The 62,525-nt window shown below is 58.4% G+C and overlaps 1 protein-coding gene across 1 annotated transcript; it reads left to right on the top strand.

Moving 5' to 3' along the window:
• Positions 1–3,221: 3,221 nt before the first annotated feature.
• Positions 3,222–53,485, top strand: IGSF9 (immunoglobulin superfamily member 9). The gene is given in 22 exon segments (XM_034756428.1): positions 3,222–3,369; positions 4,238–4,650; positions 5,808–5,999; positions 18,307–18,459; positions 24,006–24,157; positions 27,235–27,352; positions 27,822–27,963; positions 30,680–30,825; positions 31,384–31,526; positions 31,619–31,759; positions 38,219–38,335; positions 39,345–39,495; positions 40,302–40,425; positions 40,763–40,938; positions 42,095–42,345; positions 43,180–43,264; positions 43,562–43,732; positions 44,711–44,756; positions 45,124–46,489; positions 46,491–46,642; positions 51,351–51,496; positions 52,787–53,485. Coding segments are annotated over 21 exon segments (4,260 nt in total). The 5' UTR covers positions 3,222–3,369; positions 4,238–4,592; the 3' UTR covers positions 53,017–53,485.
• Positions 53,486–62,525: the final 9,040 nt, after the last annotated feature.

Genomic DNA, 62,525 nt, shown 5'->3' with positions numbered 1-62,525 from the left:
GGAAGTCTAATGTTCCTGTTCTCTTGGTGTTCAAATTGCAACTATATGGTCACATTTTTATCTAATATAAATATGAATTAACTACACCTCTTCCCCGATATAAGACGACCCGATATAATACGAATTCGGATATAACGCAGTAAAGCAGTGCTCCGGGGGGGACTGAGGGAGGGGGCAGGGCTGCACACTCCGGTGGATCAAAGCAAGTTCGATATAATGTGGTTTCACCTATAACGCAGTAAGATTTATTGGCTCCCGAGGACAGCGTTATATCGAGGTAGAGGTGTATATTGATTTCAATCAAATTACATCCAATGAAGTGGGCATTCACCCACGAAAGCTTATGCTCCAATACATCTGTTAGTCTTAAAGGTGCCACAGGACTCTCTGTTGCTTTTTACAGATCCAGACTAACACGGCTACCCCTCTGATAGTTTCAAGAAGTAATTTCTCACCCTAAATGTTATTTTAGGCAAACTGCAGAGTTTCTGTAGCTTAGAGTTCCAGTTATTTCTTCTTACAGACTGGACCCCTGTTTCAGTCCAGACTCACCCCTGCCTGTCCTCTCAGGCTAGTTCCTTTGTCCCTTCAAGTACTTTCAGCTGTCTTTCTTCTTGAGTAGGCAATGAAGGAGAAAGTCCTGTTTTCCTACTCCCCAGCCTTAAATAAGATTTACATAAGGCAGGAATCTTTTGTTTCCCTGTCTTGACGTCCCCCTCCTTTTAGTGGAAAATTATTAGAAGTCCAAGATGGTGTTTAGTACCAAGTGACAGGACCACCTGACCTAGTAGTGTCACAGCTATGTCCCAGGACACCTCTCAGGAAGGAGAGAGTATCTTTAAAGAATTATTGTTTCTTCCTAATGGCCCATTAAAGCTGATGGCCTGTTGTCTGGAGGGTGTCTCCCAAATACAAACACAGTTGTGATTGTTACATAGTCAATATTCCTAATTTTAGATACATGCATGCAAAATGGATAATTGCATTCGTTAAATTATAACCTTTCCAATTATATCTTACATGAGCCATCTTGCATAAAGTATATCTTAGTTATGCCATATTCATATTTAACTATATTTCTATAAAGAATATGTAGTGTAACATCACAACTACGACTGGCACAGGGCATGGAGGAGTACCCACCCAGCATGACAAGATGAGTGTGTGCAGGCTTGTAGTTGTGTTGGTCTCAGGATATGAAAGAGACAAGATTGGTGAGATAACACCTGTTCCTGGACCAACTTCTATTGGTGGAAGAGATAGACACAAGCTACACAGAGTTCTTCAGGTCTGGGCTGTGTAGGGTGACCAGATGTCCCGATTTTATAGGGACGGTCCCGATATTTGGGGCTTTTTCTTACATGGGTGCCTATTACCCCCCACCCTCTGTCCCGATTTTTCACACTTGCTGTCTGGTCACCCTAGGGCTGTGTGGTATCTGTGCAAGAATGCAAGGTGCCATGAGGCCTACTTGGCATCAGTTTGGAGCAGAGGAGCCCGTTCAGGGCAGCTGGGGTAGGAGAATGGGAGAACCAGAATGACCCCATTCCGGATGGTGACAGGGAGGATGAGGGGAGACAGACTGGTCCCTCCTAAGCTTCTGTGATTCTCATGGCTAGGCCCTGAGTAGCCCTTGGCTTACCTTGGGGGCAGCTGGGTTAGAACATCCCCAGGATGGCAAAGCCCAGCTGGCTCCCCCTGTTCCCCTTCCTAGCTAGGCGAAAGGAGAACTCGCTCCTAATCACCAGTGTCTGGTTCAGTCTAGTTTAAAATGTCCCAAAGCAGTGAGGCAGGTGGATAGTCTCCCCGGCCGGTGGGTGATCTCTCTGCCGGGGCTGTTCAGGAGTGAGCTCCCTGCATGGGGCTGGACCATCTACTGGTTACTCCCCAACGGACAATGCAGCACTCTGCGGCTGGGCTAGGGGAGGCCGTGGGGTTTGACTGGGAACGCAGCCCTGGTGTAGCTAAGACCCCCCTGCCCAGCGCTAGCAGGAATGCCTTCAGCCGCACACGCTCACATCCTAGCTCCCTGCTACAGTTGGGGAAGCTGAGGCACAGAGCGAGGACTTGCTTCCCCCGAAGTGCCAGCGCTAGGGCCCGAAGCCAGGAGCCCTGATTGGTCCCAGCACCGGGTTAATGGCTTCCCAGGCTCAGCCAGGGGGTCCCGGCTGGCCGCGCTGCCACCACCTGGCTCAGATCGGAGACAAGCGAACTTCACACGTCAGCCTCTGCTTTGCCAGGGCAGCGATGACCGAGAGTCCGGCCCGCCCCGCGGTGCTGGCCCGTCGGGTCCCGTGCGCGGCGAGCTGCGCTGTGCCAGCGGTCCCCTGGGACCGTCCTGGGCTCAGCCCCCGGCCCCGCGCAGGGCGGACGCGGACACCAGGCGGAGCCCGGTCCGACGTACCCCGCCCGCTCCCGGAGCTGCAGGCAGGCCGGGCGGGCCCGGCGATTGGAGACGCGGAGGGAGCCCGAAGCTCTCGCAGGGCATTGGCTGTCCCCATGGCAACGGGCGGCTTGTGGGGGAGCGGAGGCACCGCCCCCTATTGTATTGCTGGTTCCAAGCGGGCTGGCGGGATCGGGGCCGCGGGGGACCTGACGAGCTCCCTCCTGCGCGTCCCAGCGAAGCAGCCGGCCCGGGCTGGGGATGAGCGCCGGGGTCCCGGGAGCTCGCGCGGCGCCGACTCGCTGCCCGCCTGATGCGGGTGCCCGGGAGAGGCCCCTGCCGGTCCCGAAGCGTGTCCGGGCGCAGGCCGGGGGGATTGGCGACCGGACCATGGCGCTGAGGCTGCGCTAACGCTCGGGGTGCGCGGGACGCCGCGGTGCCAGCGGGGGAGCCTTGTGTGCCCATGGCGAGCGCGCGTGCAGGTACCCGGGGGGCGCAAGGCGGTTGTGCTGGGGCCGGACTCCTGGGTTCCATTCTGGGCCGCGCGGGGGAAGGGGGGGGTGTCTCCAGGTAGCAGGGATGAGGGTTGGGAGGACTCCTGGGTTCTGTCCCTCCCACTGCCCCCTCTGTGCTTCCGCTTCGCCGTCTGTGACCCAGCCGGGGGGGCCGCTGAGATCCCGTGGGAAGGGTGAACACAGGGAGGTGCGAGGGAAGAGGCTGCGGTGGGGGGCGAGCCTGGCCAATGGGGGCTGCCCGCGCCAGACGCCACAGTGTTTGTTTTTGAATGTTTTGCACCGGCGATGGCAGTGGGGCGGGGCGGGGGTGGTTGGGCGTGGGCAGAGGCTGGACTTTGCCGTTGGTTGCAGGCACATTCGATCCCCGCAGGAAAGTTGGTTTGTTTTCCGCATAAAAGCAGGGAAGGAAATCTCCCTTCGGGGCCCTGCATGGCAATCGGATCCGGGATCTAGAACAAAGGCAGCGGCCAGGTAGGAGCTCTGCTCAGCGCTGCTCCCCTTGCATGTGCCCAGGAGCACTGGGCCCTGGCAATGCCAGGGACAGGGAATGGGGCTGGCAGAAAAATGTTCTGGTGGCAAAGGACAACGAGAGCCTCCCCTGTCGGGATCTGCCAGGCTGTATGCCCAGGTCCCAGCACGAGGGCAGTAGGTCCAATGCTGCACCAGGGCACTGAGCGGGTACTGCACAGGTTCCTGCTGGGCATGTGCTTCTTATTAATGGAGTCATCAGCTGGGAAGAGCCCCAGCAAAGCAGAATGCAAAGGCTCCCAGCCGCCAGAGGACTGGAGGAACAGGGCTTTCCCCCCACCCCCATATCCAGGGGTCCCTGGGCTGGGGATAGGTAACGTACCCAAAGGGGCTGACTGGCTGAGGGCTCTGTGCTTGTCCCTAAGGGGCCTTTTGCTGTATCCAGAAAGGCACAAACTCTGGGGGAACTGGGTGAGAGAGAAGTGATGAAAAGAGAAGAACAAATGAAGGATGAAAGAAGGCACGGGAGGGGAGAGCTGGGATGGGAAGGGGAGAGCTGGGGAGGGGGGGCTGAAACATTGGTAGTCAAGGATCTCCCTTTGCAGACCCCCTCCTGCTCCCCCACAGGCAGCTGGCTGATAGAGAGAGGGGCAGAGGGACTCTCTGGAAGTAAGGCTAGCAACTCCCTGCATCCCATGTTGCTATTAACAGAGCAGGGGGAGAAAGGGGTGCAAATGGGAGGCAGATGCTTTCTGAGCACTTGGCTATGCTGTGTCTAGTTGAGGCCAGGACATGCTGGGATTCCTGGCCCCTCTGCTCAGCCCAGCTGGTGAGCTGCTCCCTAAGGGCTTTGTGCTGGTTTATTTCCTAGGTGTTTCTTCGAGCTCCCCATAGCCCGCAGGAGACCAAAGGGCAGCTGGGAGCTGAGACAAGCTGGATCTTGCCTGGACTGCAGCGCCCGGTCTGTGCTAGCCAAGGGCTCTTGGTTTGAGGAGCGGCACTTTCCCATCAGGCCACCAGAGCACAGAACCTAGGAACGGTGCCAAGGAGTCTCCTGCACTCCTGGCCTTAACGGGCCCCACCTGGGGGACACCAGACCCTTCTGTCCCATTGCACAGCCATTTGGTCCTTGCCCCCCACCCCCAGCCTGGTCTCTAATTGGGCAGTGCAGCGAGCCGGAGGACTTGGGACAGGTGGTGCAACGCGGCTGTCGGGGGAGCTGTGCTATGAATTGGTGTTTATGGATTGCCTACTTCAGCCTCTTCGCCAACAACTTTGCTGAAGGTAAGCGAGTGCACATGGCATGCTGTGTTGTGTATTGTCCACAGCTGTACGCACCAGGGTCCTGACCCGGAGCCACTGAACCCAATGGAGCCTTTCTGTGGGTTTGAATTGGATTTGATCAGGCCCCAGAGCTTGGGGTGTGCAGTGGGGAAGGTGCAAGAGCTGATGAAGCCATGATTAGAGCAGCAAAGAAGGCTAATGTTCCTCTGGGGACCATGTTCATGGAGAGCAGAGACAGTGATGCTGCTGAACTGCCAAAGAGGAGGGGGTGGGAGGGAATCCCAGACGTTCACCCCTTGCGGGGGAGGGTGCCCTGCCCACATGCTCAGGCAGCAGGTTACATTAAGGGAGCTCCACTGGGGATGTCCAGTCTCACTGACCATGACGACTGGATCCCTGAGGGCCCCTGGCGCTGCCCCTGCCCTAGAGTTCCAGCAAGCAGCCTGCAGGGCTGTTCGAGAGAGTTATTTCCTGCTGCAGAGGGTTTGGGGTGGGAGATGCAGTACCCCCCACACACACACTTATTCCATTCCTTTCCCTTTGGCCCTGCATTGTGCAGCGATGTAGATGTGGATATCCACGGACCATGTTTGCAGATCAGATGCAGATACAAACTTTGTATCCATGCAGAGCTCTAAAAAGGGGGGCGAAGATGGTGCCCTTCCTCTGTGAATGGTGCTGGGATGTGGGGATGGAACGCACTGTGTTGTTGTGGCACCCACAGCAAAGCCAGGGCCCCAGGCAAAGCCGGGTAGGATGCAGTGTTAGCTCTCACCTTCTCTTGCCTTTTGGGAGCGTGAGCTGCACCCCATGGCGCTTCCTCGTCCTCAGCAGAGCAGTGTGAGGCGCCCTCCAGGAGTCACTTATGGCCCCAGGAGCTGTTCCCTCTCAGGGTTTTGGATCCTGCTCTGAGAGCACCATGCCCAGGGTGCTGGGTGTGATGGGCCCTGCCTCGCTGCAGGGTATTGGGCTGGACAGGGCACACGGGCTCTCCTTGCATAACCTGGACACCTGTGGGGCTTGGCTGGCTGATGCGGGGCCCATTGGTGCTGTGTCTGAGCTCCAGGACGTAGCAGGGGCTCCACTGGAGACCGTGGGCTGCAGCTCATGGGACATCGTCCCCATGAGCATGAAATCTCTCTGTGCTGGCCCTGCAGGTAACGGCCAGGTGGAGTCTCAGGCTGTGGTTGGGCGTGTTGGAGAGAGCGTGATCCTGGGCTGTGACCTCCTGAATGCAGAGGAGGCGCGCCCCCATCTCTACGTGATCGAGTGGGTCCGCTTTGGCTTCCTTCTCCCCATCTTCATCAAGTTTGGGCTCTACTCCCCACGCGTCGATCCGGAGTACGTAGGTGAGTGCATGCTGGGACAGCAGTCGAAAGGTGAACCCGTTGGGAGGACCTGGGGGCTGGGAGGTAGTGGAGGGGACGCTGGTGTATATCGGGGTAGGAGAAGTCCGTGGGGGCTGGGACGTAGCAGAGGGGACACTGGTGTATATCTGGCTGGGGAAGTCGGGGGTGGAGCTGGGACGTAGCGGAGAGGATGCTGGTGTATATCGGGGTGGGGCTGGGTCGTAATGGAGGGGACGCTGGTGTATATCGGGGTGGGGAAGTTGGGGGTGGGGCTGGGACGTAATGGAGGGGACGCTGGTGTATATGGAGGTTGGGGAAGTCCGGGGGCGCTAGGAGGTGACTGAAGGGACACTGATGTATATGAAGGTAGGGGAAGTCGGGGGCGGGGCTGGGACGTAGCGAAGGGGACACTGGTTTATATTGGGGCAGGAGAAGTCTGGTGGGGCTGGGACGTAGGAGAGGAGATGCTGCTGTATATGGAGGTAGGGGAAATTGGGGGCGCTTGGAGGTGACTGAGGGGATGCTGGTGTATATGGAGGTAGGGGAAGTCAGGGGTGGGGCTGGGACGTAGCGGAGGGGACACTGGTGTATATGGAAGTAGGGGAAGTTGGGGGCATTGGGAGGTGGCTGAGGGGACACTGGTGTATATCGGGGTAGACGTCTGTCAGGGTGGAATGTAGCAGAGGACATGCTGGCATGTCTCAGGGCTGGAAGCTCCCTAGGTGGGACACAGCAATGGGGAAGCAGTGGGGCAGTGGCTGGTTCTGTGGCATGTGATCCAGTGGCTGAGGTGCAGTCCCGGGGCTGGCCTTACACAGCTGCATGGTGTTTGCCTTCCCTGAGACGAGCGGATTCCATCCCACCCTGGGGCCCAGAGGAGTTTCCTGGCAGGAACCCTGGGTTCCCTCCCATGACTGCAGTATCTAGTGACTGGCCGGGCCCCAGGAGGGTGAGGTCATGGCATTCCCTGTGCTGGACTTGCTCTGGGTCTTCCTGTATGTACAGTGCACTAGTGCTCTGCCTGCCGCACACTCCTCCCCGCCCCCCCAGCTGGGCCCCAGCCCAGGGCTGCTGCTGTCAGGCTGCATTAGTCACGCCCCCATGGGCTGCGTGGTGCAGCAGGCAGGGCTTTCCCCCTGCCCACAGCAGCTGAGGGAAGGGATGGCCATGGGGCAAGGCAGGGAGGTGAAGGGGTCCGTCCCTGCAGCTTGGACTGACTGGTTCGACCCTCTGCGCTGGTAGGGATGGGAGTGTGGAGGAGGTGGGGGGACAGTGTGTGTGTGTGTGTGTGTGAGGGGCTGCATGGCACCAGGCAGGGTTCCCTCCCCCACCCTCTTATGTCTAAGGCTCTGTGCTGGGGGGGGTGGGGAGGCAAATCTGGCCTCAGCCACACACAGCCCAGCCGATGGCTGTGTGTGGGGGTGGGGATGGGGCTGTGTAATGGGCAGGAAACTCCCATAGCCTGACCCTCCCCTCATTGATGTGCTGGTGGCCTCTGCTTGCTAGGAGACTCTCCTCCCTCCAGCCTGGGAACAGGCCTGTCTGGGGCTGCGTGAGACAGGTGCACTGCCAGGCTCTGAGCCCGTGTCCATGCACGGCATCGTCTGCACTGGAGTGGGAGTGTTTCAGTGGCTCGGTGGTACAGCTTTGCCTTGCATCGGAGTGTACTAGTCTCTCCTGGTCTGTCTTGCTGCCTAATGTGCATGTATCCTGCTCGGCACAGGGCAAGGGGGAACCAGGAGGAAGCGTCTTGCCCTGCCCTGCCCATCCCCAGCCAGAGCTGCCAAGGACCCGCGTTGTGGGGGCTCGGCTCCAGAACAGTGCAGCAGGCCACAAGGGGAGCTGGACTACCTGTAGCACAGAACCTTGCGGGGGCATCGTTGGGCTGGGGCTGCTGGGAGAAGGGCAGGCATCAGATGAAGGTCCAGGCCTGAACAAGCCGCTGGCCCCTTTGTGCTGTGCGCAGGAGCTGGTGCCTCGGGCCTGGGCCACACAAAGGCTCTTTCTTGCTAGGGTCAGAGGTCAGATTGACGCTGCTCCTGGGATCTTTGTTCCATTCTAATCCCATAATCCCAATTGGGGCCTGCTGCTGCCGGGGGGAATTCATGCCTGGGAGCCAACTGCCACCTGGGCCTCCTGGAAGTTCCTGGGGATGAGCTGGGATCCCATGGGAGCCCTTGGCACAACCTTGAGCGTGGACTTGTGTGTGATGGTCACAGCCCCTTCCCTTCCCCAACTGCACTGCTCCTGCATCACAGCCCCCGGTCCCTGTGTTACCACCCTCCCCCCCCCGCCTTCTCTTCACAGCCTCCTGGCTCCTGTTACAACCCCTGAGCTGCCCCATCCACAGTGCCCTGTGTCACAGCACACCTCCTGAGTCACAGCCCCCCAACCCCATCTACACTATACCTGCATCACAGCCCCCAGCTCCTGTTACCATCCCCACACCCCATCTGCGCTTCTCTTCACAGCTCCCCCATCCCTGGCTTCTGTTACCCACACACACTGCCCTGTGTTACAGCCCCCCGCCCCATCCACACTGCCCCTGTATCCCAGCCCCTGCCCCATGCGCACTGTCTGTGTCACACTCCTCCGCTTCATCCATGCTGCCTCATATCACAGTGCTGCCCATTAGCTGCACCTACCCTGTATATCCAATATGCCCTGCTCCCCACCCCACCCTTGTTGCCCTGAGTACCAGACAGTTCCCCATACAGGAGAGGACTAAGTCCTACAACACCATGGAACTGGTCACCGTCCTGCCTGTTCAGGCCCCAGCCAATCGCAGCTACGAGAGTCGCTCAGTATTTGGGGACAAACCGAACTAAAATCTCCTTGGGAGACACGGGGACAGACACACACACACCCTCTCCCTCTCTCAGGCCAGCCCTGGGTTAGGATCTCTGTGTCTGAACGGTCCTCTAACACCCACACCCACCCACACACCCACCCACACACACACACTGGGGCTGAGCCAGCCTTTCTCCACACTTTTGTGGCTTGACTGCTGCTGGAGCCCTGGGGCTGTGTGCGCTGCCTACTCAGCCCTGCCTGGTGGGTCACTTGAAGGTTGAGCTTGGGGAGGGGATTTCGGCAAAGCTGCTAATTGGCAGTACTGGGCGGAGTGGGATTTGGAGCGAAGCTGCTGGAGAGGGGACAGTGGCGTGGGAGTGGGATGTTCTCCTACTCAGAGGGTATTTAAAGTGGAACAGTGGCAGATTTTCGGGGCTCTTTGCAAACGCAGAGGCGTGAGCAACAGGATCCTCTCTTAATGAAAGGAAAAGGATTGGTGCCTGTTGCAGGGAATGCTGAAAGCTTTGGCTTGGGGCGGAGTGGGAGGGCTGGCTATGGGGCTGGAGACTGACAGCCCTGCAGACCAGGGCAGAGACTGGTGACGCTAACACAAACCACATCCCAGTAAAGATCTGTTACAGCCAGGCTGCAGGGGGCAGGGTGGGACAGAGCTGGGGCACCCAAACTTTGCCCAGGCAAGGCTGCATTGGCAAGCTATAGCAGGAGTATCCCTCCAGCGTGAGCAGGGCTGGCCGCAAAAATATTGCTGGACTTTGTTTCAAAAGCAAAAATAAAAAAAAGTAAATCCCTCTTGTGCCCAAGTTGGCCAGTGAGAGCTGGTGTCTTGGACACCAAAATGCAGACCAAGAAAAGCCTGTGGCCAGCAGGGTGGCCCTGAACCCACAGAAATCGCAGCTTGCAACATGGGTTGAGGTGGGGAGGATTTAGGTGAAAAATGATCATTATATTTCAGCCAGCTGTAAGCGTGGGAGAGACACTGCGGTGGGGGTGGGGGGAGTTGATATCAACTATTTATCTGAAAAGCTTGGCCCAGCTCTGCTGCTCAGCTGACAAGTATGGAGTGCTGCCCCCAGGCTCCTGGGCGAGTCCCACTCTCAGATCCCCCAGCAGGACTCTGCCTTCCCAATGGAGCTAATTCCACCTGTCTGTCTCCTAATGCCTTAAACCCCATCCCCACTGCCAGGCTGAAGCACAAGCCAGACTGGAATCCAGCTCCTCTTCTATGGCTGAACTGACTCTGCAGGGCTAACAAGGGAGCTGATGGGACTCTGATGCCTGGATAAAGGGAGCGATTTGCCGAGGAGCAAGATACTACTTTGAATAGCCAATCTTCAGAGCAGGAGTGTGGCACGTTAATATTTAGGGGCTTGCTCCCATCATGTACTGCTCTGTCCTTGGTTTGGGTGGTTGAGCTGCCCTCTGGGCTGGGGCTGGGCTGTAGCAGCTGGCCAGGTTACTGCTGGGCAGGTGTGCACCTCCCCAGCCTGGGGGCGGGGTCTCTGGGAGATGGTCTCGCATTGCCTTTTTCTCTGTACTCTGGCCTAGTTTCTGTGGAGATCAACTGTTTCTTCCCCACGCCTCTCCAAGGCCTCTGGCTCCAAGTCTGCCCCGAGGTCTGGTTTCTGGGGATGTGGAAGGCATTCCTGGCTGGCCGGGCTCTGGGATCCAGCAGCACCACCAGCCGTGTTGGTTCCCTGGTTGGTTCCCTGCCCCAGCTGCTCCACTCAGCCTGTGGCTTGGAACTGGCTCCTTTCTCCCTGCAGCTGTGGCTGCTGTTCCTGGTATGTGAGCTGCTGAGGCCAGGGGTCTCGCCAGGGCCCTGGAAAGCAGGGTTCAGTGCTGTTCGTAGGCATCTCTACAGCAGTGAGGGGCTCCCCCGATGCTACCTACTGGCCAGGCCTGAAAGCACAGCAGCTTGCGGGGCCCCTCCGCGAGAGCCTAGCCAAGGCTCCCAGCATGCTACAGGCATGTTTGTCACTGGTTGAGAGCCTGGCTTGGCCTAGGTCCCTGGAACCATAATGCAATGCTAACCTGTCAGTGCCTCATCCTCCCAGGGCACGGTCCTGGGCCTGTAGGTCTCTTGGAGGAGGATTTAAAAGCCTTGAGTTCTGTCTGCTTTGTATAGGCAGTTCAAGATCCCAGGCAATTCCTTTTGACACTAAATGTTTGCTGTGTTGACCAGTTGCCACCTCCCCAGAGGTGGCTGCACTTCAGTACTTCTGTGTGCATCGGCACCAATGCAGGTGCAGTGCCATGCATGGAAGCGTGCTCCAGCGGCAGAGACCACGTGGGGGGGATGATGTATTTCCAGATGGACTGGGATACTGACAGGGTGTCTCTGCTCCCAATAGTGACTGCAATAACAGCACATTTCCTCCCCGCCCCAGCAGCCCTGCATGCTCCAGGAGCCACTCCTGTGGGCGCAGCGGCAACGCAACTGGGGAGAAGTTGCAGTTGGCCACACTGGGGCAAGAGGGCCACCCAGAGGAGGGCAGTGAGAGGTTTGCAGAGCCCCTCTCCTGGTACTGATGAGGGAAAGAGATGAGCCTGTTTTGACTCATAGAGTGCATGGAGGGAGCCTGGCGGCGGGCACATGGAAAAGCTGGTTGGCTGGATAGATACTGACCAGAGGGACCCAATTAAGGGCAGAGGGGGTGCAGCTGTGAGGTCACTGGCCAAGGCAGCGTTGCACTGGGAGTGTGTGTGTGGGGGGTGCTGCCAGAGATGCTGGGCCCAGAGATGTGCTGGGGGGAGGGTGTTGGGCCCAGGACTGAGCCATGCTGGCGGGAGGGGGTGGGGCTGGGGGCTGGACCCAGGGTAGACCCATGGTGGGAAGAGGGGGACTGGGAGGGTGCTGGCCCAGGGCAGAGCTGTGCTGGTGGGTGGGGGCTGGGCCCAGGACAGAGCTGTGCTGAGGATACGGGTGGGGAGGGCGCTGCGCCCAGGGCAGAGTCCTGGAGCTGCTCAATGACACCCTTATTCCCATGGCAACTGGCTGCTTATTTTCAATCTTCCCTGGGGGATGGGGGTGAGTTAGGGGCGGGGTGGGGGTGGGGCCTGCCAAGGGGAAGCGCCTGTGGTTTCACCAGGGAGGTCAGGCTGGGATTTCAGTCCCGTTGCCACAGTTCCCATGTGGCGCTTTTCAAACAGCTCCAGCCGTTGGTGGGAGCAGCTGGACGGGCCAGGAAGAATCTCATATACACCCCCACATGTGGCATGCCCCCCTGGGTCTGTGAGCAGGGGAAGGCAATCACTCAGGATGCAGCTGCTGCTGGTGAGGCCTGGGGCAGGCCATGACTCTTGCTGCCTCCTGGAAGGCTGCTTCCTCCATGCTCCCATGTGCTGCTAGTCAGGCTCCCTGTGAAACCAAGGTGGGGGCCTGGGGACCGGGAGTCACTCTCCCTGCCCAGAGGCCCAAAGACACAGGATCTTAGTCCTCCGTCCCTCAGCCACCCTGCTTTGCCCTCCTCGCCCAGCCCAGCCCTGACCTGCCACTGCTGCTGCTAGACACAGAAGCAGCTAATGGGGGGTGGGGGGGGGGAGCTGCAGCCTCCCTTGTAGCCCTTTGAACAGTGGTTGCTAAGCAATGGGAGGCTGGGGTTGCTAAGGTCAATGATGTTTTGTTGCCAATCCTCTTGGTGAATGAGGGGGAAGGAGTGGGCAGAGCCAGTGCAGGGGATTATGGAGGGTTGGGGGAAGGGATCGAGGAGGGGTCCCCACTGCAGTCTTTTTGCAGGGTTTAGTTCCTTCCAATGGGGCCTTTGTTTAGGAGCCTGGCTGCTGCTCTGGGGTGGGGGAGGGGATTCCCCTGGAGCTCCCTGACTCTGCTACCCATCCCCACCTGGCCCTGCCCATGTGTGATACCCATCACCCCTCCGGCCTCTCAGCAGGCAGGCACAGAAAGGGCAGAGTGGGATGGGGAAGAAGGGGTCTCCTGGCTTCCAGGCAGCCCTGGGCCTACATATGTTCAGTCCTAGGGGCTGCTCTAATTGACCCAGGCTGCAGACCAGAATTGCTGGAGCATGTTCCCCTTTGCCAGGCAGTTGCGAGGGGCTAGAAAAGGGGACACTGGGCCCATGCTGCACCTGCACTGGGCACCGTTACAGCAGGGCTGGGATCTGGCCCCTTGTCCTCACTGGCAATTTGCCTCAGCTCCCCCAGGTGCAGCCCCTCTGGCAATCAGTTGCAGCTGGGGGAGCACTAGGCATACATACCAGGATGACCGACTCACCTGGGACTGTTCTGAGCAGGGTTAGGCCACGTGGCAGTTAATGCGCTACTGGCTGGTCTACGCTGGTGCCCTTCGCCATGGCAAGTCCGGTCGTGGAGTTGAGTAAACTTGGATAAACTGAGTTTACCCACTTCTCGTTTGGGGATGTGGAGTTTAGCTTAGGTTAGTTTAGCCACTTCATTGTTTAGCACTACAACCCTGCACAGGGGCTGGTGCAGGGACAGGGAATCCCAGCAAAATACTGGTGTGTACCCAGCCTGAGAGGGGATTGTGAGCGTAAGGCTTGGGGCAGAGGGCTGGTGAGCACACACATGTTCATGAGAAGGAAGGCAAGTCTGGGGGGGTGGGGGAAGCCAGGGGAGTATGTAGCAACCTGCCACTAGATCAGCAATGGGCACAAACCCCAAACCCAGCAGGACACCCTCCTGGTGCACATCTAAGCCTTGTGACTGGGGTCTCTCTGACATGCTGGCTGTGGCCACACTAGAAAGGGTTTGCCAGTCGAGGGTTAGAATCATAGGGTCAGAAGGGACTGCAACGGTCATCTAGTCTAAGCCCCTGCCAAGGTGCAGGATTTGTTGTGTCTAAACCATCCCAGACAGATGGCTCCAGCCTCTTTTTGAAAACCTCTAGTGAAGGAGCTTCCAGAACCTCCTGAGGCAGTCTGCTCCATTCCCTACTGTTCTTACCATTAGGAAGGTTTTCCGGATATTTAATCTAAATCTCTGTGTTCTAGTTTGAACTCATTGCCTTTTGTCCTGCCCTCTGTGACAAGAGAACAACTTTTCTCCATCTTTTTTATGGCAGCCTTTCAAGTATTTGAAGACAGCTATCTTGTCCCCCCTTAATCTCCTTTTCCAAACTAAACATACCCAGTTTCTTCAGCCTTTGTTCAGATGGTTTGCATTCCATCCCTCTGATCGTCTTTGTCACTTGCCTCTGGATCCTTTCCAGTTTCTCTACATCCTCTATATACACTGGTGACCAAAATAGGACCCACTACTCTAGCTGAGGCCTAACCAGTGCTGAGTTCTATCACTTCCTGTGGCTTGCATGCTATGCTTCTGTTAATGCAACATAAAATTGCATTTGATTTTTTTGCAACAGTTTTGCATTGCTGACTCCTGTTGAGTTTGTGATCCACCACAACTCCCAGATCCTTCTCAGCAGTGCTGCTGCCAAGCCAGGTATCCCCCAGGCCGGATTTGTGCATTTGCTTTTTCTTCCCTACGTGTAGCACCTTACATTTATCTTTGTTTAATTTCATTTTGTTGTCTGTAGCCCAGTTCCCCAATTTTATCAAGATCCTTCTGAATTTTAGCTCTGTCCTCCAAAGTGTTGGCAACCCCCTCTAGCTTTGTGTCATCTGCAGATTTGATCAGTATGCTATCTAGTCTTACATCCAGGTCATTGGTAAAGAATTAAACAACACCGGACCCAGAACAGATCCCTGTGGAACCCCATTTGAGACCTCACTTCTCTCCAACATCATTCCATTAATGCGATTGTTTAACCCAGTGGTTCTCAAACTGTGGGTCGGGATCCCAAAGTGGGTCGCAACCCCCTTTGAATGGGGTCGCCAGAGCTGGCTTGGACTTGCTGAAGCCCAAGTCCCACTGCCCAGGGCCGAAGCCCTGTGTGTCAGGGTTCGGGTTGCAGGCCCCCTGCCTGGGGCTGAAGCCCTTGAGCTTTAGCTTTGGTCCCCTTTCCCAGAGTGGTGAGGCTCAGGCTTTGGCCCCCCACCTGGGGCAGAGGGGCTCGTGTAGGTTCAGGCTTCGGTCCCTTCTCCGGGGGTCGTGAAGTAATTTTTGTGGTCAGAAGGAGATCACAATGCAATGAAGTTTGAGAACCCCTGGTTTAACCAATTATATATCCACTTAATGGTAGTTCTGCCAAGCCCGCATTTCTCCAGCTTACTTATCTATCAGAATGTCATGTGGGACTGTATCAAAATCCTTGCTGAAATCCAGGTATATTTTGTCTACCAAAGAGTTACCCTGTCAAGAAGGAAATCAAGTCAATTTGGCATGATTTGTTCTTGGTAAATCCATGCTGACTGCTAGTGATCACCCCTTCATCCTCCAGGTATTTGCAAATTGAATGTTTTTATGTTACTCTAGTAGCTTCCCAGGTATTGAGGTCAGTCTGACTGGTCTATAATTCCCTGGCTCCTCCTTTTCCCACTTTTTAAAGATGGGGACTACGTTAGCCCTTCTCCATGCTTCCAGGACCTCTCCTGTCATCCATGAATTTGTGAACATTTTTGCCATTGGCTCCAAGATTTCTTCAGCTAATTCCTTCAGCACCCTCAGGTGAATAGCATCCGTCCCCACTCATTTGAATTCATTCAGATTGGTCAGAAGATCTCTGATATGTTCTTTACTTATCCAAATCTGCATCCCTTCCCCTTTTTTTGTCTATGGTAACTTCGCTAGTCTCAGTTCCCCAAACCAAATGAACTACCCCATTGAAGGACTTTTTGGACAGTATAGCTCTGTCTACGCAGGGGCTTTTGCCAGCACAGCTGTGTCGGTCAGAGGTGTAGGATGGTTTCCACCCCACACTTCTAACAGACATGGCTGTGCCAGCAAAACTTTGTAATGTGGACCTGACCTTTGATAGCTTTTTAGGCCAAGGGAGTCTTGTGGAGGGATTGTGCTGAGGTGGTGGAGAGTGTTTCTCAGTGAACTGTGCAGTGAACCCATGTTGCAGAGTGTTCCTCTCAACCGGCAGAGGCCTAGTAAAGAGCCCACCTCCATGTAGAGAGGGATTGGGTGATGACCTGTAGCACTGGAAGCTTCGTGGGGCTCTGGGGTGTGCCCTGTCTTGGGGCAGGGGAGGGATAGCTCAGTAGTTTGAGCATTGGCCTGCTAAACCCAGGGTTGTGAGTTCAATCCTTGAGGGGCCATTTAGGGATCTGGGGCAAAAATCTGCCTGGGGATTGGTCCTGCTTTGAGCAGGGGGTTGGACTAGATGACCTCCTGAGGTCCCTTCCAACCCTGATATTCTATGAACCCATGTAGCCCGAGTCAGCACCATCGTTCAAATGGACAAGCCTCAGAGATTGCAAGGTGGGGAGGCCAGTGTGGGTGTGAAATGAGGGATAGTTGAGCAGTGACCTATGTTGAGAGAAAGTGTGTGTGTGCTCATACACATTTATATGGATGTGTGCAGGTAGAGGTAGGTATATGTGTGTAGGGATCCTGGTGTGTACATAAAACATGGCTACCACTCTGATACTTGTGTAGCTTGTCATGCCAATGATGTATTATTGAGTTGTACTGTATGTGTGTGCATATCAGTGTGTGAGCATAAAGACACGGGTCTATATAAGTGAACAAGGTGTCTGGTGTGTGTTAGTATGTGTATATTAGGGTGTGTGTGTATATGTCTGTACCTGTGCATGTGTGTGTGTTGGGTCGATGGATAAGATATTGGTGTGTATGGGTATATGTATCGGGGTGTGTGTGTATCGGGAATGTAGCAGTGTGTATTGGGGGGGTGTAGCAGTATGTATTGGGGTAACTATGAGGAGGATGTAGCAGTCTGTATTTGTGTAGGGGTGTGTAGCGGGGGTAGCTACTTGTATCAGGAGGATGTGTAGCGGGGGGTGTTTAGCAGCATGTATTGGGGTAACTGCATGGGATGGCGTAGCAGTGTCATATGTGTGTGTCGGGGAGTGTAGCGGTGTGTAGCTGGGTAGCTACGTGTATCAGGAGGATGTGTAGCAGCGTCTAGCGGGGTGTGTTTAGCAGTATGTATTGGAGTAACTATGTATGGGAGGGTGTAGCAGTGTCCATATTTGTGTGTTGGGGGGTGTAGCAGTGTGTATTGGTGTGGGTGGCGAGTAGCAGCGGGGTAGCTATGTGTATTGGGTAGGGGGGTGTAGCCATACGTAGCAGGGTGTGTGTACACGCAGTGCATCACAGCCCCTGCGCTGAGCCAACTGCCCACTGCGCTTCTGAGCCGATTATGGCTCTGATAATAGCCCTGGGGATTAGGGGGTTGCATTTGCTGCTTCTTTAGGGTTCTTAGCCTCCTGCTCATGAAAGAGGCTGTGCACTGGGCCACCAGTTGGGCGTCCTGCAGCCCCAAACAGTGGGACTGGGGGCAGCCCCTGCACCTGGCTTGTTGACTCCTGCCAAAGGCCCAAGTCCCGTCCCAGCCTAGGGTGTGTATTCGGGGGCAGGGAGGTTGGAACGCAATGCTTGAGGCCTGCAACCCCCACAGGGAGGCTGGGTGGGAGATGGGGTCGGGCTGGGAACCAGCAGCTCAGGTGGCTGGCAGGGGTGGGGACTGCTGGGGGAGGGGAGATCCTGGGGGAGGCAGAAGTTACTGTAGGGGAGAAGGGGATGTTTAGACTCACAGGGGTTCAGGGAGGGCTCCAGGGATATCGGGAGGGGGGGGCAGGGGAGAGTGGATTGGCCAGAGCTGAGGCAGGTCGAGGAGGAAGAGCTTGCTGGGGGGGCCCCTCAGGCTCACAGGGAGGTGGGGTTAGCAAGGACTGCAAGGGGGAGGGGCAGGCCGAGGATGGCACTGGTGGTTCGTGGGGGAAGGGGGCTGGAACGTGCTCCCTGAGGAGGCAGCAGCTGCTGGGGAGGAGGCACTCAGCAATCTGCAGGACTTGCAGCCGGGGGCTCCCATGCCATTGCAGGTAGAGAGGCCAGTACTAGGGGCGGGAGCTGGCCCAGGTGGGGATTATGGAGCTAGGGATGATTCTGGGGCCCCTCGTTAGACCATCTGCCCCAAGCCCCCTTTCTGCATCTCCCCTCCCCCGCTACCTCGCCCCTCCTGCCCCACTGGGCCGGCGGCGATGTGTCTAATGCTGGGTCTGTGTATCTGTCCTCCGACCCGGTCCCCAGACAGGCATTTGTTTGCCTGGCAGTTCCCAGCTCCCCCACCCCAGCCGGGAGCAAGAGCAGGGCCAGGAGGCAGGGAGTTGAGCTGTAGGGCCTCAGCCGGGACCAGGAGCCAGCTGGCCCCTTTGGATGGGCTGGGGAAGATTGTGGGGAAGAAGCTGGGGTGCTGTGCTGGGGGAGACCAGGATGTGTTGAGTGGGGATTGGATAGAGCTCATTGCTCCGGAGCCTAGGGGGCTGTGAGATACTGCACAGAAGGGGTTGGCGCAGGCTGGGCATGTGCCCTCCAGCACACGGCTGGCCCAGGCAATTGCCCTCAGGTAGGGGGTGTTCCCCTGCTGGTGCCTGGCACTGCCCCCAAGCTGCTCGGTGTTCTGCGTGACAGGCTGGCTCTGTGTTGGCAGGTCGTGTGCGGATCCAGGAAGGCGCCTCGTTGCGGATCGACCTCCTGCGTGCCGAGGACCAAGGCTGGTATGAGTGTCGCGTCCTCTTCCTAGATAGGCACAGCAATGACGACGAGTTCCAGAATGGCACCTGGACCCACCTCACTGTCAACTGTATGTGCCAGGCCAGGAGTCGGTGTGCTCTGGTGGGGAGGCCGGGCAGTGCCATAGGGAGACAGGGAGAGATAGAGGCAGTGCCAGCCGTGACCAGCCTCCCCCATGCAAGGACACTTGGGATCTTGGTGCCAGCTGTGACCAAATCTCCCTTTGCAGGGGCGCTCTGGGTCCTGGTGCCAACCATGACCAGTCTCCGCCATGCAGGGACACTCTGGGTTCCGGTGCCAGCCGTGACCAGCCCCCTGCCCCTCATGCCAGAACTCTATGGGTCCTAGTGCCAGTGAAACCAAATCCCCCTCTTCCTGGGGCATGTTGGATCCTGATGCCAGGCATGATCACCCCCTGTCCCTGTGCCAGGGCACTCTGGGTCCAGCCCTTGCCTGTGTTGGGGGTCTCTGGGTTCTGGTTCCAGGCATGACCAGTCCCTCCCCTGTGACAGGGCACTCTAGGTCCCCGTGCCAGGCGTGTCCAGCCTTCCTCCATGCAGGGGTGTCCTGGGGCGTGACCAGCGCTCCCTCCCCATGCTGGGCACAAAATTTTCCTGGCACCAGCAGCTTTTACGGCATTCGTAGGTACCTGCACTGGCACTGGTCTCCCCAGCTCTGTGTGAAGGAGGCATTGCCTCCCCTATGTAGGGCCTAGGTTTCCTTGAGGCAGTGCTCTGGGTGCCTGCCTGCACCATGGCAGGGGGCAGTGCTGGGCAGGGCCTGCTGGGGCCATTGTGGCCCCATGCCGTGTCTCGGGCTGGGCCTTCTGGCGTTCCAGGGGGATTGCGGGTGTTGGATCCCAGTTCTTGTATTGGAATGGGGTGGGGGGGACCTCCCAACCCCTGTGGCAGACTCGAAGCAGCTGTGACATGGTGTTCGATGCAGGTGGGGCCGGACGGGCAGGGTGCAGCGAGGGCTGAGTGTGCTGGGGACACTGGGGGTGCAGGCTCGTCTGCATTTGGACGGGGCTGGGCTTTAGACTTCACACCTCTCCCCACTTTGGCTGGTTTGGCAGCAAGGCGTGTCCTAATGGCAGTGGGGCTGGCATGGTTGGTGCCGACGTGTATAGGGCTGCAGAGGAGCAGCGTGAGCTCGGCTGGGCCATGGCAGGGAGTCCTGGTGCTGCCCAGGGCTTTCTCTCTGCAGGCCTTGGTCCCCTTTCCCCCCTGCTGTAAATCTCTCTTACCAGCTGTGTGTGACCCTCACCCTGAAGCCTACGCTGGGAGGGCAGGGGAGGCACCAGGCTGCTTACAGAGAAGCACAGCAGTGATCTAGCCTCTGGCAGGGCAGGAAGGGTGCTCGCGTCTGCCCTTCCCTCCTTCAGCTCTTCCCTGACCTCACTTGTGCTGTCCCTTAGGGGCTTGCTCTGGGTCTGATTCTCCTCCCCTGGGTACACACTATGCCCTGGGTCTGATCTCCACTCCCCAACTGCACTCTGGGTCTGATTCTCCTCCCCTGGATACCCTGCATTATGGGTCTGATCTCTGCTCCCCCCCCCACCCCCCGCTGCACTCTGGGTCTGATTCTTCTCCCACGGGTACACACTATGCCCTGGGTCTGATCTCCGCTCCCCACACCCCTGCTGCTAGGGTTACCATCCGTCCGGGTTTCCTCGGACATATCTGACTTTTTCAGCTGTAAATGGCCGTCCGGGGTGGATTTCTAATAAGGTAGAAATGTCCCGGATTTCCCCCTTCCCCTCATGCAGAGTGCGGAGTGGCTGATTGGACGGCTGGGCCTGATTGAAAGCTGCTCTCAGCCACTGGGGCCTCTAGCAGCCAGAGTCCCTCCCCCTCCCCCACTCCCTCCTCCCCCGCAGAGCAGTGCCACAGTGTTTGGCTGCACGTGGAGCCCGCAGCTCTCCCTCGGCCTGGTGGCGGGGAGGGCAGGCAAGGGACAGGGAACAGGGGGGTTAGATTGGTCTGGGGTTCGGGGGGGGCTGTCAGGACAAGGGGGTGTAGAGAGCGGTTGGGGCAGGCAAGGGACAGGGAACAGGGCGGTTAGATTGGTCGGGGGTTCGGGGGGGCTGTCAGGAGAAGGGGGTGTAGAGAGCGGTTGGGGGCAGGCAAGGGACAGGAAACGGGGGGGTTAGATTGGTCAGGGGTTTGGGGAGGGCTGTCAGGAGAAGGGGGTGTAGAGAGCAGTTGGGGCAGGCAAAGGACAGGGAACGGGGGGGTTAGATTGGTCGGGGGTTATGGGGGGGCTGTCGGGAGAAGGGGGTGTAGAGAGCGGTTGGGGCAGTCAGGGGACAGGGAGCAGGGACACTTAGGGGGTGGGGTCCTGGGGGCAGTTGCGGGGGGGCAGGTAGGGGGATTCTGGGGGGGGCAGGAAGTGGGAGGGGGCAGAGCTAGGGTGGCACCCCGTGTCCTCTTTTTTGATTGTTGAAATATGGTAACCTTACCTGTTGCACTCTAGTTCTGATTCTCCTCCCCCAGGTACACACTATGGTCTGGGTCTGATCTCCGCCCCCCAGCCCCCCGCTGCACTCTGGGTCTGATTCTCTTCCCCTGGGTACGCACTATGCGCTGGGTCTGATCTCCGCTCCCCAACTGAACTCTGGGTCTGATTCTCCTCCCCCGGGTACACACTATGCTCTGGGTCTGATCTCCGCTCCCCACCCCCTCCCCGCTGCACTCTGGGTCTGATTCTCCTCCCCCGGGTACACACTATACTCTGGGTCTGATCTCCGCTCCCCACCCCTTCCACTGCACTCTGGGTCTGATTCTCTTCCCCTGGATACACACTATGCTCTGGGTCTGATCTCTGGTCCCCACCCCCGAACTGCACTCTGGGTCTGATTCTCTTCGCCCGGTACACACTGTTATGGGTCTGATCTCTGCTCCCCGTCCCCCTTTCCCCGCTGCACTCTGGGTCTGAGTCTCCTCCCCCGGGTACACACTATGCTCTGAGTCTGATCTCTGCCCCCCCCCCCCGCTGCACTCGGGGTCTGCCCCCCCCCCCTCCCCAATTCCCCAAGTATGCTCTGGGCCCAGTTTCCCCCCTCCTTCCTCCGAGTACACTATGGGCCAAATTCCTCTCCACACTGGGTGAACCCAACACTCTGGGCCCAGTTTTCCCTCCACCCCTCCCCTGGGTACGCTCTGGGCCTGATCCCCTCCCACGGATATGCCCTGGGCTCCTCATTTAGCCCTGAGCAGAATGAGCACACGGTCAGGGTAAATGCAGCCGAGTAGAGTGAGACCATCACACGGGGCGGGGGAGGGACAGCAGCAGTGCGAGGCAGGCCCCCGTCCAGCCCCCACCCCTCTTGTCTTCGCTAGCCTCTGTGAAACCCTGGCAGCTGCCTTCCTCGAAAGCTCCACTTTTCCCCTCCGTGCCAAGCACATTAGCAGAGCCGCAAGCAGCTTGTTGCTCCATGAGCTGAGGAGCAGCGGGGCAAGCGCCTGGCTGGACTCTCCCCCGACTGGGGCCTGGTTACCTCCTGGGGCCCAGACAACGGGTCTGCTGTGCTTGGCCGGTTGCACCCACCCCACCCCACCCCAGTTTGCGCTGCCCACGTGGTGTCCCCAGCCTCCTTACATGAAAACACACAAACTCCTGGCCAGGGCTCAAGGCCAAAGTGCTCTGACATGGTCCCAGACTGGGGGGCCTCAGTTCTTGGGAGCCCAACTTGAGACTCTTCTGGGAACCCTCCGCAGCCCCCGTTAGTGGCCCCTGGTGGACGTGTGGCTGTAAATGTCCTGTGCCCACTGGCAGCGCTAGCCCTGGGGATGTTGCCATCACAGCCCTTGGTTTCAGCGTTCCACACTGGATCTGAGCATGTGGGCCCCATGGCTGGGTTGCAGGGTCCCATTCCAGTTCTGTGTGGCCCAAGGAACTCAGCATAAGTGTGGGGGGAGCCGCAGGGGATCATCCTGCCTTGGCCTGAGGATACTGTCCCTGGAGCAGACACAGCGCCTGCAGGGCTCTGACCTCCGCTCCCCTTCCCCATACGCCTTCCCGGAGAAGCCTGTAAAGGGACCCAAATCTGCCCTCCTGAGTAAACACTTGTAAAAGGCCCAGCCTAACTATTAAACCTCCAAGGGGGTGGGCCCTGACCCTTGGACCCCAGGCAGCACACAATAAGCCTTTGTGCTGAGCCTCCTCTCCGTTTATAGCATCAGGGGGTGGGGACTGGGAGGCCTGGATCTCAGGGCAGGTCCCTCCCTGCCCTTGGCCTGCAGGAGCAACCCTGACCCTGTACTTCATGCCTTGTGGGCTCTCCCATCTCATCCAGCTTGGGGGGGGGGGGGGGGGCAGAGGAAGTACTCGAATGCCTCTTTTCCGGCTCAACCCAGCAGCCCTGGCCTGGGGGCTGCAGGCACCCTGCCATCAGCACAGGCCCAAGGGAGCGAGCCCTGCTCTCCACGGGGCGTTGGCACAGTCTGTGCCTCCCCTCCCCTTTGCCACAGAAACCCAGTGGCTGTCCCAGGGCCCAGCAATCCTGGACCCATCAGGACCAGCAGAGCTGTGCGCCTGGATGCAGGCTGGGCCTTGGGTGTAGTATGGACAGTGCCCTGGGCACTCTACAGCTGAGTGCAATGGACACAGGCCCTGCCCCAAGGAGTCTGCCATCTCCCTGCAGACAGGCCCTGCCCCCAGCTGGTGCCACCAGCAACGGCTGTGCACCGCATGTGTCAGTGTTCTGCACTCCCGTGGGAGGAGTGTTCAGCACCCACTGCGCACAGCAGGGGCAGGGCATGTGTCTGCACCAGCTGCTCACTTTCCTGAGGAGCTGCTGACCCCAGCTCCCCTCGTGGGGGTGGGATGAGCGCAGTGTTCCTGGAATTCGGGATCCCAGGGACTTAGAGGCTGGCTCATTCACTTCTTCAAGCTTGTGTGCACACATGCCCCTCCCCCCTCCTCTCCACACATCAGGGTCACTCCGGCTGCTTAAGGTTATAAGGGGCTGCTCCTCCTGTGGCCCTTCGTTTGGGAATCTGGCCCTTCATTTCCTTTGCTTTTATTTAAAAAAAAAAAGTTTAAAGCATCTGGGAACAAACAGTTTCATTCCATGTCGCACAACAGACTTTGTTAACCCTGAAACAAATCTGTCGACTTTTCCCATTCGCTGATGTTTCTTGGTGTTGACAGTTTCGGTTTGGGCTTAATCGAACTTTTTCCAGTTTATTTTTTTCAGCACTTGCAGTGAAGCCCCCAGTCCGTCCTCAGCCCCGTTCTGCTCCTCACTTCCCTACACGTTCTCTGCACAACACTGCACTGAGGCTGGCAGGGTTACTGGGGAGAGGGAGAGGAAGGAATTTGCCCAGCACCACAGACAGGATCAGACTCCAGATCTCCCGCCCTCTGTCCATACCCTCCCAGCACCCCTTCCCTGAGCCAGGAATGGAACCCAGGAGTCCTGGCTCCTAGCCCTTGGCTCTGACCCTCAGATCACACTCCTTGCCCTGTGCTGCCGGCCCACCAGGACTAAGCAGAGCGAGTGCCTGGGGCTCTCTGCAGCAGAACCAGCTGGTGTGGCTGTATGAGGGAGCCCAGCTTGCCCTGGGGCCAGCAGCTTGGTTCTGAAGCACTGTTTCCGCGTCCTCTCCGCAGCTGCCCCCATCTTCGTAGGGACCCCGCCAGCTCATGTCGAGGTGCCAGATGGAGAACCCCTGAGTCTCACCTGCTCAGCCATTGGCAGCCCCCAGCCAGTCATTGTCTGGAAGAGAAACGACCTGGCCATTGAGAGTGGAGACAAGGTGCAGGTAAGGGAGGGGCAGCCCCAGAGAGGGGGGAGCTTTCCCAGGCTGTGTCCTGCATCTCCCCAAGTGCTGCTCACTTGGGGCTTCCTCCCCCAGCAAGTGCTAAGAGTGGATTGGGGCTCATGCAGACAGAGGGGTGGCATTGTGTGGGGAGGAGAATCCTCCTGTCACCACTGCAGAGTTCTCCCAGCCCCGGGGGCGAAGCTTTTGGGGGGGAGGTAAGTGCACCAAGGGCCTGCTTTGTCGGAGACCTAGGCCTGAGCTGAGCCCCTGAGGCATGGGCCCCTCTCTGCCTGCCCCAGAGCTGCCCAGCTCAGCACAGAAACCAGGGTGGGGCCAGTCCCCACAGGCCACCTGCCCCAGGCACTGGCCACAATCCCCTCTCCCGCCAGCAGGGTAGAGTAGGGAGAGCCATTCTGCGTGGCCAAGGCTCTCATGTCCTGACACCACACTGACCCCTAGTGGCCACTCTGCAACAGGCAAGAAATTCCTTCACCTTCTGCGGCTCCAGGCTGGGGCTGGCGAAGGAGGGACGTCAGGACTATTTTTTAATCCTGCTCCCATCCTGCCCTGCAATACCTTTATCTTGCTCCCACCTGCAAAAACCCTTAGATCCTGCAAATCCCTCAAGAGAGACGGATTCCCCCGTGCTACTAAAAAACCCCAATGGTCAGTTAATATATGATATCTATATAAACAGAATTCAGACATAATTTTATCACTAAAAGAATAAAACAAATCTTGCTTAAACCATGGGGGGAAAACTCCTGCTATAATAGACATCACATAGCTTTCTATCCCTTGCTTAAATTTAAGTATTAAAACCTTTATTAAAAAAAAAAAAGAAAGAAAGAAAAAAGAAAAACTTGCTTCACATTGCTGAAATTCTGTTTGACACACTGATGAGAGATTTAGTGTTTTCCCGCAAATTCCCACAGTCTGTTTTTTTTGCCCACCCAGTCCCGCCTGCAATAAAGTACATTTTACCCACTCCCGCTATTACAGCAGTGGGTCCTGCGGGACCCATGGGATCCTAGTCCCACTGCAGGGCTCTAAACCACAGTTCTCTGCTGGTGCTACCTGCTCCAGCCAGCAGGGCTGCATCACCGGGCACCCCCCGGCTGAGCAAAGGGTCTTGTTTGTGCCAGGCAAGTGCAGCCTAAAGGGTGCAGGGGCCGGAAGTAGGGTTGCCAACGTTGTATTTAAAAAATAAGGGACGGTTTTCTTAGCACCCCCGCCCCACCCCTCTTCCCGATATTATTAGTATTAATACTAAGCAGTACTCACCTACATTCGCCAAGGGTATTTCTTGCTGCTTTTTGCAGTGCTCAGCAACTCCTGATCTTGTTGTACACAGATTTAAAAATAAGGGACGTCCCTTGTAATAAGGGACGTCCCTTGTAATAAGGGACGTCCCTTGTAATAAGGGACTGTTGGCAGCCTGGAAGGCACTACCTAGTTTGCATAAAAAGGAGAGATGGTTGCTGGCCTTATCGGTAGAAAGAGAACCTACAGGACCCAACATGCACTGCTCAATCTTGAGCTGCAGGATTATGACTACACCATTCAGTGTGGTGCATTGCATGCTGGGAACTGTAGAGTGTAGGCCGCTCTGCCAAAGGGGAGGTGAAGTGTTCTCAGGCCCCATTCCAGAGCTGGCAGGTTGCCTGCCACTACCACTGACCCTGCCTCTGCCACAATGGCTTTAATGGCATCCAAACTGCCAGGGGCTTTGCAGCAGGTGCCCTGTGGTCAATGCCTCCCTTAGCTGACAGGCTGAGCAGGCTCAGGTGTGAGGAGTGGGGTGGGGATCAGTAGGTGGTACTGTCCCCTCTGAGTCCGACCCCGGGGTGCTGTAGTGAGGAAGCAGAGGCCCTGACCACCTGGGATCATTGGGGCCCCAGAGTGTTTATCCCCAGAGCTGGCTGGGAGCCATGACCCACATGCATCCCAGCTTGTCTTGGCTGCTTCCTATCACAGATCCTCAGTCTGTTGGCGGAAACCCTTCGAGGGGCCAGGCTCCCAAGGGTCTCACTGGTCCTTCAGGGTCACCACTTGAAACTGACCCTCCGGGCTCCAGCACTCCTGCTTCACTCTGTGAGCTCTGCTCAGCATGTCAACTGAGCCAGACTCCTGGGAGAGACTTGTCCACTCTGCAGGGATTAATGCACCTCACCCAGCAATCCCAGTGATGCTCACACACCATCTCCAAAACAGCCGGGTTTATCAGTCAGCTGGAACACAGCAACGAGAGGCTGTAGGTCAGCACAGAGACAAGAAGCCCTTCTGGTCAGTCCAGAGCCCAGCCACGCTGTAGTGAAGCCCATGTTCAGGCTGTCTCTGTCTCTGTCTGACCTCCCCAGTCAGTTTCCAGGTCAGAGAGCTCCCAGCTTCCTCCAGGAGCCAGCACTTATCCCCTCACCTCACACCTTCCAGTCATTTGTTCTCCAGTTGGGCTCTTTGCTCAGCTTCCCTGCTGGTCTCCTTGTTGATCTGGGTCGGTTTCAGCCATTTCCTTAACAGATTCTTCATTCCACCCGGACTGAGTTGTCTTAGCCTGCCCTGAGAGCAAATGTAGTCCTCTCCCCTCCCCCCCCACCCCACTGGGTAGCCATGCCAAATATAGGGGAAACTGAGGCACACACAGGGGTCATACAAATAATTCCCATTTTGTCACACTTCCATTCTGCCTCCCATTCTAACCCACACTGTAGATTCAGTTGGATACAGGAGTCTTCTTCATTTCTTGTCCTGAGCTGCTCTGTCATCTTGCTGTTAAACAGCCACCATGTTCTGTCCCAGAGGTAGCTGTATTTTTGTGCTGGGCAACATAACTCTTCTGTACAGGACAGAATATCACCAGGGAAGGGGAGGTGAAATGTTGGCCCCATCTCGCAGCACCGTGCTGGGGTTGGCACTGTGAGCCTAGGGAAGGCAAGAGATTCAGGAGCTGAATTCTCTTGGGATGTTGAAATGACCTGTACAGCTCATAAACCCGACCCCTGGTCTGCTGCTAGGCTGGGGGTGCCTGAGGACATCCTTCCCTGCACTCCCGCCTGTACTGCCTTGTGCCTTCAAAGGTGAGCAATGGGACGCTGAGGATCACCAGCGTGGAGCGGGCCAGCGCTGGCATCTACACGTGCCATGCCTCCAGTAAGGAAGGCTCTGTCACCCACACCACCCGGCTGCTGGTTCAAGGTAAGGGGGGAGCTATCTCTGGGGCTCCTGATTGATCAGGGGCAATCTCTATAGTCAGTGAGGTCCTGTCATCTGGGCACCTCTTACCTTCCACTGCAGAGACCAGCCTGTCAGAGCAGGAGCTGGGTACGTGTGCGTGTGTTTACGCACCCGGACATACGCACATGCAGTGAGATGTGGGAGTCTGCTAGCAGAACGTGGCCTCTCTCTGCACACACTTGACCCAAAGAAGGATCTTGCCGGGGTAGTCCTCCCCCTTGCCCCTCCCCCTCAGGCCCTGTTAGCCCCCCACATCCCCCGCAGCCAGACCCTGCTCACTCCCCTCTCCGAGTCTCTGCAGAGGAATTGAAGCCTCTCTGGGAATCTGTTCCCCATGTCCCATTGGTCCAGTCAGCGCTTCCCCTCCCTGTCAGAATGAGCTGGCGCCCCCGTCTGCCCAGAACTTCACTCTGTGCCATGTGTGTGCCAGGGCCACCGGTCATCGTGGTGCCACCACAGAACATCACAGTCAACATCACCCAGGATGCCTTCCTGGCATGCCAAGCCGAGGCCTACCCTGGCAACCTCACCTACAGCTGGTTCCAGGGCAGCAGCAACGTCTATCACCTCAGGTACACAGCGCCGGGAGCCAAGGGGGTGGCACGGGGGCAGCGGGCAGGGGCAGAATGGCCTCTTGTGGGGATGGGCAGGAGCTGCGGCAGGGAGCTGGAGACTTCACGTCCACATACACATTCACATACACATCCATACCTGCGCACTCACTGACACGCACATACCCATTGCGCTCACATCGCCACACGCACACTCACTGCACTCTCATACTGTCACACAAGCACACACCTCATAGATGTTACGGTCAGAAGGGACCAACATGCTCATCTATACTATACATTGCAGGCCACCACTGCTTAATTTGTAATGAAAGAGTTCCTGGGGCTCAAGCAATTTTTTCACATTCATAACTGATACAGCAAGCCCAGAGGTGCCGGGGCTAGGAACTGCCAGGCCCAGAGGCGCTGGGGCTCTGAACTGCTTGGCACAAATTAAGTACTGCAGGCCACAGAATCTCGCCCACCCACTTCTGCAATAGGCCCATAACCTCTGGCTGAGTTACTGACGTTCTCAAATCATGGTTTAAAGGCTTCAAGTTACAAAGAATCCACCATTTACACTAGTTTAAACCTGCAAGTGACCCCTGTCCCACGCTGCAGCGGAAGGTGAAACCCCCCCAGGGTTTCTGCTAATCTGACGGGGGTGGGGATTCCTTTCCGACCCCAAATATGGTGATTGGTTAGACCCTGAGTGTGTGGGCAGGACCCAGCAGCCAGACTCCTTGGAAAGAATTCTCTGTAGTAACTCAGAGCCCTCCCCATCAAGTGCCCCATCTCTGGCTATTGGAGAGATCTGCTGCTAGCAGTTGCAGATGGGCTACATGCCATTGTAGGTAGTCCCATCACACTATCCCCTCCAGAAACTTATCAAGCTCAGGCTTGAAGCCAATTAGGTTTTTTGTCCCCACTGCTCCCCTTGGGAGGCTGTTCCAGAACTTCAGTCCTCTGATGGTTCGAAACCTTTGTCTAATTTCTAGCCTAAACTTGTCGATGCCCCACACACACATCCACTGGCTCACCGCCACACACCTGTGCACTCGCACACTGCCCCGCCCCACACACACCCATGCACTCACTGACCCACACCTGTGCACTCACACACTGCCCCGCCCCACACACATCAGTGCACTCACTGACCCACACCTNGGCTCACTGCCACACACCTGTGCACTCACACACTGCCCCCCCGTCCATTAGCCCACCGCCACATAACTGTGCATTCACACACTGCCCCATGCACTCACTGACCCACACCTGTGCATTCGCATACTGCCCCCCCACACAGACACATCCATTCGCTCACTGCCACACACCTGGGCATTCACACACTGCCCCCCCACACACACATCCATGCACTCACTGACCCACACCTGAACTCCCCTCAGATACGCACACTTTGGCACATGCACGCACTCACCATACACAAACACACACGCACTGATTCATAGAGAAGTGTATACACCATGAGATATACACCTGTACACACACATAGACACTGACACACAAACACAACACAGAGGCGGAGGCACTGCTGCACGTGCACACACAGAATATTCTGGAGATGTATGCATGCAAGCACACAGTGATACACTCAGATGCGCACACACACCTGAAGAGACGTGCGCACACAGGTATATAGTTGCTGACACACATGACGACATCAGATACACACCAAGAGATGCAAGCGTGCACACAGTCCTACAGCAAGGGAGATGCTCTGAGCTCCTAAGTACACGGATACATGGAAGAGTGTTACGTACACATGGATACCAGCCCATGCACTGCTGTGTGGCAAGGCTGATGCACACAAGCAGAATGGTGCTGGCACTGGTGACAGGAGCGGTGGCCCCAGCTGAGCCCCCGTGATGTGCTGGTGGGAGGGGGGGGGGGGGGGTTCCCTGTTAGGCCTGGTGGTGCGGAAAAGGGGACTCCAATCCTCTGGTGGCCTGACAGCTCAGACATGGGTGGTGATACATGGCCTGTGATGCTGACAGCGCTGGCATTACATGGAGCCCAGGGCTAGAGTAGAGTAGGGGGAGGAGATCGGGGCAGGGTCCCCCCCCCCACCTCCCCGCAGCACCATTCAGATCATACACACCTGGCCAAGGGCTTGCGCGGTGAGTGCTGAGGGAGTGATTTGATTGGCTGGTGTCAGGAGGGTAAAGTGGTGCTTCTGGAGTTATAGGAGTCAGCAGGACAGTCAACAGTGACGAGAGTGTGGATAGGGCTGTGGTGATGGCAGCTGTAATGAAGCTATGGCGGACATGGCAGAGCTGTGGGACTGTGAGGAGAGTGGTCGGGTCCCAGTGGCGGGGCCATGGCCTGGCCTGCCCCAGTGGCCATGGCTGGACCGTGGGAGTTTGGCTGGACAGTGGTGTGGCCGTGGTGGCAGTAGCCGGGCCCCAGTGTCAGGGCTGTGGAGGCAATGACTGGGTGCTAGTGGCAGGATTGTGGGGGCAGTAGCCGGACCCCAGTGTCAGGGCTGTGGAGGCAATGACTGGGTGGCAGGGCCGTGGGGGCAGCGGGCAGGGCCCTGGGAGCTGGTCTTGGGGGTGCTGCTGAGCCGATGCGAGTGCTGGTTGTGATGTGTTGGGATCAAGTCGCTGTGGATGCGCCATGAGCCCTGCAGTGGGGGCTGCCAGCAGTTTGGGTGCTGGCTCTTTGGGGCAGCTCCTGCTGGGCTCCTGACTCTGCCCCCTCCCTCCCTTCCTTCCAGCCACCTCCAGTCTCGTGTTCGTGTCCTGGTGGACGGGAGCCTTTTGCTCCAGAAAACAACCCCAGACGACGCTGGCAAATACACCTGTGTTCCCAGCAATGGGCTGCGGAAACCACCCTCTGCCTCGGCTTTCCTCACAGTGCTGTGTAAGGTCCCACTGCCCCTGCCCTCCCTGTCCTATGTAAGGGCCACCCCTGCCCCACTCCGCCCTCTCTCAGGGACCCTGCCGTACCCAGACATCCTGGCTCCTGAGCTGAGCCCTGGTGGCCCCACTTGTTTGACGGGGGCAGGGAAATACCTCTGGCCTGTGACCTCCCCCTTTGTGGCCTTGAGCCTGGGAGAAAAGGGCCCATCCCCTGCTGTGGGCCTCAGCCGGCTTCCCCATCCACCTGCCTCCCACCTGGCCCAGGTCTCTGAGCTGAGGAGCCCATGTGACCATGACCCAGATGCACCCAGGGGAGCAGCGCTGAATTGCCAGGAGCTGGGCTTCCTCGGCCGGCAGATCCAGGGTGTCCCTAGCTTTCCAGGGGCTCTGCCATGGACAAGCCCATCACATAGAGACGACACAGCCTCTGGTGCTGCTTGTCCCAGCCCCGCGGGCTGGCAGCATATTGTGCATATGGCTGCCACACCCCACTCCCCAGCCTCTTCGCTGCGGAGCTCACCCAGGCCTTGACTACATCCTGCCCGTTGGTACCTTGCAGATCCAGCCCAGGTGACCACCATGCCACCGGAGACCCTCTTGCCCATGGGGATGCAGGGCATGATCCAGTGCCCCACCAAGGCCAACCCACCTCTTCTCTCCATCAGCTGGACCAAGGACGGGCATCCCCTGGAGCTTGATAAGGTACCGACTATGCCAGGCCTCCCTGGAAACTCAGCCTCTGCCACACACCCGCTGGCAGGGGGCCGCATTCTGACCTGTCTCTCCCTCTGCAGTTCCCTGGCTGGTCCATGGCACCCGATGGCTCCATTGTCATCACCACGGGGAACGACGACGCCTTGGGGCTTTACACCTGCACCCCCTACAACAGCTACGGCACGGCGGGTGCCTCAGCACCCACCCACGTCTTGCTCAAGGTGAGAGGGGGGCAGCCTGCCCTCCAACACTGGCTGAGTAGGGGCATGGCTGGGGCTGGGGAGCCCTTCTCTGGTGCCCTCACACAAACATGCACCCGGATGGATTAATTTTGGTGTAACAAGTGGGCCCAGAGAGTCAAGGTGTGAACGTGGCTCTGTCATTTTACAACACTAAACATTCAAACGTGGTCGGGGCTTTTGAGTGCAGAGATCTCGGCCTGCTTATGGCAAATTCCCAGGAATATTTTTAACCATGTATTACAGATACATAAGAAAATAAAAAAGAGTTACTTAATATTTCACATTTCAAATTATTAAGATTTTCATTTTAATAGTAACTCTTGTACCCTTCCCATTTAGCTGTAGAGAATTTTTACCTGGAAAAACATCTTTGTTTGACATTAAAGATGGTGATAACTGTCCTTGGGGGAAGGAAAAGAAGTTAGCTGAGATGGGCTGGAGCTGTTGCTGCTGCTCTTAAAATCCGATCCTTCTTCCTTTAAGACAAAACATGACAAGTGCACAAGAGGGGAGAGAAAAGACTAGCTTCTGTCTCTGGTGCTGACTCTCACTTGCAGCCTCACTGCTGGAGAAACACATGCCTAGCCAATCATCTGATCAGCTACTCCAAGCCCTGGCAAACTTGTACGAAGCCATTGCTTTTAGATACCTCTCTGGTCATGGGCTTACAGCAGTGTTGCAAAAAATGCCGTTGTCTTGGTCGGCTGAACCAGACTCTTGTTAGTAGGTGAAAGGCTTATCTATATGAACACTTAGGTTTTCCAAGTCGTTGCCCCTATGGGTGCTCCATGTGAGGATACCCTGCCCATAAATTCTCGATCAGAGGTTTTTCTGCTAGTAGTGCCTGGTGCACCCTCTTCCCCGAGAAAGGGACCCTAGAAGGCAGCAGATGTTTGACCCGATAGCCCTGGCAAGACTACCCATGGGGTCTAGCACCTTTCCCTTATGCCCCTCCACAGGGGGCTTTCTGGAAACCTGGGCTTCTTTTGGGGACCAAGTCTACAGGGTACCCTCATGTGCAAGAGATCCTATCAGAGTCTCTTCCACCAACAACAGGGAGCCTCCTTACTCAAGAGGAGCCATCAGTGCATTAAGAGTTGAGAATTGATGGAGAGGTGCCATCATCCTTTTTCTCCCCAGATAAGGCAACTGTGCCCCCACTGCCATCCAATGTGGATGACTTCAGGGCCTTTCCAGGCTTGATGAAATGCATAGCAGAGGCTTTGCAGAATCCCTTGGAGGAAATCCAGGAACAGCAGGACTCCCTGGGTGCACATCACACACGCCTCTACCCAGGGCAAGGTAGCCTTACTTATTAATTAAGTCCTCCTCTTGCCAGCCCACACAGCGTGGCAAGACTTTAGCCAGCATCCCATCCACCTGTAAGAGGATCGATAAAATGTATTGTGTCCGGCCAAGGGCCCAGAGTACTTGTTTACTTAGCCCACGCCCAACTACCTGGTCATCAGCGCTGCCAACAAAAGGAGTAGGCAACATTGTTTCAAGGCAACAATATCTGACAAGGAACTCAAGTGTCTGGACCTTCTAGGACATAAGAGCTACAGTTCCAAGGCGCTTGCTTCGAAGCCCTGATGGCAAATGTGACTTTACCAACTAGAGTAAATTTTCAAAACTATATTGAATTTTTGCCTTAGGACAAGACAGGGTTGTTTCGTGCTCTTATTACAAAGGGCCAGACAATAGCCAAAGCCCTCCTGCAGCCTCCCTGGATATGGCCTCTGTTTAATGGCTACTGCCATAGTCGTGTGTTGGGCCTCCTGGCTACAGTCCTCCAGCTTGCCCAGGGAAATGCAAAACACTGTGGAGGATTTGCCCTTTGAATGGCCTCAGCTCTTCAGTGGCACTACGCATGGCTCTCTTCGCTCATTCAAGGATTCCAGGGTGACGTTGCGTGCTCTTGGTATCTATGCTCCAGCTACAAAGAGAAAATACAGCAAGTCTCAGACAGCACAACGCTGCCCCAGAGAACCGCTGAGCTACCTGGAAAGAGGATTAGGCCATACAAGAAAGGCCCATCCTCCACTGTCACCTCCCAGGTGGCTGCCTCGTCCAAGCAACCATTTTGACTCCTGGTTGAGGCCCACAAACCCTCCCTATTGGATCTTCAGCTACATCACTCCATTCACCCACCCTTTGGAGACCATCTTGCCCATGTCTTCCCTTCTGCCCAAAGCCCTGGCTGGGATGATTTAGTTGGGGTTGGTCCTACTTTGAGCGGGGGTTGGACTAAATGACCTCCTGAGGTCTCTTCCAACCCTAATCTTCTATGATTCTTGGGAACGTATCACCTCAGACAAATGAATACTGGCAGTAATCTTGACTGGCTATTCCATCCGGGTCAGCTCCATTCTCCCTCCCTATTCATATTCAGGGACCCCTCTCAGGAGAGGCTCCTTAAACCAGGAGGTAGAATCCCTCCTGCTTCCAGGGGTGGTCAAATCCATTCCTTCAGACTTCATCAGTAAGGGTTTCTTCTCCTGGTACTTCCTGGGCCCAAAGAAAAAAGGAGGGTGGAGACTGAGTGCAGACCTTCCATCTCTAAACACTTTGATTCACATGCAGCACTTGCAGATGGCCACCCTAGTGGCATTCTTTCTGTTGTTAGATCTTCGTCACCCTTGACTTCCAGGATGCCTATTTCCATGTAGCCATATACCCAGCACCATGGTGTTTCCTCAGGTTGGTAGTGGGCATTGACCATCACCAGTACCGTGCCATACCTTCTAGCCTGTCAGCTGCCCTGAGGGTCCTGACAAAAGTCCCCTCCATCATCACAGCCCACCTTTGGCATCTGGGAACAGTAACTTTTCTGTGTCTGGACGACTAGCTCTCCAAGGGCCATCCTTCCGTTGAAGGTCAGTCCGCCACGAAGAGGGACCTAGCTCTGTTCCACTCCTTAAGCCTTCGCTTCAACGTAGAGAAATCAACCCTGTGCAACATATAGACTTTATCGGGGCCGCCCTGGGCTCTGGCAGTTAAAACCTACCTGCCTGTGGATAGGTTCACCTCAATGTCTCACCTGATCTCTGCATGACAGCAGAGCCCTCAAACCGTGGTGTGGGCTTGTCTTTAGCTCCTGGGATGCATGGCAGCCTGCGCTTTCATAACCCCCCATGCAAGCCTGGCTTAGGACAGCCTACACTCCCCATAAGCACAAGCTGTCCAGGGAGGCATCAGTCCCTTGGATGGCACCTGACTCCCTCAGTTGGTGGAAGGACCCTCAAAGAGTCTGCGTGGGAACCCCCCTCACATCCACCTTCCACATGTCATCCCCACGGACACCTCCCTTCTAGGCTGGGGCGCTCACCTACAGAATCATACAGCGCAAGGCAGATGGACTCCTTGAGAGTTGTCCTCAAACTTCGAGCCGTCCATGATGCCTGCCTTTGCTTCCTCCTCATGTAGGGCCAGTCAGTCAAAGTGAGGTTGGACAACCACCAGGAGGCCACGTACTATATAAACTCCCAAGGAGAAGCAAAATGCCAATTCTTAGGTGAAGGGTCACTGAGACTATGGAACTGGTGCATACCCCAGTACACCGATATCGCCGTGATCTATCTGCCAGGATCACAGAACACCATCGCGCATTCGCTGAGCAGAATTTTCCATCAAGACAATGAGTGGGAGCTGACCGATATATTCGTTGAAGAGATCTGCTTTACCTGGGTTCTTCAACAGATAGACCTCTTTGCCACAGCTTCTAACTCAAAATATCGCTACCCATTCTCGGGTGGGGGACGGGAGGGGGACATGGTCATGACTCCCTGGCAGATGCATTCCTTGCCTCTTGGCCCCAGGGTCTATTATATGCCTTCCATCGAACTCCACTGATCCACAAAGCCCTGCTTAAATTGAAACAAGAGAAAGCAGCGTTCATTTTTATGGCTCGGGTGTGTCTGAGACAGGTGGTTCCCGACCATGATCCATCTGGCAAAATATCTGCCTCTGCAGCGTCCTCTAATGACAGACCTCCTGACCCAGGAGTTGGGCTCCATAACCCACCCTAACCTATCATCCTTGCACCTCAAGGCCTGACTTTGCAATGGTTCTCGGGCCTAGAACCGGAATGTTCTCCTGAAGTTCAGTCAGTTTTACTGAATAGCAGGAAACTAACCACACGAAGGACTCACCTGCGGAAGTTGAAGCGCTTCCAGATCTGATGCACCCACCACTCTATATCCCCTGCTGATTTTTCCCTTGGCATTCATCCTCACTAGCCGACTAAGTCTGAAATCTCTGGGACTGTCCCTGCGCTCTGTCAGGGTTCATTTAGCTGCCATCACAGTATTCCATTTGCCAATCAAGGGTTTGTCGGTCTTCACACATCCTATGACAGCAAGATTCCTTAATGGCCTCCTTAAATTGTTTCCTCCAGTACAGGACCCTACCCTACCCTGCAACCTCAATTTAGTGCATAACGCATTAAGAGGACCTCTCTTTGAGCTCGTGGCAACCTACTTGCTACTCCATCTATCCTTCACTTTATCCTTGTGAAAGTCCCCTCAGCCAGAAGGGTAGGGGAACCAGCTGATCTGCTGTAGACAGTGCTTTATCTGGACAACATTATGCTGTGTCCTACCCTCACTTCCTCCCTAAAATGTCATCAGCGTTCCACATCAATCAGGACGTTCAGCTGCTGGTGTTTTATCCCAAGTCCCACTCATCCAGAGAATAGACCCACTCCATACACTGGGGGTAAGATGAGCCTTGGCTTTCTATCTTCATGGAAATAAGCCCTTCAGGGTTTCCCCCGGACTTTTTATTTCTTCTGAGAGCACGGGGCTCACTCAGTCTCACCCACTGACGTAGTCTGAGATCAGCCTGTATTTTGGCAAGCTACAAGTCCTCTTGGATGCATCCCCTCTGCTCACTCCACCAGGGCTCAATCCATTTTGTTGCCTTCCTTAGGGAGTTACCCATCAAGGACATTTTCAAGGCAACCATGTGGTCCTCTGGTCACACATTTTCACAGCCTTACTCCACAGCCTTTGGTGAAGCTGTTCTACACTCTGTACCAGATCTACCCCTTCCACATTAAGGTACAGTTCTGGAGTCTCCACGCATGAAGCACTCAGAGGGACAGTAACTCTGTGATAGGTAAGTAACCACAGTTCCTGGAGATGTTTTATCCCGATGGGTGCTCCAGTACTGGCTCTCCTCTTGCCTTGACTTGAAAGTTTTACCAAGTTCTGAGGCTGAGAAGGGACTGTGGTGGTGTGGGTCCACCCCTCCCTATATGCGCTTGTACTGGAGCATGAGTGGCGTAGCATGCAGGGGAGAAGCTCTGGGCACTGCTATCAGAAAAATCGAGTGCATGGGCACACACATCCTCACTTGGAGCAGCCATGGGGACAAAACATCTCGAACTGCGGTTGCTGTGCAAGGTAAGTAGCCTGTCTTTTGTGGCAAGCTGGGGTGTAAGTCTGTCCTGCACTAGCCTGCAGGACACTAACTGGCTGTGTGGTCCCTGCTGCAGTGCACTAGAAGTTCCCTAGTGCACATGGATCTACCCTGCTTTGAAACAGAAGTAGAGTAAAGCACACTAGGGAATTTTTAGTGCATGGCACCACGGTCCACATGGACACTTAATGCAGGGTAGAAGTATACGCCAGCCAACCATGCATGACCTATGTGTTTGTATAGACAAGTCCTGAGAGATAGGAAAGTGAAGAAGTAAGGGGTGGAAGGGAAAGGGAGGGGGCGACAGCCAAAGGACTTGGAGCTGCCATGGTCAGGATTCAGGTAGAGGGGGTGATGCGCTTGCTCTGGTGAGGACATCTCAAGGTTAGAACAGTGAAGGCCCAGTGGAGTCACAGCAACTCCCAGGCTCCCCGGAGACAGCGGGAGTGGCAGCCAACCTTGCTCCTGTTGGTCCATCTCCCAGCCAGCTGCTAATTTCATTTGAAGGACCTCAAGAGGGGGTTGGGTGGAATAGCTCATCCCCTCCTAATCCCCAACACACCCATTCTGGTGCATTGATTTTTGGTCCCATGCTCCTCTTGTTTACCTCCAGCAGGAGGCCTTTTTACTTGTACTAATCCAGCCTGTCTGTCTCCCTCTTGTACCTTTCCCCATCAACACCCATGGTTACAGGTGACTGGGCCATTCTGTAACCTTGGATTAAGCTCACAATATGGGTATGCCTGCCAGGCCCCAGTTATTACAGTACCCCCCCATCTATGCACCCCACAAAGCAAGCTGGGTAGCAATGCTCAGGCTGGTCTCTTCCCTGCCCTGAGTGCCACTGTGCAGGGCCCTCTGTCTGCTCTGCTCCCTGGGCCTGTCGGATCTCTCGCCCATGAGTCCAGGCCAGTGCCACCTCCCGCCTGAGCTGCTGAGCCCTGACCCCTTTGTCTGTCTGTCTCACTCCCCCTGCCCCCAGAGTGGGGTGCTGAGCTACCCGTGTGTCTGTTCCAGGACCCTCCCGTGTTCACCCTGCGCCCCAAGGAGGAGTACTTCCAGGAGGTGGGCCGCGAGCTGGTGATCCCATGCGCCGCCCAAGGAGATCCCCCGCCCACAGTCACATGGGCAAAGGTAGGGGGGCTGCAGCTCTGGGTTCAGATGGGGGGAGGGACTGGGGAGCCTGGGTTCCCCATGGCTAAGGGACTGTGGCTCCTTGGCATCACACCCTCACTTCCCCCAGCCTGTGGTTTGGTGCTGGCTCAGGCTGCCGCCGGCGGCAACGGAGCTGTGAGTGGCCAGTGCCCTGGGACTCGGTCCAGGGCTCTGCTGCTGGCCATCCACATGGCAGATTCCCCTTGGCAGTGGGGTGCAGCCCAGAGCTTCAGGGCTCCACAAGCAGGACCTACTCTGGCCCAGGACTTGGCTCTGTGCTGCAGGGGGAGCCAGCCCCACACGGCCCAGCTGCCCCATGCAGCTCCTGCCTTATGGACACATGCCCTGAGAGGCGGAGCCCTGGGGATGGGGGTCATTCCCTGGGTTATTCATTCCTCAGGCTCGCCCTGTGCAGAGACGCCCTGTGCAACAACCCTTCTAGAGCCCTCGGGGTGGGGGGGAGGCGGAGGAGGGGGTCTCCTTCCGGGCAGCCCCCTCCCTCTGAGAAAGTGATGACGCAGGACTGTGGGGTTTTGTTCCTGTTCTGCCCCTAGCTCTCAGTGAGACCTCGGCCCAGTCGCTACCCCTCCCTGTGCCTCACCTTTCTCACCCACCACTGGGGCGACAGGTTCAAGGCTCTTGGAGATGAATGCGGCCCTGCACTGGTGTGGTGGGAAGCAAGCTCAGCTTGGTCGCTGGCTGGATTGCTGCCTAGAGACTCTCCTCAGCCCCAATCTATGCTCGTGGCCCCCCTTTTCTCCCCAAGCTGCACTCACCCAGCCCGGCGCCACCCTATCTCCCCCCCAATCTGTGCACGCCTGCCGTCCGGCCCCCCACGGCCCCCGGTCTGCACGGGCTGGGCCCTGCCCCCCTCAAATTTGTGCTCACAGCCCAGCCCACTTTAGTCTCTTCCCCCGTGGTAGACAATGGCAGTGGTGGGAGAGGGCTGGGCTGCCGGTGTCAGTGTGGCTCTGCCTTTGCTCTGCAGCTGGGAACAACAGGGAGGAGCGATGCCCAGGTGGATGGGAACAGCAGCCTCGTCTTCCGGCCACTGGTTAAGGAGCAGCATGGAGCCTGGGAGTGCACGGTCAGCAACCAGGTGGCCCGGATCAGCACAACCACTTCCGTCTACGTGCTGGGTGAGTTGGGCTATGCCAGCCCCACCACCAGCTGCCCATGGTGGGCGGGAGGCCTGATCCAGGGCTGCTGGGCTTTGAGGAGGGAGCTCTGTGTGTGTATGTATGGGGGGATGCATTGGCAGTGTGTCTATGGGTCTCAGGGTGGGNGGGGTGGAGGTGGGCGGCTGTGTGTCTGTGTGTATGAGGCTTGGGGTGGGGGTGGGTGATTGTGTGTGTATGGGGTTCGGGGTGGAGATGGGCGGCTGTGTGTCTGTGTGTCTGAGGCTCGGGGTGGGGTGAGTGCTTGTGTTTGTATGGGGTTCGGGGTGGAGGGGCGGCTGTGTGTGTGTGTGGGGGGGGGGGGGGCGGGGGTGCTGGGTGTGGGTGTGGGGGGCGCGGGGGGGGGGGTTTGTGCCTGCTGAGAGGTGTGTGTGCACTGGCTGTGCATGGGAATGCCTGGCGGAGTGTATATGAGACGAACACCCAATCTCCACATCCCAGACCCCGTATCGCTCTGGAATCCATGTTGGATTTGGCCTGTGCCCAGCTCCATTGGGCACTGCCAGGGACTCTGCAGTGTGAGGCCAGTGTGCCCAGGTGACCAGCATCCCAGCCGCTCCCCTGAGCACAGCAACTGCCCATTGGGAGCCCACAGATGCAGGTGCCTCCCCTGTGGATGGTGCCTGCCCATTTCATCTGTGGGGAGGGGCGTTTGTGCTGGCCAGGTGGTGCTCTGCCCCCGGCAGCTCCCAGCCAGCGCCTGAGCCCTGGGAGGGGCAGATCAGAGATGGCCCCTGACTCACTCCCCACCCGACTGTCTCCACCAGGCACCAGCCCTCACGCTGTCACCAACGTCTCGGTGCTGCCACTGCTCCTGGCAGCCAACGTCTCCTGGCAGCCGGGGTTCGACGGGGGATACTTCCAGAGGTTCAGCGTCTGGTACACGCCACTGTGAGTCCCATGCCGGGCAGGGCTCTCGAGTCCCAGGAGCACCCCCTGTCTACCAGCTCTGGAAGTGGGCTGGCGCGGCCACGGGGGCACAGCCTATGGCCCAGGCTAGCCCTGGGTGTGAGCGCGGGATCCCTGCCCCATGCAAGACAGACACAACACGGGGAATTCCCAGCTCTCAGCACAGGTGGAGGCTGTGTCCCTGTGCCTTCCTGAGGGGTGAATGGGGGGGCTCTCAGGCACAGGCCCTCACTGAGGGGGGCGTATGGGGAGGGTGTGTGTGTGTGGGGGGGGGTTGGGCCCCAGTGCTGGCTCCAGCTCACCTGCTCTGTCTCCTCAGGGTGAAGCACCTGAACCGGCCCCATCATGACTGGGTGTCGCTGACGGTGCCTGTGGGGGCTGAGTACCTCCTGGTGGAGAACCTGCAGCCGGCCACTGGCTACCAGTTCAGCGTCCTGTCCCAGAACAAGCTGGGCAGCGGCCCCTTCAGTGAGATCGTCACCTCCTTCCCCCTGGGTGAGAGAGCCTCTGGCACCCCCTGAGTACCACCCCCCCACCAGCAGCTGGGAACTGAGCTTACCTCTTCCCCCGCCTGCACCCCTGAGAACTGGGCCCTCCATGCCAGCTGTGGGAATGGCCCCACCACCGCCAGCACTCTAGAGAACTATCCCGCCACCAGTCCCGGGAATGGCTCCCCCACTGCCAGCACCCCGGGAATGTCCCACCCACTGCCCACACCTCTGAGAACCAGGCTCCCCTCTCTCCACCTGCCAGCCCCAGGAATGGCCCCCCCCCACCCCCCCCCACCCCCAGAAACCGCCCCCCCCCCCCCCACCCCCGGCAAGGGGCCCCCCCCGCCAGCCCCCCCCCCCCCCCTTAGAGAACGGGGCTCCCCACTGCCCGCACCTCTGAGAACTGCCCCTCCCGAGCCCCGGGAATGGCACCCCCACTGCCAGCAGCCTAGAGAACTGCCCTCCACCCCAGCCCCAGGAATGCCCCTCCCCCTGCCAGCACTCCCTCCCTTCAAGAATGGGGCTCCCCCCCACCAGCCCTGGGAATGGCTCTCCCACTGCCAACACCCTGCCTCCTGGAAATATTATCTTCTACCTTCCCCCAGTCTCTGGGAACAGCTCCCCTACACCTGGGAACAGCTCCTCCACCTACAAGAGGGACCTCACCTGTAGGGCTACCCTCACCTTTGCCGGCCCCCCAGAAGGGGCATTCCCAATGGCCACCTTTTGGAAGGAATCCCCACCCACTGAACTCCTGGGAAAGGAACCCCCACCCTTCAAGTGATGCCTGGAAACCCCCCGGGCTCTGGGGCTGCCCCTTCCCATGTCCCCTCCCCAGAGCTGGTCCCACCCTCTCCCCCAGGGAGGTTCCAATCATGAAGGGAGGAACATGCTTCCCAGCCACCCACCCGAGCTCACATGCCCTGAGTGGCTGCCCTGGGGCTCCCCCCAGCACGCCGCTGAATGGCTGGCTCTCCCCCATTCTCCCCCCAAAAGGCTGCCTGGGGCTGCTCCTCTCCCTGAATGGCTGCTCTGGGACTCACCCCCACCCTAAGTGGCTGCCTGGGGCTCTCCCCAGCCCCCCGAATGGCTGCCCTGGGGCTTCCCGACTCCCCAAATGGCTGCCTGGTTCTTTTCCTCAGTGTCTCCTTTCCCTTCAGGTTTCCCGACGACCGAGGTGCCTCCCGAGCTGCCCACCACAGCCACACACGTCTTTCTGTCCCCCCCACAGTCCCTGACGGCCAATGAGACATCACGCGGGGTCCTGCTGCAGTGGGAGCCCCCGTTGCAGTTCTCCGTGGCCCTGACAGGCTACATGCTGGAGTTACGGCAGGACCAGGGCGGCTGGGAGGGGCTGGATGGCTCCATCCCTAGCACGAAGACCCAGGTCCTGGTGCCAGGACTCATCAAGGTTGGCAGGGGGACGGGGGTTGAAATGCCAACCTCTGGGTCTTGCATTGGATGTTTCTGCACCAGGTCTCCGCCTGCTGCTGCCGAGATTGGCAGCCCGAGCCCCTGGCACTGAGCTGTGAAGGATGCAGCCCTAGGCTCGAGGAGCAGCCCCTCCCGGGCTGGGTGGCGCTAATGGCATGCTGGGCACACCTCCTGGCCCCTCATTAGCGCTGTGCTGATGTACCCGCCCACGGCTGGTTTTGTGGAGTTTGGAGACCCCCGCCAGGCGGGACCCCTGGGCGGGGAGTGGAGAGTGGCTCTGCACAAGCAGGGGGCTGGCAGCCCATGGGACGAACAGTGGCTCCAGGCTGGTGCCTGGTGCTCCTTCAGGGTGGGAAGCCCTGGGCCTTGGCTCACAGGGTGCGCTACGGAGCCTGTGCCCTGGTGCTGCAGGCTTCTGAGTCTCGGGACAGCAGCAAACCCCAGAAGGGCTATAGGGGCCCAAACAGCCTGGTCGGGCACAGGCCAAGGTGCATCATGGGAGTGTTCTCTTGCCCAGCAGTCCACTGGGGGTGGAAATGGGGTTCTGCTCTGCTCCAGCGCTGGCCCCTTGGTGGTGAGTACTGCGTGGATGGTTCTGGCCGGAAGGGGCTCTGCTTGTCACCAGGTGTCACTGCACCTTTCAGAGGTGCTTTGAGACAGGGTGCATCTGGTGCTGGGATGGAAACCCTCAGCTCGCTGCACACATGGCTGCGGGTCCTGTGGCAGGAGCTGCTTCTGGTCTGCGCCCCACGTCATGGGGGAGAGCCGGCAGGTGCTGGCCGTAACGCTAACGCAGCCTCTGCTCTCCCAGGACGCCTGCTACGAGTTCCGCCTGGTGGCCTTTGCCGGGATCTACATGAGCGACCCCAGCAACACCGTGAACGTCTCCACGGCAGGTAAAGCTCTTTGCTGCCCTGGACAGCCAGCCACACCCTGGCAGGACCCTGGGTCTCCTTTGGGTGCAGGGGAGGGGACCTGTACTGCCACAACTCCTGTGCTGCCCCCTCCACGCACCCAAGCCAGGCCAGCCTGGGTGTGACAGGGACAGGAATGGAACTGGCCATTGTGCCCAAGCAGAGGGCCCCTCCCTGCAGGTAGGTAAGTGTCTATGGGCTGGTTTCCCCCTAAGGGAGAAGCACGGTATCCCCTCGCCTTGCTGGCTGTCTGAGGCCTCTCCCCATCACCTTGCCCAGGTATGGAGGTGTATCCATCCCGCACTCAGTTGCCTGAGCTCCTGCCGCAGCCTGTTCTGGCTGGTGTCATCGGGGGCATCTGCTTCCTCAGCGTGGCTGTGATCTTCAGCACCATGGTAGCCTGCATCATGAACCGCCGGCGTGCCGCCCGCCTCCAGAAACGCAGGCAAGGTAGGGACCCAGCCCTGGCATGGGCACGCAGCTGCCGAGGCCGGGAGCACAGCAAGGGGATGGGATCTTCGCTGGGCGGCCCAGAAACACAATGGAGGATGGAGTGAGGTCTCTCAGTGGGGTCAGGGGTCATTCCCTACATGGGGTAAGGGGTTGTAGCCCAGGTGGGGGGCACAGGAGGTTGTAACCCAGGTTGGGTGACAGCCCCCTCTGGGTTGGTTGGGTGGGAAGAGCCCAGAGGAGCGGGGAGCTGAGGTCAGGCTGGCATGGGACACTCAGAATCCCAGGACTATTGCAGCCAGAGGGTGAGTTCAAAGTGGTTCAGTTAACTGGGTGCCCTGTTGGTGGGGCTGCTCTGACTTTGGTTTGACCCAGGCTAGTGCAGGTTAGCTACAGCCATTAGGAACCAACATAGGCTAAAAAGCAACCAGCCACCGTGGTGAGCCACAGTCCCCTGGGGCTGCCCCTAGGTCACTGAACTCCCGGGGTTACACCAGTGCCACTTTCCCCGGTCGACAAGGCCTGAGAAAGATGAAGGCCCCTTGATCCCAGCCTCTCTACCCCTCCCTTCATCTGCTGCTTGCTCCTGGAGGAGCAAAACCTGCCCAGGGCATGTCCCCTGCTGGGAACGGGGCTGTGGGGAAGGGGAACTGAGAAGCGCAACACCATTAGGTCAAGGCACTGTCAGGGTCAGCGGGGTGGGAAATGGAACATGGGGCCTTTCCTTTCTAGGGAGCACCAATTCTGATCCGGCCCCAGGGCAATAGGGACTATAACCCATCCCCCGATGGCTGTCTGGTGGCCCCAGGCACTGGTGGGTTTCATGCCATTTGTCACAAGCAGGTGATCACCCCCACAACCCATGGGGACCCTCAGGGCTCAGCTGGGGGTCAGGGGTGGACATGGGCCACTGCAGTCTCCTCATCTCACGTTGAGTTGCTCGCCATGTGATCCCCTTGTGTTCTCATGACCTTCCAGATCCACCAATCGTCTTCTCCCCCAACAAGAAGCTTCCACCTCCGCAGTAAGTCGCACCATTCCACGACATCTTCCTGTCTCACCATGCTCCCTGTGCCATTCTGTTCTCCTTGCTTTCCCCATTCGCTCCCCGCTGGCTCAGGGTGGGGCTTCGAGTGGGAGGGAGGGAGGCTGGGTCCTGGCTGCTGGGGTGGGGCTGTGGGAAACAGGCCACCCCTCCACTGGCCATGCTCTGGTGTGGGGCTAGCTCCCCAGCGTGCACTTTGACCCTTCCCTCTCGGGGCTGGGGGGTTGTCCTCAGTTCTTGGAGTGAATGTGCAGGCCAGGTTGGATGGGGGGGAACAAGTAGGCAGGGGGTGCCCCATGGCATGAGGCAGGGGGATCCCCCCATTAATTCCTCTCTTTCTCTGCAGAAATTCTCACAGCTCTGGTAGCCCGGACAGCACCATAAAGCTGAAGCTGCAGGCCTCCCCGTATCAGAGCTTGCGCCGGACCCTGCTGTGGGGGGAGAAGGCTGGCACCAGTCTGGGCCTCACCATCGCTGGTGGCCCTAGGAGCAGCTCCAAGTACATGGTGTACGAAAGCCACATTGGGGATACGATGCCCCTGGAGCGCATCTGCCGAGGCCCCGATGGGCGCTTTGTGGTGGAGACGGACAGGCTGCCCCGGGAGGCCTCCCTCTGCACCCTTGAGACGGAGCTGTTCCCCGAGCTCCTGCAGCAGGATCCCTCCCCCACCCCGCCTGAGCCCAGCCCGCCAGCACCCTACCTGCAGGTGTACGCTCCCCCAGAGGCAGAGGAGCCTGTCTGGAAGAGGGGAGTGCCGCTGCGGCCCAAGGCCACAGGCCAGGCCCGCAGAGAAGCCAGATCCTCTGGCTACCGCCAGGGACGCTACTTCAGCTACTGCAGCAGCCCCACGGACGAAGCCAAGCCCTTGTGCAGCATCAACCTCAGCCCTGTGGCCTCCTCAATGCCGCTGCCCCTCAGCACGGTGGAGGAGCCGCGGGACGGCATGTGTTGCGAGGGGCACTGCCAGAGCACTGTCAGCACGCTGCGCAACTCCCCAGGCCCTGGGGGCTCCCCCGTGCTCAGCAGGCTGTTGAGCGCCCCAGCTCTGGCCAGCCCCAAGCCACTGGGCTCTGGGTCTCCGAGCAGCCAGCAGAGAGCCAGCTCCTCGGCCCAGAGTGGGATCCTCCAGTACCTGAGCCTGCCTTTCTTCAAGGAGATGAGCGTGGATGGGGACTGGCCACCCCAAGAGGAGCCCCGTGAGCTCCAGCCCCTGGGCAGCACGGAGCCCACCCTGCTGCGGGAGGAGGGTCCCATGCAGAGCACGGAGGGAGCGGCCTGCCTGGACTACATGGACACGCGTGGCACTGCAGAGTCTCCTCTGGAGCAAGCGCCCAGCAAGGCTCTCCTCAAACCACCAGAGCCACAGATGGGCCCTGCCAAGGCTGCCCTGCCTGGGAGCACGGTGTGGCCAGGCTACCTGGGCCCCAGCTCCGACCCGCTCCTGGCCAAGGAGCAGGCCCCCTGGGGCCGGGGGCCATCGCCCACGGACAGCAGCAGGACCGAGCTGATGTACACAGCCGTCTCCTCAGAGTCCAACTGGGCCTTGAGCCTGCCAGGGCAGCCGCTGCCTGCAGAGCTGCTGGAAGCTCAGGTGCCTGAGAAGCACCAGGCCCCGGGGACCCTCTGCCTGCAGGGGCCACCTGCTGAGAAGCTGCTGCGGGGCAGCCTGACCAGCCAGAGTAGCGGCCGGGGCAGCGTGTCCTTCATGAGACCCCCCCTCGTTGGCACTGTCATTAGGGGGCACCTACCTCAGCTCCCCCCTAGGGGAAACAGCGGGCTGGCAAAGCGAAAGCGAGTCCCGGGGCTCCACGGCAGAGGAGGGCAGGCCAAGGAAGGAGCTGATCGTCGCCACTGTCAGCAAGAGGTGAGCCGCATGGATTGGGATGTGGGGGGGGGAAGAAACCCCAGGACTCCTGGGTTCTATTCTGCTGACTCATGCGGTGACAGGGGGATAATAACCCCAGGGCCTGCTTTGCAGCGTGGATGCTGAGAGCCCAGGGCAGTGGCTATGGGGAGCTATCCGAGGGAACCCCAAATCTGGCATTACCAGCCTGGAAACCAGCTGCACTTACCCACCCAGACCCCGACACCCTCAGCTCTGCCCTGCCCTGCCCTGGCTCCTGGGGAGAACGAGGGATGAAAAGCCCTTCTCTGTGTAATGGAATTGGGGATTGTAAAGTGCCCCCCTTGGCACTGGCAAATGCAGGGGCTGGAGATGGACCTAAGCTGCTATGAGCAGAGTTCCCACTGGCCTCTCCCCTCTTGTGAGTGATTCTTTTCTTCCTGATGTTCACATGAGCTGATGCCCAGCTGCTAGGCTGTTGTCCCCTGTGGCATGGAAGGGTGAGGGAGGTCCATGCTGCCATTGGCTTTGTTCTGGAGCAGGGCGTGGGAGCCTGCCACACTCCTGCAGAGAGCAACAGACAGTGCTGGTGGTTGGTCCATGGGGTGAAGAGGGAGCTGAAAGGCTGTGAAATTCCTGGAGACCTGGCATGGGGCAGTCTGCCCTAGACACTAAAAATCATGGACTGGGCAGAGATACTGGATTGATGGTTTATTACAACGATTTGTTTCCCGCTAAGAACTCCCCTATCCCCAGCTGCTTTCCCCCGCACCTTCCTTTCCTCCCTAGGCTGGAGGGGGGGTAACGAGCCACTTCACCTTGAATGGTCCCTTGATGTGTGTTAACCACTTATGCTAAACTCTCTGGTCCCCCCTTGTATTTTGCAGTGACGCTGGGGGTACCTCTCCCAGCCCTGTGTAGCTCGAAAGCTTGTCTCTCTCACTAACAGAAGTTGGTCCAATAAAAGATATTACCTCACCCCCCAGATCTCTTGAACATCCCCAGAACAACCAGTTAGAGAGGCCTGGGGGGCAGCATAAGACCCGGGAGGGTAAGAGCCATCAGCCTGCAGCGTGGCCAGACAGACTGATGCTGGTTCTTAAAGTAGTTTCATGTCTGAGCTCCAGAATCTCTTCATCGCTATGGGAAATGTCTGAGCCTCCTGGCTACCAAGAGCCCTCAGGCTGGCCACAAGGTGTAACTGGCACTGTTGCTCTGCAGGCACCTGGACCGATAGCTCTGAGAGCAGGGGGACTGTTCTAGCTGCCTCAAGGTGGTGTTGACCCTGAACCCTAACAATGGCATGTCACTGCTGATTGCTTTAGCAGCAGCCCTCTGTTAGGGTGCATTCCCGAGACTGCTGAACGCAGTGTCAGATACCCAGCTGGGAGCATCTTGTCAGTGTCTGGGATTGCGGGGAGGGGACTAAGGAATTCAAATGTCCCTCCCCTGAAATCTCCAGGCCTCTTTGTCCTGATCCAAGCAGGTGAGGAAAGGAGAGGCTCTTCCCTTCCCCCTACCAGAGCTTCTGAAACCACTTCCCAAGCCCTCCAGCCCCCTCCCCGCCACCCCCCAGCGGCTTTGCAGTTCTGGGGCTGGACATGGCCTAGCCCGCACCATGGGAGATGTACTGGGCCAGGAGAGCGAGCAGGAGGGAGCTCTGGGCGTCCTGGCTGCATGTCAGGACGTGCTTGTGGAGCTGGCACATGCCCAGACCCCGGGGCTGACGCCGTCCTAGCAGCCAGCTTCATTGCGGGCCTCACTGGGTGTGTCAGGGGAAGCCCCTCAGCAAATGGAGCAGAGCTTATATCCATGCCCTGCATGCCACCCCCTAGCACCGGTCCCCTGGCAGACCATGGCTTGCTCCCGCACAGCCAGCTCCCACCAATGCTGGAGGTCATGGGGTGTGCAGGCCTGTGCTGCCCCTGGCCTGGATTGTCACCAGAGCATCTGTCACCCCCCAGTGGCCACTGTGTCAGCTGCTGCTGTGTGCCTAGCTTGCTCTGGGCTCCTGTCTTGTGCTACGGTTGCAGGGGAGCGGGTCAGGTCTGGCCCAGGACGCGCCAGGCCAGGCCAGCGGTGGCACCGGGCTCAGGGACACTGTGCGGCCCCGTTTGGGATGTGTAATGGGATCACCCCTGAGCACCTTCTCGTGACCAGAGGTGGCTCTACAGCCCCTGCCACAGCTTTCCCCTTTTTCAGGGCTCCTCAAACCCAACTCAGGCCAAAGGAAATTAAAATATTTCCCATTAGGCTCCACTTGACTCAGTCCTCAGCTGTGTCCTGGCCCTCCAGTGTGTCTCTCCCTTAGCTGGGGGGTTCCCAGAGCTGGGCACAATTCAGTGTCCCTGCAGGAGCCGGACGGGCTCCCTGCAGCCACTGCTGCAAGCCAGCTCCAGCTCTTCTGGCTCCTGACCATCCCCCTCGCTGCAGCACCTGCTGCTCTCTGCTCACCCAGGTGCCCCTCCTTTGGGAACGGGGGCTGGCTAGCCACAAGCCTCCAGCCCTGCAGGGGGGGCACTCCACGCCCGGCTCACTCCCCCAGGGCGCTGTGAGGGGGGGGCACTCTGCGCCTGGCTCGGCTCACTCCCCCAGGGCTCTGTGAGTGGGGGGCACTCTGCGCCTGGCTCGGCTCGCTCCCCCAGGGCGCTGTGTGGGTGGGGGGCACTCTGCACCCGGCTCGGCTCACTCCCCCAAGGCGCTGTGTGGGTGGGGGGTGCATTCCACACCCGGCTTGGCTCACTCCCCCAGGGCGCTGTGGGGGGGGCACTCCGTGTCCGACTCGGCTCGCTCCCCCTGGGTGCTGTGAGGGTGGGGGGCACTCCACGCCCGGCTCGGCTTGTTCCCCCTGGGCACTGTGCTTCCAGTTGTCGAGTGTTATGGGCTCAGGCTCATCCCGGATGCCCGGGGTTTTGTGGCTCAGTGGCAGATCTAGCTGTGGGACGGTGAGTGACCCCTGTGTGGCCCACGGAGCAGCATGTGCACCCCATGGGGAAGGGAGGCTAGAGATGACCCCAGCAGCCCAGGCAGAGTCACCGCCCCAGCCCTGGGGCTCTGCTGTGTAGCCTTGTGCTGTTGCTGACGCCAGCGCACAGGAAGGCCCATCTCTCCCATGCTGGGGGGGATGCTCGGTCACTGGCCTGGGGACCCGAGCAGCAGGGAGAGTCCAGCCCAGTGAGCTGGGAGGAAGTGAGGAAGATGGTGGGCTACATCACAGAGCCCAGGTCAAGCCCAGCGGCAGGCTGTGCTTCTTGAGCCTGTCCATGAGGTGTTGCCCTGGGCCCAAGCCATGCCCTGGGTCTGGGATGGATGGGGCATTGGGACCTCGCTCCCATCCTGCACCACATGGCCCCACCCTGCTGGACCCAGGGGTGGCCAGTCCCTGGGGGCCTGCTGGGTGCAATGCCAGGCCCAGGGCCCTGGAGTTGGAAGGTCGCTTGCCACCCCCTGTGGGAAGCGTGAAGCTTCCCTGGGACAGAGAATCACAGAAGATTAGGGTTGGAAGGGACCTCAGGAGGTCATCTAGTCCAACCCCCTGCTCAAAGCAGGACCAATTCCCAACTAAATCATCCCAGCCAGGGCTTTGTCAAGCTGGGCTTTAAAAACCATCAAACGATGGAGATTCCACCAATCTCCCTAGGTAAACCATTCCAGTGCTTCACCACCCTCCTAGTGAAATAGTGTTTCCTAATATCCAACCTAGACCTCCCCCACTGCAACTTGAGACCATTGCTCCTTGTTCTGTCATCTGGTACCACTGAGAATAGTCTAGATCCATTCTCTTTGGAACCCCCCTTCAGTTGAAGGCTGCTATCAAATCCCCCCTCACTCTTCTCTTCTGAAGCCTAAATAATCCCAGTTCCCTCAGCCTCTCCTTGTAAGTCATGTGCCCCGGCCCCCTAATCATTTTCATTGCCCTCCACTGGACTCTCCAATTTGTCCACAGCCTTTCTGTAGTGGGGGGGCCAAAACTGGACACACTACTCCAGATGTGGCCTCACCAGTGCTGAATAGAGGGGAATAATCACTTCCCTCGATCTGCTGGCAATACCCCTACTTATACAGCCCAATATGCCGTTACCTTTCTTGGCAACAAGGGCACACTGCTGACTCATATCCAGCTTCTCATTCACTGTAATCCCCAGGTCCTTTTCTGCAGAACTGCTGCTTAGCCAGTTGGTCCCCAGCCTGTAGTGGTGCCTGGGATTCTTCTGTCCTAAGTGCAGGACTCTGCACTTATCGTGGTTGAACCTCATCAGACTTTTTTTGGCCCAATCCTCCAATTTGTCTAGGTCACTCTGGACCCTATCCCTACCCTCCAGCGTATCTACCTCTTCCCCCAGCTTAGTGTCATCTCCTACTAGGGTCACACCCTGTGTCCTGACAGCCTCAGACAGAGCATTCGCAACCTCAGCCTGCCCCCTCCTACCCCCACCAGCAGCCAGCCCCATGTCAACATCCTCTCGGGTCTCCCTTCACCCTGTGCTGGGCATGGCACTGGGGCAGTGTCCCCCCTGCTCTCGTCTCCCTGACACTGAGCATGGCAGTGGGGCAGCCAGCCCTGTGTGTTAGCATTCCCCCTGCTTCCCCCCGCCCCAGTGGTGCTGGGGATGGCAGTGGGGCAGCCAGCCCCCCTGCTCTCCCTTTTACCCCTGCCGCCCCAGCACTGGGCATTGTCCCACATCAGTGCCCCAGCTCCTAACACCCGCTTTTGCTCTCTGCCTGGCAGGAGGAACACGTCTGTGGATGAGAATTACGAGTGGGACTCGGAGTTTGCGCTGGAGTCAGACATCCTGGATGCTCTACAGCTGTACCGCAGCGGGGACCCCAAGAGACCCGTCTCCACCATCGCCGTGCAGGAGCTGGAGCGGCAGAGTGAGTGAGCAGGGCCTCGGGCGTTGCCATGCGGGGCTGCAGGGTGCTCCTGCCCAGAGTCCTGCCCCCCAAGCCCTCCCTGCTGTTCCAGGTCCCTCACTCTCTGCCCTGGACTCCTGTACAGGGGCATGAGGGTGTGAGTATAAACAGCTGCCCCATCCTACTCCAAAGGTGGCTGCATCTCCATATGGGAGGTGAGCAGAGTCTGTATTGTGTTTTGGGATCCAAGGGGTTGACACAAGCCCTCCCCTCCAGGATGAGGCATGCAGAGAAACAGAAAGTTACAGCATGGTCCATCTTGGCCAGCACAGAAACCTCTGACCCCTCTTTAGTCCCAGCCCAGGAGCCCACACTTAACAGCTCCACCAGGCCTTTGTTCTCCAGCTGGTCACACCTGGCTGGCTTCCTGCAGAGGGTGGGCCATCCATGGTCGTTAGTTGCTAGGTGCCAAATGTCCAGGCAGTGGGAGAGGCCATTGTCTTCTCAGTCTCTCCATTGGGCATTGGGCCCCAGGCCCCACACAGCCAGGCATCAGTCACACCTGGATCTCTGCCAAGTAAGTAGAGACCTGTCAGCTGAACAACCCTTTCCCACCTCCTAGTTAACCATGCACCACCTAGGGGAAATTGAGGCACATACAATATTAATACAAACTATTACAAAAAATTCCCACTCTGCCCCAGGGCTGGCTTCAGACCAAGCCTCCAATGTCCCTGCTCCAGGCCTAGCAGTGGGGCAGCTGGGCACAGTGTTGTATTCCCACCCCACCACACCACACTGGAGGCCACCAGGCCCAGTCTAGCTCCTCCCCATCCCCTGCTGGAGTCAGAGCCCCTCAACCCCACAGGGCTGCTGTTTGGTGCTGCTCAATCCCAGCCAGGGACCAGGCTCACCAGCTGTTACTCCCAGCTGGGAGCCCCCATATGAGCCGTGCTGAGCCAGTCCCAGCCGGGAGCCCCCATGGGCCAGCCCGTGTGAGCTGTGCTAAGCCGGTGCCAGCCAGGAGCCCCCATGGGCCAGCCCGTGTGAGCCGTGCTGAGCCAGTCCCAGCCGGGAGCCCCCGTGGGCGGGCCCGTGTGAGCGGTGCTGAGCCGGTCTCAGCCAGGAGCCCCTGTGGGCAGGCCCGTGTGATCCGTGCTGAGCCGGTCCCAGCCAGGAGTAATTCTTTGCTTCCCTTCCCCCAGCTCTGGAGCAGCCTCCTGGGGAGCACGGTGAGGGAGGGCAGGACTGGGGTGGGGGGTACTTTCTGCCCCCCCTTCCGTTGACACTGTCCCCTTTGCTGGCTTGCAGGTGCCAAAGCTCCCGGTGATGGCAGTGGCTCCCCCGGGAACTCCAAGTCAGTGGATGCCTTGGAGGCGTCGGGCTCACCGCAGCCCCTTGCCAGCCCAGAGGCTCGCTGCGTGGCCCTGAGGGAGGAGTTCCTGGCATACCGGCGCCGCAGGGAGGTTGCCCAGCGACGCAGGCAGAGGATGAGCAGCCACGGCTACGATGAGCGCTTTGAGCAGGCCACGCTTCTGTGAGAGGACACACCCCCACTCTCCAGCACAGCCTGGTGTGGCTGGGCTGGCAAAGAGTCTGCCGGGTGCCAGGGCATCCCTGCAGCGCCCCGGCTGGGCAGAAGCCACACCCCACCATGGGCTCATCAGCGCACCGGGGACAGGACTCAGGAGGCCCCTGCAGTGGCTGGTCTGCCAGGCTGTCCTAGGGCCTGTGATGGGAGGAGCCTATGCCTGGCACTCAGCCTGCCAGGTGCGGTTAGGCCTGGTCAGCCCTTCATTACGCACCTGGTTGGCCAGCTGTGGGGACCGAGCTGAGCCCAGGCTCCGTGCCCACAGACAGCACTTGCCACAGGCTGCTTGTCCCTTCCTGCTGGCTCCAGGAGCTCCCATGGGCCAGGTCAGGGAGCACAGGGAGTGGGCCAAGGGATCCTCGCAGGGGATGGGCGGAGGACAGAGGCATTTGTAACGGAATAAAAAGAATTGCACAGACTTTAGCCCCCATGTGAGTGACAGACCACGTCGGAAGGGGAGACAGGGGCCAATGCTAGGCGAGGGAGTCTCCACCCCATCTGCCAACTCCCCCCGGCTCTGCGGAATTCCCTGCCCCGTCTTCCGCCGTCGCCCCGCGCCCACCCCCATCTCCTGCCCCCTGGCCCTGCAGAGCGCCCTCCCCCATCTGACCCAGGCACACACTCAGTATCAAGCCACTTTTTCTTGCAGGTGTGGCCTGTGGTTGCTTGGTCCTGCGGCAGGCCCCGATCTAGTTGGCACTGCACCGAGTGCAGGAGGCACTATGGCACCCCACGGCCAGCCTGGCGCTGATGGATGAGCTAGACCCTCCTGCCTTTGCCAGCTGTGCCATGCCTGATGCTGCTGGGGGGCCCTAGGCTCCTGCATGGTGCTGGGGCAGCTGGGAGTTGATGAGAACCGATGGCAGTGCAGGGCCCAGGCTCCCTGGCCATCAGCCTCACTCCTGGCCTGAGGCTGTGCCCACCGCAACCCTCCTGGGCTAGGTAATGTGCTGGCCAGGGGCCACGCAGCCTTTCACCTCCAGCTCCCTGCTGCTTCCAGCCGCTCTGGCTCCGGCTTGTCTCTGGTTGGCAGGCGCCCCCCTCCCCTGTGGCACTAGCTGCTGCAGGCCCTGTGGGCAGAGGGGCAGCAGGCTGACGGGGCTGTGGCGTCTGCGTAGCCCCCAGAGCCTGGCCGCGTGAAATCCAGCGAGGTGGCTGCTGCAGCAGCCAGCAGGGCTGTTGGGGTGATCGCTGGCCCACACCCAAGTGAGGGGCAGGGCTGTGGTGCAGCCCCTGCCGTGGGGGCACAGGGGCTACAGCCGGCTCCGGAGCAGCGCCTGGCACGGGCAGGATTAACAGAGGCCACGCCTGGCTGCCGGACGGATGGGCTGCACTTCCTCTTTCCCCAAATTTGGCCAGGCTCAGGCAGTCACTTGACTGGGGGAGGGGCTGGGGCTGGGCACTCCAGAGACAAACTAAAACCCTGCCCCATGGACCCCTCCCTTCCCCATTCCGGCTGCCTCCCTCAGCCCTGCCCTATGGACTCCTCCCCCATGTTGGGTTCCTCCCCCATCCTGCCCCACAGACCCCTCCCCCATGCTGGCTACCTCCCCTGCCCCATGGACCCCTGCCTCCCCTGGCCCTGCCCATGGACCCCTCCCTCCCCCACACCGACTGCCTCCCTCAGCCTTGCCCCATGGACCTCTCCCCCATGCCAGCTTCCTCCTTTGGCCCTGCCCCACACACCCCTCCCCCATGCCGGGTGCCTCTCTTGGCCTTCCCCTCCATGGCCCCTTCCCCACAAACTCCCCTGTAGCATAGACCCCCTCCAAACTCCTCCACCCCATGTGCCAGCCCTGTCCGGGCACCACAGACCTCCCACCTCTGCCCTGCACCATGCGCCTCTCTCTGCCCTGCTCCCTCCACACACACCATGGACCCCTCCCCGTCCCATCTCCGCCCCTGCCCCATGGTGCTCCCCAAGCCCCCCTCTCCCCCATTACACCTCTGCACCATGAACTCTGCATGGCATCCCTCTGTCCCCCCTGCCCACTACCTCCCTAGCATCCCTGCCCCAAAGACCCACTCCTGCCCCATCCATCTCACACTCCTCCCCCAATACCCCTCTGCCCCTCCCCCATACCACAGACTCTTCCTTGCAGCTCCCCCTGCCCAGCCCCCACTTCCTTTGCTCCCACTGCCCTGGGATCCTGCCACCCTCCCCCCCCACCCCCACTGAGCCAGGACAGGAGCAGCATGAGGGTCCCTGGGGGAAGAGGTGGTTTGGGGTGAATGAACTCAGGCAGCCCTGTCTGTCCCCCCAGAATGCCACCTCCTGTGGGCACTGCTCAGGCCCTGGTGCTGCTGTTGCTGGGTTTGTAGCTGCCCCAGAGCTTGCTGCTTGCAAAGACCTCGTGGGCGAGCGCCTTCCCCGCCCCAGGGGTGACGGGGGGGAGGGGGGGGAGTGCTTGGCCCTGCTCCGTGCTGCTGTCCAGCATACACTGGGCAAGGACTCTGCCAGGCTGCAGGCACCAGGGGACAAAGGGCACCCATCACCATGTGATCAGGGAACTGCTCCCTGGCACATCCTCACGGAGGCTGGGAGCTGCTGTGCCAACCCAGCCCACAGGCCCCAGGATGCCGTGGGAGGGGAGCAGGGGGTTGCCCTGGCTGCTGGGACAGTGGACCCAGGGGAGCAACAAGCCTCCATGGGTGGGAGTTGGACTCCACCACCCCCAGCTCCCATAGGCTGCTCCCTGGCAGCACAGGCTGGACACATCCTCTGGGAGGGGGGCTGTCTCTGCTCCCTCCACTCCCCCCGCACAGAGGGGCCTGCTGGCAGGGGCATCAGACAAACTCAGCATCTCCCATGGAAGGGCACGAGCATGGAGCATGAGCTGCCTGGGCATGAGTCTCTGGCCAGCCCTAGCGCCATGTGCCCTGGGGTGCGGGCACCCCCCACGTCATTGCCTGCTCAGCTGGGCTGGGGGGCAGGGCCGGGGGAGCATATACCCAGCCATTGCTCTCGCTCTATCCCCACACTGCCCGCTCCTGTCAGACACAAGCCCCAGTGCTCACCACAGCATGAGCGCCCCCAAGCCCCTGCAGCTGCCTCAGCACCTGGGACCTGTTCACAACTGCCGCTCCGTGGGGCTGCCTTCCCTCAATACCAGGGCACCTGGGGGGCTCCATGGGGCTAACCCAAACTGCCCCCAATGCCAGGGCACCTGGTGGGACTCCATGGGGCTGCCTGCCCCCAATACCAGGGCATCAAGGAGGGTTCCGGGGGGGGCTGACCCAAGCTGCCTTCAATGCTAGGGCACCTGGGAGGACTCCATAGGGCTGCCTGCCCCCAATGCCAGGGCACCAGTTGGAGTCTGGGCAGAGCTCAGGAGATGGTCATAGCAGTCCCTCTGGCCTTGAATCTAAGGTGATTCCCCCCCATCACCACGTGTGGCCCTGGTGGGGGCAGCGATAGGAAGGGGGCTGAGGGGGATGGGGGCAGAGAAGAGATGGGTTGAAGGAGAAGAGAAGGGGGGGCTTCTGTGGCTATTAGCACTGGTGATCAGGAAGGGGGGTGCTGGTGTGATGGCCAAAGGGAAAGGAGTTGGACCCCTCCCCGCCTTGGGAAGGGGGGGAGCAGTCCAGGCAGTGGAGATAACACCTGCGGTTTTACATGGGCATTTAAGGTTGAATTCTGGCCCTGAAATCTTCCCTGCAAACAAAGACGGCAGCTGCCCCCAAAGGCTCAAGTTGTGCCAGAGCTGGGGATGGCCGCGGGCATTCGGCTCTCGGGTACCGGCAGCACCTGCCTGGAAACTCTCCGAGCACCAGTGACTGCACCAGGAAGCCAGTAACCCAGTGACTGGACACTGGGCACCTGGGCCAGCCCTGCCTGAGCTCAGCTATGGGGCAGGGGCGGCAGCAGGGCCTTGGAGTGGCTGGGCTGAGCAACAATTGGCTTGTGCCCAAGTAATTCTTTTCATTTTTAAAACGTTTTTTACAACCTCTACTATCGTATTCACCTTTTCCACCTCCCCTCCTTCAGCCCTGCCAATGCACATCAGCCCCCTCCTACCTCAGGCCTGGCATCCCTTTATACACCCTCCAGCCAGACCCTCAGTCCCCTGCCACTCCAGCCCTGGGTTTCCCCCCAGCTCTGCAAAGATTCCTCAGCCTGGAGCCTTGCACCCCGCTCCCCCATCCTCAACCTCTCTGCTGATGCCCCCCAAACCCTTGTTCACCTGCTAGTTCATGCCTGCACCACTCCGCAGGCCTCCCCCTTGCCACCTTCACAGGATGTCCCAGCCTGGGGCTGTGCAGGCGTCTCGTCCTCTTGGAGCAGGACAGCATATCAGGACTCGGGCCAGGCCTACACTTAAAACACTGCAGCACTTCAGTGAAAACAATCCTACACCATTGGGAGAAGGTCTCCCATTAGCACTGTGGCTATTAACCTTTCCAGGCTACTAGCCCCCTTTCAGGAGTCTGATTTGTCTTGCATCCCCCAAGTTTCACCTCACTTAAGATCTATTTGCTTACAAAATCAGATGTAGAAATACAACCCCCCTGCAATCCCCAGGCTGAAAAACTATCTAGATGAGTTGGGGAACTCCAAGGTCTTCCAGGGGTACCCCAGGGAGAAAGATATCCCGGTTGAGAACCACTCTGCGAGAGGCAGTAACTCTGTTGACAGGAGAAGCCCTGTGGATTTTTCACACCCCTGAGCAAAGATACGAGTTTATAGTGCAGACCTGGTCTTACAGGGAAACAACATTAGTTGTAGCCATATGAGCCAGTGTGCTTGGGTGGCTAGAGCAGGTGCTGGGAATCAGGACGCCTGGGTCCTGGCCCCAGTTCTGTGACCTTGGCTAAGTCCATGACCCCAAAGCACTCAAACAGGTGTCCTTCTAAGAGGTCTGTTTTGTAGAAGAGCTGAGTTAGCCCATCCCAGAAGATGGGGCATCTGGTCCCCCTCCACACCCCATTTCCAAATGGATCCTGCTGCCATTCAGGTATCCCTTGGTGGGTGCCGCACCCCCGTAGTAGCCCTTGGAGCTGGCTGCCCACTTTGTGCCTGGGGCTCCCAGGGCTCAGCCCCAAAGCTGGATCCCTGGCTGACCCCCAACCTGCCTGGCCAGCTGCTCTCTGCCTCCTTCAGCTTCCCCTGCCACTGATAGTCCCCAGCTGGGCTCTGGCTGGGATGCTCAGGACCCCAAGCCACTGTCACACGGGAGCCAACTCAGCCCAATGCATCTAGGGCTCCCACCCTGGTGTACTGAAGGAACAGGTCCCCCCAACTCGCTTCCTCCTGGGATGGAGCCTGCAGTGATGGCCACAGCCACATTGTTACCATAGAAATGCCTGCTCCCCCCTCTCCCTAAACGTCTGGGATCAAACAGCAGGAGAGGGTGGGAGCATGGCAGTGGGAGTGGAGCAGGAGGTTCTTTCCTTTCCAGCAGAGCATGAATGGTGCTCCGAGTAGGGGTCCCCCATTGACCCAACCCCCAGAACCAGCCCCCAAGGGAACACAATCCGAACAGGGAGCAGAGCCAGAGGAGCTCCCTAAGGGGTAGGACATGGATGGTGCTCAGATGCCACAGCTACATCTGCTCTGCTGACTCAGGCTCACAGGGCTTATGCTACGGGGCTAAGAAGATCAGTGTAGACGTGCCCACTCGGGCTGGAGCCTGGCCTCTGAAACCTGGCAAGGGGGAGGGTCTCAGAGCCTGGGCTCCAGCCCGAGCCCAAACGTCTACAGTGCTATTTTCATCCCTGGAGCATGAGTGCCACATGCCCAAGTCTCTGAGACTCACTGCCGGTGTGTGTGTGTGTGTGTGTGTGTGTGTGTGTGTGTGTGTGTGTGTGTGNGTGTGTGTGTGTGTGTGTGTGTGTGTGTGTGTGTGTGTGTGTGTGTGTGTGTGTGTGTGCGCGCGCGCAGTCTAGACATATGTGTAGCAATGGGCTGCAGGAGAGACCCTCGGGGTTAGCGTCACAAACCGACACAGGCATCGTGGTGGCTAACACTGGGTGCCCTGCCACCGAGGGGAATCTTCACTCCCTTTACCTGCACAAAGTTTGCTGTTACTCACACACTCTAGGACATCCCACCTCTACCTAGTTCCTAGGGCTCAAGACATAACCCAGTTAATTTAGGCACCCCCCAGCCTTACCTCATTCCTCGGGCTCCAGACGAAAGGCACTTAACTTTACCCGTCATGGGCTCCGGGTAAACCCCTTTTCCCTGTGGACTCAGCTTAATCTTTTGCAGGTTTACAGGGTCTTTTACCAGTGACAGAGCCTTACACAGTAATATACTACATAACCTCTATTTATTAACAATCACCAAAACAGACTGCACACACTACACATACAATGCTCACCACTCCCAATAAGACACATGAACTTTTCTTGATGGTCAGTCAGGATCAGGTCCATCTGGGGGACTCCAGTTTCTGCACGGTGTCATTGGCAGAGTGTTGAGGTCCGGCAGCTCTGAGCTTGGGCTGTGTCCTAGAGTTGATTCCCAAGAACTTCTTTTTAGACCCCAGTTGATATAGTGAAACTTGAGTCCTGCTTAGCTGTACCTTAACCAATCATTTTACTAACATTTTACTAACCGATCCTAACACAGTGTAACAAAATTCTCTAACCAATCATACCCCACCACCTTAATTGATTTACACCTAGCAAAATTAATTATGCAACAGACAGAAACAATCAAAGAACCAGACAGAGACCTGTCACGGAGTATTGGGGGACTCAGGGCCCTGCACCCCCGGCTTCCTGCGATTCACCATGACTCTCAGCCAGCCAGTAAAGCAGAAGGTTTATTTGGATGACAGGAATACAGTCCAAGACAGGTCTTGCAGGCACAGACAACAGGGACCCCCTCAGTTAGGTCCATCTTGGGGTCCCAGGGCATCCCAGCCCCCCATGGGAGGTCAGAGCAATCTCTGCCTCCCCACCATCTCACCACCCAGCTTCCAAGACTCTGCCTTCAGTGACCCCTCCCACAGCCTTTGTTCAGTTTCCCGGGCCAAGGAGTCACCTGGCCTCCAACCCCTTCCTGGGTTCTCATGTTACACACTCAGGCATTCGCCCTCGGGCAGACTCCCATCCCCCAATGCAGACCATCCCAGCCACACTCCCCTGTCAGCATTCACAGACCACAGCAAGAACAGTCCCAGTTCGTCACATCTCCCCCCTTCGAGACCGAACTGAGCAGGGTCACTTTAGCCAGTGACCCGGGGAAGTTCGAACCTACCCCCGTTCCCATGGATGCCCCCGCATCCCTCCCATTCCTTGGTGAGAATTACACCAGGCCCCTCCAGTTTCACGCCCCCCCTTAGGTCGGGGGTGCTTGATGGCACTCGCAGTGCGCATGTGGGAAGGTTTATGCGGCCTGTGCCCTTTTCCCACCCCAATACCTCTGGGGTTCCAACTGGGCTGTGGTCTCCCAGTGCTCCAGTCTGGAGGTCTGTGCTTTGGGCTCTCTTGGTTTAGAGCCGCCCTTTTAACCTTGGCCACCCTCCGGAAAGGATCCTTTATGTGGGCAAGGGTCCTAAAGCTGTTTTCCCCTTGTCCCGGGCCTTCCTCCCCCTCTGACAGGGGTCACAGGATCCGCAGTACTGTCGGACAGTAACAAAGACCCCAGGCCAGTAAAAGCTCCGTAGCAGCCTCTGCTGGGTACGCCAGGTTCCCTGGTGCCCTGAGAGGGGAATGTCATGGGCCCGGCACAGCAGCTGGCGGCGATACTTCTGGGGTACCACCAGCTGCCTCCTGATCCCCCCTGACTCCATTTTCCCTGGGGGAGCCCATTCTCGGTACAGGAACCCCTTCTCCCACAGGAACCTTTTCCGGCCACCTCTCCCCATGGTCTGTACCGCATTGAGGTCGGCCAGGTCCCTTATCTTCCGCAAGGAGGGATCTCTCTGCAACTCGGCCTGGAACTCCGCAGCTGGGACAGGGATGGCCACCTGCTCTTTCTCGCCCGCTGGGTCTGAAGCTGCAGCCTCCCTGAGCCGTGTCCCTGGGCGTTCCCTCCCCACCAGGTTAGGGTCCTGCGCCTCAGGCAAGGCACCCACCCCAAGGCCAGGGCGCAGTGCCCCTCGCCGGCTCTGACTGCGGGTCACAACCAGTGCCCTTTGGGGGTTGGTTGGCCAGTTCTCCAGGTCCCCCCCCATCAATACCTCAGTGGGCAAATACGGGTGTACCCCCACATCCTTGGGGCCCTCCTTGGCCCCCCACTTCAGGTGTACCCTTGCCACGGGCATTTTGACTGGTGTTCCGCCCACCCCCGTCAGGGTCAGGTAGGTGTTGGGCACCACCTGATCTGGGGCCACCACGTCGGGCCGGGCCAGCGTCACCTCTGCGCCCGTATCCCAGTATCCATTGACCTTCCTCCCATCCACCTCCAGGGGAACAAGGTACTCTCTCCGGAGGGACAGCCCCGCGCCTACCGTATAAACCAAAAACCCTGAGTCTGGAGCATCCAGCCCCCCAGAGGAGCTGGCCTGGAGCTCTCCTCCCTCCTTAGCAGGTGGTACTCTGCCAGCCCCCCTCCCCTGGGAATGCTGCCTCTCGCCGGGCTGGGTCTCTACCCAGTCGACCCTCTGTGGGTTCGTCTGCTCCGTCTGTCCCTGAGCCTGGGGCACTGGGCCCGTATGTGGCCTTTCTGGCCACAGTGGTAGCAGCCCATGTCCCATGGGTCCCCTTGAGTGGGTCGGATGGTCCTGACACCGGATGTTCCCTTTTGATGGGGTTTTTCTGTATTTTCCCACGGGGAGGTCCCAGGGTGACTCTCTCTCTGCGTTGTGGTGGGACTGTTCCTTTGGGACTCCTCCCTGTTACCTCCTGACCGGCTCTTTACAAACTCATCGGCCAGCCGGCCTGCATGTCGCGGGTTCTCTGGCTTTCTGTCCACCAACCACAGCCTCAGGTCGGATGGGCACCGCTCATACAATTGCTCCAGTACCAGCAGTTTGACCAGGTCCTCCTTCGTCTGGGCCCCATCAGCCCACTTGCTGGCGTATCCTTCCATGCGGACGGCTAGTTGCAGATATGAGATCTCCGGGGTTTTATCCTGCCTCCGGAACCTTTCCCGGTACATCTCAGGAGTCAGCCCAAACTCACGTAGCAGGGCCTTTTTGAATAGTTCGTAGTCCCCTTTCTCTGCCTCTTCCAGTTGGCGGTACAATGCCACGGCTTTGGGGTCCAGTAAGGCGGTAAGGACCCGGAGTCTGTCTGCGGGATCAACCAGCCGCAGGCCGTCTCAAAGGCATCCAGGAAGTCATCCATGTCCTCCCCCTCCTTGCGTGGGGCCAGGATGCACTTATCAAAGCTCCGTGCAGTCCTGGGTCCCCCCTCACTTACCGCAGCCGGGGGTTCGCTGCCCTTCAATCTCGCCAGTTCCAGTTCATGCTGACGCTGTCTCTCATTCTCCTCCCGTTCATGCTGACGCTGTCTCTCTTCGTGCTGTCTCTGTCTCTCTTCATGCTGTCTCTGTTGTTTACGATC

The sequence above is a fragment of the Trachemys scripta genome, chromosome 24 (assembly GCF_013100865.1).
Source record: "Trachemys scripta elegans isolate TJP31775 chromosome 24, CAS_Tse_1.0, whole genome shotgun sequence".
Classification (NCBI taxonomy): domain Eukaryota; kingdom Metazoa; phylum Chordata; order Testudines; family Emydidae; genus Trachemys; species Trachemys scripta.
The sequence above is the reverse complement of the archived record's forward strand: the minus strand, read 5'-3'. Positions and strand labels throughout refer to the sequence as shown.